General features: G+C 35.6%; 2 protein-coding genes across 2 annotated transcripts; both read left to right on the forward strand.

Annotated features, from left to right (window-relative positions):
* Positions 1–10,164: 10,164 nt before the first annotated feature.
* Positions 10,165–17,325, forward strand: LOC121368686. Its single transcript, XM_041493425.1, has 4 exons — positions 10,165–10,417; positions 11,430–11,560; positions 16,783–16,856; positions 17,187–17,325. Exons 1-4 carry the CDS (start codon positions 10,216–10,218, stop codon positions 17,323–17,325), a joined length of 546 nt encoding a protein of 181 aa, XP_041349359.1. The 5' UTR covers positions 10,165–10,215.
* A 135-nt stretch (positions 17,326–17,460) lies between these two features.
* LOC121390613 lies at positions 17,461–34,627 on the forward strand. Its single transcript, XM_041522477.1, has 12 exons — positions 17,461–17,630; positions 18,954–19,117; positions 19,513–19,800; positions 23,023–23,170; positions 23,833–24,035; positions 25,176–25,260; positions 26,855–27,612; positions 28,449–28,548; positions 29,443–29,627; positions 29,850–30,047; positions 31,674–31,864; positions 34,151–34,627. Exons 1-12 carry the CDS (start codon positions 17,494–17,496, stop codon positions 34,424–34,426), a joined length of 2,733 nt encoding a protein of 910 aa, XP_041378411.1. The 5' UTR covers positions 17,461–17,493; the 3' UTR covers positions 34,427–34,627.
* The last annotated feature ends 37,462 nt before the right edge of the window (positions 34,628–72,089 follow it).

Here is a 72,089-nt window from a genome sequence, read left to right on the forward strand (position 1 = left end):
ATTTTGCTGTACATTGTATTATGCTTATATGTTGTAAAAACGTAAAGCAATAAATACCAAAACTAATAAATCCTATTTACGACTGACATTATTGTAGCATGAGTATTACCTACCATTGAAAAAACACAAAAAACCCACACGCAAACAATACACCTCGATTACCAGTCTTCTAGATTGTTCACATACTGTACAGTTAAAATTAAAGTTTGTTTTGTTTAATGAAACCACTAGAGCACATTGAATAAATAATTACCAGCTATTAGATGACAAATATTTGGTAATTCTGACATATAATCTTAGAGAGGAAATCCGCAACATGTTTCCATTAGTAGCAATGCATCTTTTATATGTGCAATCCCACAGAACGAATAGTACATACCACGGCATTTGATATACCAGTCGTGGCGCACAGGCTGTAATGAGAAATAACCCAATGCCTCCCCCTCCCCCCCCCCCTCCTCCCCTCCTCTCCTCTCTCTCTCCTCTCTCTCTCTCTCTCTCTCTCTCTCTCTCTCTCTCTCTCTCTCTCTCTCTCTCTCTCTCTCTCTCTCTCTCTCTCTATATATATATATATATATATATATATATATATATATATATATATGTATGTGTATGTATGTGTGTGTGTGTGTGTGTGTGTGTGTGTGTGTGTGTGTGTGTGTGTGTGTGTGTGTGTGTGTGCGTGTATATTTTGTCATTTCAGGGTTTTTTTAATACTATTCATATGCAAAAATAATAATAACAATAGTAAAAATACTGAACTTCTAACTGTTTAGTGGTATACTGTAAAGAATATATAGCTATACTTATATAACAAAGCATAGTACGTGTCCACTCAGGTCGCATATTATTATATATAATTGTAATTAGTTTGTGATGTTTTCTATCTCAAAGGAAAATAAATTAATAATACATTTGGAAATTTAAGCACAAATCCAACATTTTAATTATACTTACTTCGAATATAGACAAGACATCCATCATATATTTAGTATTCTAATCTTGTACATTTGTATTATGGTAAGTGGGTGATAATCCAGTTAGGGACAAAATGTTATACGAACAATTACAAACTACACAGATTCAACACCTTATGCACTATTCAGTGCTTTTTTATTTTTGCAATATTTGTATAATATTGACATTTGTTGAAAGGGACTACTTCAGACCCCATCCTCTAAATAATTCGAGCGATATGTCTATAAAAGACTTGTAACCCGGCCGCCGTAAAGGATTTTTTAAATGTGTTTTCAGCTATAGGGACTTACTCTTCAGATTATTTATCTGTAGTCTGTCCCATCCTCTTATAAAAATGTGTAGAGTTTTTTGTGGTTTTTTTATTTTTTATTTTTTTATATATTTTTTTTTTGTGTAAATAATATCTGGTTTGTTTGACGTAAGAAGAAAAGTAAAAGTGTTGTGGAAATAACAAAAATACTATTTTTAGTACAATTTAAAAAAATAAACAATTGGCTCAGAAATAAATAACCTTTATTAAATCCTTGGTATGAAAAAGGCGTTCCTGTGGGAAGGACTAATAACTTAATATCTTCAAATTTGCTAATTTTATATTTTTGTCATAAACAGGTAAATGTTGATATGGAATGTCATCTTGTCGTCTATAAGTCAATAATATTTGCAAAATGCACCATTATTCATCTGGCAGTTGAAAGATACGCTTCACATTTCAGGCACTCTGCCTGGAGCTACCCAACCCACACATAGTGATATACTGAGAACAATTACCAATACTTACATAGGCGTAGTAAACGTTTCATAGAACTGATCTTCATAAAACACACCAATATTTATAGATCCGAAATGTGGAGCAACATTATGTATACTATAAAAAAAACTGTCGGTAATTGCATTTATAGTGAGAAACTGTAATGTAAACGATAATCATAAATGGCATCATTTGTCACAAGCACGATATATGGGTTAGAATTATCATTAATAAATGTCGTCCAATAAGTTCTCGAGAAAATAATATATATATATATATATATATATATATATATATATATATATATATATATATATATATATATATATATATATATATATATATATCACTGTTGCAGAATAGTGTTATTTGCAATTGCCAATAGTCATACTTGGCACAAGATATATACCATATAAAAGTGTTGCAAAGTACTTTGTCATGTGCCGTCACGGAATTTCGAGCATAGTAATGTACCGTGTCAATGGTTTTAGTAAAAATACAATATAACAATACATGTATATCTTAAACAGATGTCACCAGCATACAATCATATAATGCCATATTTACTAGTATTGTGCATGTGCGTATATCACCACAAATATCATAAATACCATCATTTTATATATATTCAAGTTCATACTCTTTTTTTGTAATATTAGTATATTACAATTAACATAAATAATAATAAATACACACAACCTAATATATAAATGAGTTCATAACCGTATCTTTTGGGACAAAGGTTAGCCTGGTGCAAAACTGTGCAAACACTGTGCAGTATCTTCCAAGAAAACACACTGAAGATTACCAATGACTCGTATCACAAACAGCAGCAGAATGAAGTTTGAAATAAAATAAAGATTTTTTTTATCAAAAGCCAAGCTGGAACAACTAGTAAGAAGAAAGACACCGTAGATTGAGACACAATCAGCTTCTGTCTCAGTAATGCAAAAACAATAGGAAGACAAGCTATCATAGCCAGACAGAGGAAACAGAAGGATAAAAATTTAAAGCAGGATACTGAGTTTGAATTATATTTAGGCTTATATTTAGAGTTAGCGTATAATATTTTATGACAACAAAAGTGTTAAAAACCTAACTGAGGTGTTTGTTATGTTTATAATATATTATGACAATAAAATGTTAAAACTTAACTTTGTTGTTTATAAAAACTATATACACATTTTGCTACAATTACATTTGGAATGTTTTCCATTTCTTTCATTTGTTGTGAAATCACGTATCTTTTTTGACATATCATAAAGGAAACCGACGTTCTCCAGAGAGATACGTGCTCCAGCCGACAGGGTATACTAGCATTGTGAATGATTATCTGATTATGTGCAGACTGAGTTGAAACAAGCTGAAAAAAACATGTTGTTTTATTATGAGCTATGCGATTTTTATATGTGTTCAAGAAGTGTCATAAGGCAAAACTCAATGGGGCTGATGATAATTGTTAAATTCACTCCGCAAGTTTTCCATCTTAACGGAGTTGACAGGCTTATCATATATTAATATATAAATGTGTACTACATGACCTTTAATGACCTGTGATGACCCCCACACTCTTTTCAAAGCTAACCTCCACTGGAATACGATGGAGCACATCGTTCTGCATGTAATGAACATAGTGGGCGTTTTGACTCTCTCGAGTAGGACGAAATCCTAAAATTGTGGACTGTCCCCAGACTAACACAAGGTGCCTTATAGTTTAATGACGTATTGCCCCTCCATCATATACGATAATTTGGCTCTCTAGATCTCCTCGGGTTCGATGAGTCGTAAGATTGATCCGTCTCAGTGGAATGAATATCACGATGTGTCGAAAGTCATGGTATGTGTTGTCATATCTTTGAAAAGGTTCATCTGTTAAGGCATATAGGAAAGTAGACGATATTAATTCAAACCAACATATAAATTAAAATGGCATCGATGGACAAATATAACTATTTGCATGGATTGACAGTATGTGTCTTAAATATACTTCCATTTCTTTCAGCGACTTTTGTGCGTTGAAGACAAAATTCTTCTAGTATTGAACAGCGATGATGTAGTATCGTCATGGAGGCCTGGCCGGATTCTTTTGGGTAGCGCCAAGTGGGACTGCAACAGTACTCTTTCCACAAAGGGAAGCCGTGGAGGAATTTATGCTAAAATTCTCCAAATCTACTTCCCTACAAAACTGAGAGTTTCCATAGACACCATCCAAGCAGGGTGCGTATATACGTTAAAAAAAAAGAGCAAAACTTTTGTTTACAAAATATATTTGCTTTCGATACAGAATATAATCTGTTATGTTGATGTTTTTTGTCGTTAGTGCTGATAAGAGTAAAACATTTTTATCGCTTAAGATGAACTAATGAATTTATCTATTTCAAAAAATCAATTTGTCTACTACTTGCATCTTAATTTTCTATTAGCTCAGTGGGTTGCGTGCTGGCCTGAGGTTCTTGCGTCGCATGGTCGAATTACCTCAGTGAATTCATTCAGCTGACTGGGGTTTTGGGGGTTTTTTTGTCGCTCCAACCAGAGCACAACAACTGGTCAAAGACCGTGGTATGTGCTTTCCTGTCTGTGGGAAAGTCCATATAAAAGATCCTTTGCTGCATTAGAAAAACAATGTAGCGGGTTTCCTCTGATGTACACCAAAGATCGTGGTACGTACAATCCTGCCGATGGGAAAATGCATAAAAAGCTATCTTGGTACTTTTTTGAAGGATTGACTCAGGTGTGGCCACATCGAGTTTCATCTCTTTCTCTGCCAAAATAACCGAATATATAATATCAAATAGTGATAGTTTATAATGTGCGGATGTGTCGTTAAAAGGCTATGCCTTTCCTTTTTCAGTCCATTTGACATGATCGAAGAAGCAAATATCCACTTCCACTATACACCAGGAAATGAAAAACGGGATTTTCTTCAAACAAGGACTCGGCGGCACACAAACCTGTTAACAACATTAAATAATATTCTTGGAAACATTGACTGGAAGCAAAACAAAAGCACCGTCATACCATTCAACGAGGATTACGAATCGGACAGACCCAAACGATACTTCGTCCTTCACAAGAACCACGGAGACAAAAACCTTTCATACTCTGAATATTCAACTCAGGATGAATTGCTAAAGAAGAATCATGATTTCACTCTTAAATGCTTCAGTTGTCATGGAAGATCGCGGGTTTCCTACACATTGTATGTATTACTTGGCAAATGATACAATTTCATAACTAGTTTGGTGGTGTGGTGGGTTGGCAAAGAGATTATAGTGGTTTGCATATGATCAGTGGACCATAAATACAATAGGGGAATGTAGGTAAGCAATGGTTGGCTGGCCTTTACGAGGTAAATAGGGGAATATAAATATTATTCTTCCGACGCCGATGGGGTCAACTTTAAGCGTTAAAGTTTCGTATTTAGATCTACTTCTCACAGACTATAAATCCTAGACCAATGAAACTTGATTTATAGTTGCACCTACATTACAGTATTTGTTATAATACTCGAATCTGAAATTATTTTCCTTTTTTGCTTATAAAGTTCTAGGATGTTGTACCAGATAGATATCTCACTACTGGATGCGCGCCTAGATAAGGTTAATGGTTAGTCAGCGGGACGCATGTGTAGTGACTAAGTTTCAATCTATACCCATCAGCCATAAACTGCTTGTTTAATTAGTAGGCCACCAACGTTTATTCTTGATATGTATATATTGATTTTAGCATGACAAACGTGTAAAGCAGACGCAAAGATTTCTAGTTAGGTACCACAACATAATATATCGATGGTGATGTTGAGATGAACGGTGAAGCCGTAGAATGTTATTTTCGGTAAGAGGTTACACCACAAAGCCGTGTTCCAGTCTTGCTGTCAGATGACATACATACATACATGTATACATACATACATACATACATATACTCTTCAAAAGAAGAAACGCAAAACCACATTGTCGTAACATTTGGAGAATTGATTTAATTATTGAATGGTGAGTTCGATAATTACCAAATGTTGCAGGATTGTTCACAATTCACTCTAGTCCATTGTGAGTAAGTGATAGGACACACCACTAAGGTCAAGGTCATCTGGAGTCAATACCGGGTGTGGCCTCCGCGTGTGTTGACAACTGCCTGGCACCGCCTGCCCATTGAAGCAACCAGAGTACGGATGACGTCCCGGGGGATGGTGGCCCACTCGGCCTGCAAGGCTGCTGCCAGCTCGGGCAGGGTCTGTGGCTGTGGTTGTCGCTGTCGGAGGCGTCGGTCCAACTCGTCCCATAGATGCTCAATTGGGTTCAAATCCGGTGATATCGATGGCCAAGGAAGGACATTAATGTTGTTGTTCTGTAGGAAAGCTGTTGTGAGACGTGCTGTGTGAGGCCTGGCGTTGTCATGTTGGAACACTGCGTTGGCGTTGGCCATAACTGGAACGATGTGTGGCCGGAGGATCTGGTCCATGTAGCCCTGTGCATTCAGGTTGCCCTGCACGTGGACCAGGTCAGTTCTGCCAGTGTGTGAGATGGCTGCCCACACCATGACACTACCCCCGCCGAATCTGTCCACTTCCTGCACGCAGTTTGCCGCATAACGTTCACCACGACGCCTATACACGCGACATCTTCCATCATGACGTCGGAGCAGAAATCGGGACTCGTCACTGAACCACACCTGTCTCCATCGCAGTTGAGGCCATTGTCGATGAATCTGGCACCACTGCAGTCGGAGTCGACGGTGCTGTGGTGTTAAGATGACACCTCGAACTGGACGTCTGGCACGAATTCCTACCTCACGTAGGGGGTTCCGTACGGTCTGGTCGGATATCCTGCGCAAACCTGGTATTGCTGCGGCTGTGGAGGTGGCAGTAGTCAATCGTTCCCGAAGGTGGCGTACCCGGATGTAGCGGTCCTGCCCGGGGGTAGTGACCCGTGGTCGACCGGATCTAGGGAGGTCACGTGTTGATCCATGTTGCTGGTAACGGTCCCACAGTCTGGAGATGGTGCTTGGGGACGCATGGAATGCCCTGGCAACGGCCGTTTTGGATTCGCCTGCGTCTAGTCGGCCGATGGCATTGTTTCTCTGCGGTTCACTGAGACGTGGCATGTCCTGGATTGTCAACTGTCGGCCAGATACAGAGGCCAGGCAAGCGAACACCCTGCACTTTTATACTGTCGGTGTTCATGTTGCACGTGCAGACAACGCACGTGCAGTGGTGACATGGTTTGCACGTGGCTGCGTTTTTGCGAATATTCACATTTTGGAACTTTATTGTACAGTAGCTGCGTTTTATCGAATGTAACCGTGGGAATGTGTTTGGGACATGCAATGACTTTATATTCACAAAGCATGAACCGGTAGGAAACATAAAATCGGAGTTATAACCCATTTGTACCCTTTTGCGTTTCTTTTTTTGAAGAGTAATATATACATCCATACATGCATACATGCATGCATACATTAATTAATTAATTAATTAATTAATTAATTAATTAATTCAAATACAACCCATTATGTGTCTTTTCTAGAGAGTGGTGTTGCTAATTTCTACTAGTCATTTCAGTTTCATATTTCTAGTTAAAGGGACATGCCTGAGTTTGCTGCAATGTGTATAAATGTTATCGACAAATAAAATATTTCTACGACTAAACTTACATATTAAATACATTTTTTAATTTAGAATATTAGTGGCTGTATATTAAACGTGTTTCTGATCGTTCTAATATTTGTACTAGGTTAATTTTCATTTTATTTCCTAAAAAATATTTGTTCGTACCTACGAAATTATTTGAAGACAAAATCCAGTTTGGGCGTCTTACAAATATTAAGACGATCATAAACACATTGAATATACAGAAACTGATATTCTAAAAAAAAATAAAAAAAATGTTTAATGTATAAGTTTGATCGTAGAAATATTTTATTTGTCGGAAACATCTTACAATGCAGCAAACTCATGAATGTCCCTTTAAATGTTCTGCCAAAATGTGTGTATGCCGTAAATTCCCGTGTACCTGCTTTTGAATTTGAATTTTTTTTTTCCAGTGAATTACTAATAAAGAAAGTGGACAATAAACCCAAATTAATTAAGTATCTTTCCCAGGTAAGTAAAGGCATGATTTTATTTTAAGCTAAATATCCTCTTATAATAGGTTAATAGAATTACGTAAAACAGAAAAACTTAGCATTTTTACTTTCATACATTTTACCACATAAGATATGTTTTCAAAAACAAAATTCGTTTTAATTGTAAAATAATAAACTTTAAAAGTCCTATGTCGAAGTTAAAACTACAATATTTTGTTATTTTTACATTTATTTGTAATAAATAACTACAAATTAATCGATCGCACGCATAATCTATATATAAATACTACTCAAAAGAATTTAAGGGTCAGACGATATTTTCGACATTATTTTCTGAATGTCCATTATATTAGCTAGACCATAATGTCACGCATGATATTGTTCCATTTTGACGAAAGTGGGTCTAAGCAACCCATAAATGAATTAAAATCCACTGTCATTGACACTGTCGACTAGTTCTAATGGCGAAAACATGCTTACATTTGCACGTAAATTAGGGCGAAAGCGAAAGGTCTGCTAAGTGCCCATAACTTGCTTTTTCACAAAGCGCTTCATTTGCACGCTTTGCATGTGTATTCCATGTTCCCAATGCTGAATTTCCGTATAATTGGAGCTTGCGTTCGTGTACGGTGCACACTCCAAATTCGACAATGGTACGACTTCAACTGACTATCGAAGATCGAGGAAGGGCTATTGCTTGGCTTCAAGATGGCAATACGCAAAGAAATGTTGCTCTGAGACTTGGTGTCAGTCAGAGTGTCGTTGGCCGACTGTGGCAACGGTACCAAGCAACGAATTCTGTTCGAAATCGTCCACGTTCGGGAAGACCCCGAAGCACTACAAATAGAGAGGACTGCTACATCACCAATATGGCTCTACGTCAACGCACAACCACTGCACGCCGATTACGTGACAATCTGCGGACTGCGACTGGAACTCGAGTGTCTGATCAAACCATACGCAATCGTCTGAGAGCCAATAATCTACGCTGCCGTCGCCAGGCTGTTCGACCACCACTCCTACCACGTCACAGAACGGCCAGACGTCACTGGTGCACGCTTCATCTGCGGTGGCAACGTGTTCAGTGGGGTCGAGTGATGTTCACTGATGAGTCCAGGTTTAGTCTCCAGTTCAACGATGGTCGGGTTCGTGTCTACAGACGTCCTGGGGAGCGCTTCGCTGACGTTAACGTTAGACAACGTCACCGGTTCGGTGGTGGCAGCGTCATGGTGTGGGGCGGCATCTCTATCCACCACAGACCCCCCTCTATGTGGTGGATGTCAATCTGAATGGAATCCGCTATCTGAATGAGATTATACGGCCGTTGGTTCTCCCAGGCCTTCAGCAGACTGGCGGCGGGGCAGTTCTGCAGGATGACAATGCCAGACCCCACCGCGCCAGGGTGGTAACGGACTTTCTCAGACAACAAGGTATCGCCAGGATGGATTGGCCAGCATATTCGCCTGACTTGGCCCCAATAGAGCACGCCTGGGACGAATTAGGCAGGAGAGTTCGGGATAACCATGCCCCTTCGGCCAACCTTCATGATCTGGGTCAACTTCTTATGGCAGAGTGGCAGGCCATTCCCCAAGAGTTCTTCAGACGTCTGATCATCAGCATGAGGCAACGATGTGTCGAGTGTATTCGCGCCAGGGGTGGATTCACACACTATTAAACGAATGTTCTAATGTGTAAAATCCATGTTTGACAACCTTCAACTTTGACAGCATGTCATGTGACTTTCTTGTATACAGTGACGTTTATTTGTGGTTTTTTGTAAATATGGAACAATAAATAAAAAAATTGGTGTAGTTTACATCATCAATGTAATACACTCTGAAACTTATTTGGTTATAAATTTTTGACCCTTAAATTCTTTTGAGTAGTATATATAATAATTTTAAAAGGTCTTGTACTGGACGACAAGAGGGGTTTTCCAAATATTGTATGGCTAAATATAGCAAGGTCACCATCTGCAAAGAATTATAGTGTGTTGGAATGTGTACGCATAAAACAGTGACGCCATTAGTTAATGCGTGTGACATTATTTCAAGATTTCACCCTAAAATATTTTTATTTCTACCAGTAAATGGAATTATTTGCTTATAATGTTTTGTAGGCATGTAGCTGAAGGTATAGACTTTATGTTTTAAACCACAAATGTGAAACATACCAATTTGGTTTTCGTTAACTGAACCAGGTACTTTACGGCTGATTTATCAGAAGAAATGTACATGCAGAAGACTCCCACTGCAAATATGTATGAGTAGCCGAGATTGAAAATTAGGCATGTAAACGCAGGTTTAAAATGTGCTGGGTAGTTCTCAAATGTTATTTATTTTACTAAACAGCTTGATTCAAACTCGCATTTTGTTGGGGATATCGAAACAAGTGTCAGTGATGAAATGGCGTTAAAATACAGCGTAGATCTGTGGGCAACAGATCCCAAGGAGTTATTACGAATTCCAGTTGCTGTTGTGAAGCCTTTCTCTGAAGTAGAATTAACTCTTTCTTATTCAACATACGCATCTGCAACTGTTCAAGGATATGTTGGCGGAAAATCAAAGATACGCACCGGCTATGCATCGCAAGGCAACTACGTGATTTGTAAGTATAAAATTGCACGTGTTCTATAATTATCTAAGTATACACACGTGTGTGTGTGTGTGTGTGTGTGTGTGTGTGTGTGTGTGTGTGTGTGTGTGTGTTCAATTCCATAATCGAATTGGCGTGACGCCTTGGTGTTGTGGTTTAGCACTGAATTTAATATGAATGCTGAATTTAATATAATCCAGTCTTGTTTGCAAAATCCGTGTTTCCCTTAAAATCCAAACATTTGTGACATCTATTACTCCCATTTTGTTGTTTATTGTTGGTAGAATGTTCCCTTTGATATATGATTTGCTTCCTAAATGGTGTACGATATCACACGATGTAGAAAAATGCTATATTATTACTACTACTCATCATCTACTATACGTACTAAAACGATAGTCAATTAGCTCATCAATGTCTTATGTCACAGCCCGTATGCGTTTCGCCCAGGATATCATGCATATCCTTACTTCTTCGACAGTTTTTCCACAACATTTTGAGAGTTTCGTGTACAGTTCTTCTGCAGTGACCTTGTCTGCATGATGATTTGCAGAAGTATGAAAAATTAATAGTGTAATAAAACAAAGTGGTGGACCAAACGACCAACGTTCTTAGTATGTGCAGTAGATGCTGAATATGTTTAATGTTCTGCCATACATACTTTCCACGCTATATAACTTAATAAAGTGGGTTTTGTTTTATGAATTGACCAAAATATCTATTTTTGTCAATATAGTAATTTGGGATTTTATTTTGTGATTGGGGAGTCCGGAAGATAACTGTAGTGGAGGGTGCTGGGTGGAGATGTTATCTACTTTAAGTTTTAAAATAATTTGTGCTTAAGGCATTGGCGATGGAGGCTAGTTAGTGTTGTATTTGAACACAATAAATTAAAAAGAAAACCAGAGAAATAATATGACCAAAATAGAATGGGGTAAAATTTGAGGAAACACTGGGTCTGGTTACTTTTTAAGTAAAACAGTATTAATGGCAATATGTTGAAGAATATTTTCTACCGCTACAGCGCAACAGTTTAATAGTGGTGCAAACATCGATGGCGGCATTTCCGCATACCACTGGAATGCTACTGCCGGGGATCCTACCAACATCAATACAAAATATCGTGTCAATCTGACTGTCGACATCCAACAGAAGGTATACTACACATTTTACGAAAAAAAAATTGATTTTCAGCGTTGGGACTAGTTTACGCTAACACTCATGGCCTAGTCTCCACCGACTGTGGCATACGAACAATGGTATCGTTCTCATCGTCATCAAATGCTCAGTCAAGCTGACGTTGTATACATGGTATTTATCCACAGAGAGTGAATAATCAGCTATACTCAAGTATCGGTAGTGGTCATGGTGCTAAACTAGCATAACGCGTCGGTCATATATACTAGACTCGTTCATTTATCTTGAAGAAGGATCCTTCACCTCAGTGTGAGCACTGTCAATGTACACTGACGTTACGGCACATTGTGGTGGCGTATGAGCATCTTAAGGAAACTAGAAAATATATACTTGTACGAAGAAATGTGATGGAATCATTTCGATTTCATCCTGAACTTTTGTTGCAATTTCTTCGTGATACTGACTTTTATTCTATATTTTAATTTTACTTCTCTGTGATATTTGTATTTTTTTGCAGTTTCACACTGGGTTTTAATTTAGCTGTTGAATTTTTAATTTGATGTTGATATTAACTACATTTTTGCAGTTACCTTAGTAATTTTATATTGATGTTGTTCATCATTTAATTTCTGCATATACCATAGTTTGACGCCCAATAGCTGATTTATTTTTCGTGCTGGGGTGTCGTTAAACATACATTCATTCATTAGCATAATTTAATAATAATGTGGTGCTTAGGCTAAATGTCTTGGTGCTTAGTTCTGCGTGAGTGACAGGTTCATTTCTGGGGTGGATTAGCTTGTGGATCATCAAGCTGGGGTGGTATACCTGTTATTTAGCCACAGAGTGGATAATAAACCGTTCCCAAGTATCAGCATTAGCTGTTTTACTTATCACAATGTCGGTGGTTCTTAATTAGGCTTTTGGTGCATGAGTGACATAATTATTTCTAGGATGGATTAGCTTATGGATCATCAAGCTGTGTTGATATATATTATATTTATCCAAAAGGCATAGACGTTGGGAGGGGCTGAGGCAAGGTTTGGCACTGCCCTACCCCTAGGTCTAGACCTGAAAATGTTTTCACGTGTATTCGCTAGTTAAAGTATATTATTATGTTAGTTTTACATATTTACAAATATTGGCATTTAGCAACATTTGTCAGGATTAATTTTACATGTAGAAATCTTGACATCTCATTTTAGAACATAAATTTCACAAATTTCGCGAATCCATCTAGAATTGATGTAAATATGCTATCAAGGGAGTCTAAAGGGTTTAATAATAATTTGATTGCTTTTTATTAATATTCATAATATGTGTCATATAACTGTTTTTAGAATTTAGGAAAATGTATTTCAGGACATCTAGTTTTTTGTTTTGTTTTCTGGAAGAGCATGTTTCCAGACGCCCATCGAAAATTGGGCGCATGTGAAATATATCTCAATCAGTTAGCACCTCAACTGTTTACTTACCTAGACTATGTCTCTGTATTATGACAGATTCAACCTATACATTAGTATATATCAGAAGTCTTGCCCACTTGAAAATATTCCTATGGACGTTAATGACTGAACGTTAATAGTCAATAGTTCCAAAGTATTAGGTGGATTCGGGGTAGATTAGCTTATGGATCATCACGTTGGTGTGGTATACCAGGAATTTAGCAACACATAGTGAATTATAGGCAAATGTCCCCTAGTTTCCATAGTGGTCATGGTGATTAACACACTTGTTGTGTTCTTAAACTATAGACCGTGGTGCGTAGCTATGCATGACTGGCATGTCCATTTATGGACTGAGGGTGGAGATCACAGGAGATACACTCACACTAGTTGAAACTAACATTGCTGGTGCCCCTGAAACTTTGCTCAACATGGCATATCCTGCAGGTGCAAAAAAAAATAGTGAAACCTGCAACAGTACTAAAGTACTAATAAAAATTATACCCAGGTGATTTTCCAGTCTTATATATTAGTTATGAAAATCCTTGGAATAAAAACCATAAAAATGTGTCAGTATTATCATGACCTGTTATGGTATTCAAACAACCGGTACCTAAAATGACAATACATGACCTGTTATAGATAGAAATATGAGATTTATTTACAATTTTACTGCAAAACATATGTAATATGAAACAGACTATAACACCAAGTTTGATATTCAACACACCTGAGATCACCTCTCTGCTTAGCTTAGTACTTGTGATTTCACCTGTCAAGTGTAATCAACATAAACCTGAGAAACCTAAGAAAACCTAAGGAAATTGGCTTAGAGGTCGTAACGGATTGTCAACATGAACCAAAACAACTATGGGCTACCTACTTGATTTTGAAATTCATTCTAGGCCCCAGTTAATGGGGAGAATGCTAGCTTAAAATATTCCCAAAATTGAACAAAATTGGTAACAAGCTGGAAGTCATAAATGTGTTATAAGTGTGGTTCGTATTGGATATATTGGTCGTTGTAGTGGCCAGTTATTATTATTATTATTATTATTATTATTATTATTATTATTATTATTATAACAACTGTTAGAAATAGGAAATACATATCAGATTGTTATTGAGAAAAAGGCTAACGTAGACTATGTTGAAATTCCAGTTGATAGAGAATTAGATGAAATATGTATTTCCAGTGAAGGAATTCGTTTCTGGGAAAACATTGGTTATAAGTTTGAAAGAGTGAAAACGAAATTTAACTAGGGCAAACAAAATGAAGAAATAACAATTTAGAAGGAGTTTGGAGATCAACGTTTAGCTAGGGAAGAAAGATAATTAGTAGGAATTAGATAGGAATAAAAATAATTACAAGAGGAGGAATTGTAATTATAAGATAACAGACAATCAGAAACAATACCACGAAAAAGAACTAATGTTTTTTTTCTTTTTTAGGGAGTGAAAGAAAGAAAGAAATGTTTTATTTAACGACGCACTCATCACATTTTTATTTACGGTTATATGGCGTCAGACATATGGTTAAGGACCACACAGATTTGGAGAGGAAACCCGCTGTCGCCACTACATGGGCTACTCTTTCCGATTAGCAGCAAGGGATCTTTTATTTGCGCTTCCCACAGGCAGGATAGCACAAACCATGGCCTTTGTTGAACCAGTTATGGATCACTGGTCGGTGCAAGTAGTTTACACCTACCCATTGAGCCTTGCGGAGCACTCACTCAGGGTTTGGAGTCGGTATCTGGATTAAAAATCCCATGCCTCGACTGGGATCCGAACCCAGTACCTACCAGCCTGTAGATCGATGGCCTGCCACGAAGCCACCGAGGCCGGTTTCTTAGGGAGTGAATGCATTATCATAGAGAAAGGTAAATTGAAAAAGTGTAATTCACATGAAAGTATAATCAAGATGGAAGCCAAGAGTATGCCTGTTTGCTTCTAAAATACTGTGTTTACAAAGATTAGGTGTCGCTAGTAACGCGGATGTATACTGAAAATTACTACGTTACCACTGTAGCTGCAGCAACACATGCAAAATAAGCCGAACGGTATTCGATAGTATACAAACATAGCGACAACATATCAGAACAAATAACTTTTACGGAAATGATTGCCATATACTCAGTAGTGTTGCAAGGAAAACAATTTTCTCCCATCCCTAACCATGCAAGACATGCGTATTCCATGATGTCAGCCCATGCGGAATAAATCGGTCTTGCATGACCACGTGACTTCTGTTGTTTGAGCTGATATTAACGTTGGGTGACATCACGTAAACGTCAAAATAACGCAAGAAATGCTTTTTATATTTCATAAAAACAAGGAAACCTGCTGTCATAATGAAATTACACTATCATTTTCGGTTTATACTTTTAGTATAAACGATTTTTGGGTACGATCTTTTCAATGGTTATGTTTATTTTATTGTAAGATAAAACATAATTTTGTTTAGGTTTTTCACGTTTTCCCAAAATGCTTGTTTGTCATCTACTGGATGGGAGAAAAATAATCCTCCATTGTATATCCATGTGGGACAGGGCTATTCGAAACTCGGGTGCATATGTACTCTCGGGTGGAATAGCCCTTTCCCACATGGACACATACGCAGGATTCTTTTAGTATGACTTGAAAAAGCACAATCATGACATACCTCATGATGCACGGTTCATGTTATTTTTAACATTATATATAGACATCAATTATAAAACTTTGTTTTAATATTACCTTTTAATTATTTTATGATACTAACGTATAATTCATCTCATAGCATTTATGTACCTTACAAACAATCATTTAGAAAGGGATTCTTACTATTTTCCAGCAATCACACAATACAAGATATCACATTTAAGATATTTTTAAAAAAACAGGGGCAGCTTGTTTCGGACATGCTTTAAAGACATTTTTCTTTGGCTTAACATGCAGGCAATGTGCAAAATTATGGACAAATACAATTCCACCAGTATGGTAACTGAGCAATACCCATTTAAAATAATCATCGACCCGTTAATATTTACAAATGTTGTATAGGTGTATAACATATATTTATTAAAATAACCACATAACGTCATTCAATAAACGTCAAACGTGTGTAAACAATGTTATACAAATATACAAATACTGAATAATAAACGAAGATGAATAAGGAACAAATGTTGAAAATAGGATATATATATATATATATATATATATATATATATATATATATATATATATATATATATATATATATATATGATTGTGGTTGTGGCAGAGACTAACAAACGATTTAAGAAGAAAGATGTGTAGAAATTCATTGAGAAACATAAAAAGTGAAATATATATTTTAACAGCGTACACACTATATAAACATAAGCACATATCAGTTGTTTCGCCATGCTAGTTTTTACAGGAGTTTATTGTGCGCAAGAATATCATACCACACATCCATGTAGGGGTCGAGTGGTATTAATCATGCGCACTATAAACTCATGTAATAAATAACATGGCAAAACAACTGTTATGTCTTTCTGTATTTATTGCACCCTCCTCTGTTGTGATCAACAAAAGTTTAATTAAATAACACAACTTACGTCTGGAAAGTTGGTTGAATTTTATGGAATCGACGGAACACTGAGTATCCTGGCAAGGAACGTGACGTCATTCCTGGCTACGTTTATGTGACATTTTGTATCACACATATGTTCAATAAAAAACAATCGATTGGACGGTCAGACTTGTCTTTATTACTATAGTAAGCTTAATAAATGGGTATGTAATAAACATATATATTGTTTGTAGATTTTGTTCAGTGCTTCTCTATCCTGGCACAAGAAAGACATAACTATAGACTTGGCACCGCCAATGGATATTATGTAAGTACTGATATCTTTGTAAGAATATAGTTTGTCTACCATTCAACTTCAAACATTAAACAATCACCAACATAGTTGTTAATCAATACTGAGAACATTGCACTGTAATTGGCATAATCATTTCTATCATTTGTAACAAAGCATTTGATTGCATTGTTATATGTTTACGACAATTATTACTGTTGCTATATCATTACTGTTGTTATTATATTTGTGCTAGACTATTGGCTTCCCCAAAGAGCTGGGGTAATAGGTTATTATCCCACCCGTTTTTGTAGGGTTTAATGTTGTTCCTATATCTTTAGTAATTTCACCTTATTCTATTTTTAGGTTAAAACCATCTGTACATGTGTTATCTAAGGTTAAAGGTTTCAGTCAATGTGTGGACAGTAACGTGAAAGTGAGCGGACATTTCCATGTGTCTAAAGCTGAACTCGAGGTTGAAGCGTTTGGAGTTACAATATGGTAAGACATATGAATATATTTATAGATATGTCATATAAGTGTGATATATATATATATATATATATATATATATATATATATATATATATATATATTATATATTAACAGACTGCTCAACCAATACTCTTTAAGGGATCTTGTTTTATATCCGGAAATATCAAAGACGTTTACCATGACTGAAAGAAGACTTCATGAAACATGTGCAGCCTTTTGTCGTGGTCAGGTACAGTTTGGTCCACCGAGAACTGCTGAAGATGTTTGCGGTGAAATATCAGGAAGAATCACAAGACAGGATTCTAGATTCCATGAGTGAGTTTTATATAAATATAAGACAAAATAATATGGTACTTCTATTTATCAAATTTGATTATAGACTAAATAGATTAAATAATTAGTACAGTTAGAGAAGCCTAATAGACCTTTAATTTTAACTTCTTGTTGTAGTTTTTCTGAGTTTATTTTCTTGTCTTCACCAGTAAATGTATTCAGAAAAGCAATACTTTCAAAAGTTACAGTTTAAAAGAAAAACGCCCAAAAAACTAATATTTAAGTAAAATGTTATATTAAATATTTTTCTTAACATATTAACATCTTGGAAATCCGCGATTGGCACCATAATGTATCTTGGACAAGTGGTCCCTATTAACAGTTGAAAACTAAGACAATCGACACATATTTTCCACCTTTTAATAAGAACAGAATGATACAAAATCAAAACGATGGTAAGACTCACAATATTCATTGCAGCATTGTTCCTCAATAAGTTCTCCATATATTTTATTTCTTTTATAAATAAAATCCATGTAGTAATATTGTGAATAATATTACTATATTCATTACCCTCAAAAATGTACGTTAGATTAAAAGAAAAGCTACGAGCCTAGGTGGTATGGGTTCTGAGGTATTGGTACCAATAGGTTTTTGCATGGCGGCCATCTTGGAAATCCACGATGGCGACCATAACGTATCTTGGACATGTGGTCCCTTATAAAAGTTGAAATCTAAGGCAGTGGTAAAATAGTTTCAACTTGTTACTGGTAGTGAGTATATGTTGACTACCTGCAAAGTAATTATTGGTTTTTCACACTTTCATATTAGTTTTTTTTAAATATGAATTTCTGTCGTTTGTTGTAAAGGAACCTTTTTTTTCAAAACAATTTAACAATGACCCCTTTAATTACTCGCAGGGTGTTTATCAGTCACATTTTAGGCAGTTAGGTTGAAATATGTCCCTGATACACGACGCAAAATCAACAAAATGCCATGACCATTTTGGCCTACGTTGACATAATTGTTACACCAATGTGTATATATTATATATTGTAGAGGGGTTTAATATAAACATTTTGAGTTGTAATTTGTGTGGCTATGTTCATTGGTTGCAAAGTTATAATACATTTTGTTATACCTACCCCAAAATATTGTACACGAATTTGTCCTCGCCTCACTAAGTGTATGGTGTGATATTCACCAAAAAGCTGCTCCTTAGAAAAGTCTATCATACTAATTTATTAACTACAGACATAGGGCTATTATAAAACACCATGAGACTTTGCCCGCCCACGTGATACCAATTTCCACTCTGGTCCATGGACTATTAAATACAAACATGGTTTTAATTACTAATTACAGACTAAGAGGTTTACATGGCGATTTACTGAAATTTCCGTCAGAACAAAAGTGTGCAGATGACTCCACTGACAAAAAGAACTTGTGTAGTGATCGTTTAGTGTCTGCTAGAATGGCCACCCCTCTGTCTAAACTGGGGAAATTAGTGCAGTCAGAATGGCAAGGAGGTATGAGTTAATTATGTAGTTGTTAAATTATATATTTTAGTTTTGAAGACATGCTTTATATATTTCACATTTTTATTAATAATACATTTCACCTCTGATAATGATAATAATGAATCAGTACATTGTTGGTATTGTTTTGTGGAATATACACCATGTTCTGTTATTTTATAATACAATTTAATATAATTTACAGAGAAATGGAGTAATGTCAAACATTATTATTCAGGGATTTTCCCCACATAATATAAATGAGTGTACTACAAAATACATATTATACATTGGCATCATAAGGCTTGATAATTGTGAAAAATGAAAAACAAATCTAATTTTATGTATCTATATTTTTACTGTAAACATAATAATGGGTAGGTTATTGTATTCTCAAATTCTTATAGAACACTTAAAAGTTGTGGAAGCCTGGAAAGAACATCCAGACGGTCAAGACAACCCGTCATCACTGCACTATGAAGGTAGAGCTGCAGTAGTTAATGTTGATATCTCGGGGGATGATGTCATCAAGAGGTTGGCTGAATTGGCTGTGTGTTCTGGGTTTGACTATGTACGGATACTCGAAACAACTGATCAAGTCGAGGTTGCTGTAAAAGGACCTGGTGACCCTGAAATGGTTGACGAAGAAGATATCCTGTCAAAACAGATGTTTGACGAAGCAATGAATACAGCAGGTAATTGTATTCTTTAATTGTATTCTCTCTCTCTCTCTCTCTCTCTCTCTCTCTCTCCTCTCTCTCCTCTCTCTCATCTCTCTCTCTCTTTTTTCTCTCTCTCTCTCAATCGCTCTCTCTCTCTCTCTCTCTCTCCTCCTCCTCTCTCTCTGCTTTCTTTTGTTTCTCTTTATCTGTTATGTCTGACTGTTATCGTTGTCTGTCGGTCTATCTGTGTATATACATATATATACCAATATATATATATATATATATATATATATATTATATATATTTTATATAATATATATATATGTGTGGTGTGTGTGTGTGTGTGTGTGTGTGTCTGTCCTTTCTGTCTGTCTGTCTGTCCCTGTCTGTATCACCTGTCATGTCTATATCTATATATCTGTCTGGCTGTCTGGCTCCCTGTCTTTCTAATCTCCTCTCGTGGTCAAGCCCAAATTTCTCCATAATGGCTGAATTGGCTGTGTGTTCTGAGTTTGTGACTATGTTGGAATAGTTGAATTTCGCTATTTTCAAGTGAGCTTGGCTTGAAATGACCGGTGTAAAAAGGAACGCAGGGTCCTACATGTCTTAGGAAGCATGGTTTCTACCCGGATGTTCATGCCTGCTCTTCATTTTGTAGTTTTGTGGTTTTTGTTCCTAGCCTGTATTTCCTACTGGGATTTGAATTCCTTTTACAGCCTTGATAGAAATACTAGCCCTTCAATGTATATATGTCCTTTATTATGCTCTGCAATCTTCAAGAGCAATCTTCAGAGACGAGGAAACAAATAAAGTTTAGGCCGTCTTTTCGCAATAGTGTGATGGAAAATATACAATTTTCTTGTGCTTGTTTGGTCGGTTAAAATCCTACCCCCCCCCTTCCCTTTTGAGATAAAGATTTTTATGTTTTAGTCCCACTTATTAATTTTTTTTGTTCGTACTGTGCTCGTAGATCAGACGGTTAAGTCCATAGTTGTAAATCATATTACTTTTTTTTTTACAGCAGATGAAACAAGCATGCATATCCTTCGCGCCCCCTTCAAAGGTATCTATAATCCCTACACATACAGTACGCTATATGTCCAGCCTTAAACACAAATAAACGTATAAAAACATATGGGACCCAACATTGTAGATCATATATTTTATGTGTTAAAAAAGAGAAGAAACCGGGTAACTGGATGGGATGGTTTGGTTTCATTATTTTCGGTTTGATTTGTGGTTTTTGGTCCACAGTTTGATTTATTCGTGGTTCGATTTTTTTGCTATACCTTTCACAATTATTACAAGTATGACCAATTATCATACATACAGTTATATAAATTATTTTAAGAGGAAGACATTTTATTTTTAATGGTCGTTTGTAAAATAATTGTAAATATAAAATTATATCTTGACTAGAAAACAAAAATTAAATTTTTACCATGCCATGTTAGCGTGTTGGGTCTGGGATACTTGGGCAATGTGTCCCCCAGGATTCCCTCTTCCGAATGTTGGCAAAAGATTTGGTATCCGAGAATCCTTAGGTATAGTAGTCTCTCCCGTATTCGTTTTCTTCTTTTTGTTTAATTTCAGTTCTCTTTAGATGCATTCTGGAGTACATTATATATGGGTGTCATCTATACATTATAGAAGTCTAAAAGAAAGATCTATGTCAAGACATTATTCTATAATGGTTTTTTATTACTATTGTCTATCCCTAATGTCAAATTTCTGATAAGAAGTTTGTTGTGGGTGTTGTTTGGGGGGGGGGTAGGCGGGTTGTTTTTTTTGGGGGAGGGGGGGGGGGCTATTTTTGGTTTTTTTGTTTTTGTTTTTTTTTTGTTTGGGGTTTTTTTTTTGGGTTTTTTGGTGGTGTTTTTTGTTTGGTTTTCTTTGGGGTGGGGGATGAGAAGTAATATATATATATATATATATATATATATATTATATATATATATATATATATATATATATATATATATATATATAGTATGGATTACTCGATATAAGCACAGCTACATAATATGTAGGACTACTGTTGATTATTTAACTCAACACAAGTTATATAAAAAGGTATCAGGGTAAAAAGGTAAGCAAGCAAGTACATGCACATAATATATAATAGTGAATTATTTAACTAGTTATTATTATTATTTTATATTTTTTGCTCGTACTGAAAGTGAAAAAAAAGAGAAAAATCTGCAAAGATTTTTTTAAAAGTTCACAGTAGTTTGCGTACATTGTAGTTCTGGATCTGTGGGCGATTTTTTTTTTCCTGATAAAATCATACAGAAATTAGCAGTGTTGAATTGTTTTAAATTAATATGATAAAAATTGGGCGCCATTTTATAACACGCCTTTAAATTTTAAAACTTTGACAACTAGGACGAAACATACTTAAAATGTTTATTCTCTCGTCGGATTAATCACTGAGGTCAGTCCGTATTTTGGGAGGTTACAATTTTTATATATTTCGTTGCGAGTACTGTAACATGCTTCGAAATATGGGAAATGTTTTTGTGTTTTCGAACAATGTTAAACTTTAGCAATGTTTAGCATTTACCAGTTGGAATGGATGGTTCTTACAGATGGAATAAATGGAATATATTGGAATTAATAGCAAAATTATAAATAAAAAGAGGCGCCGGTGACAAATATACCCTAAGTTAGTTAAATAAAGCAGAACGAAAAGTGCTGTTCGTGCTATTTACCTTATAATTTAATTTCCGTGAATACCACCAGACTTTTGATTGTCCAGTAATGCAAGTCCGGCCAGAAGTTGGAAACCCGTTCATTCAGACCAGCATTCACAGATAATCTTTGTCTTAGGATTTGCATTGCTAGATATGCTAGACCTAGGATATGCATGTATATTGGGGAGCCAACTACCATCCTCTCTCTGTGTGTGTGTCTGTGCGCGCGCGCGCGCGCGTGTGTGTGTGTGTGTGTGTCTGTGCGCGCGTTTGTGTTTGTGTGTGTGTGTGTGTGTGTTTGTCTCTCTCTCTATCTCTCTCTCTCTCTCTCTCTCTCTCTCTCTCTCTCTCTCTCTCTCTCTCTCTCTCTCTCTCTCTCTCTCTCTCTCTCTCTCTCTCTCTCTCTCTCTCTCTCTCTCTCCATTTCCCCCCATGTATGATTGTGTCTCCTTTTTAAAGAGATATACATAAAATCCCTAAAACGTTTTTCATAATGTAATATGGAGGTGATGTGGGCTAGAGGTATTTTCAGATATATTATACTAATATTTTGTTGTAGATGCCAATGACTCATCAACTGAATGTCTAGAGATAGAACAGTTACTAAATGTAGGAGACACGTACCCTAGTGGACAGTGGAGTGAGAATGATGTGTGTGGCCCTCTGGAAAGACCGTTATACAGAGCTGATCAAAACGACATGAAAAGGTTTTTAATTATGCATCATTATTTCGTTTTTCATTAAATGTTCATGATAATCAGTAAAATAAGCATCAGTTGTAATGAAACGTTGTTTGGAAAATCCCTTTTCTGGCTATCACACTGCAATGCTAACACATTTTCATATCTCCTAAATTCAAGGGACATAACTGTGACGACAATGGGTAAATCGCCATGGAAGTTAAACTTGATCTGTAACAGTCGATGATAATACGGCTATATACTAAATTTTATTTCAGTATCTTCAGGCATTGAAAAACGTCCACAAAACAAACCTTTGTATTTCCTAACTGTCAAAACACAAACTTCCAGTTCAATATTTTGAGGCATTGGGTGAACAACATCCAGTAAACTATATGTGGGACAGATGGACAGACGAACGGATGGACAGAATGATGGAGATGAAAACTGTTGTCCCCTCATTTTTGACCGATAAGGGACTAATAATATATGTACTAGCCGATATTCATATAATGAAGGGGATATAAACAAGTAATAATTCTAATAATAATATTAATAATAACAATAATAATGATAGGAACGATAGTAGTAGTAAAAATGGGGTGATGGTGGTAGTGTCATTGGTGGTGGTGGATGTGATGATGATGTTATCGACCTTAATTAATACATGTAAATGTTGTTTTTAATAGATTATATTATTATGCATTCAATGATGTTGAGTTCACAAACGAGAAAGGTGGCACATGGTGTGGAGTGGAAACGCGCCTGTGTATATCATGTGACGCTGTAAACAGTACAGCATCATGGGATTGGTGCAGTACTAGGATGATGACACCACGACTTGCTATTGGTCTAAGGATAATGGCGCAAACAGCTGGTGCTGATGGTATCGGTAAGCATATCAAAATGTAGGGTCAGTAATCAATAAGTCCATACAAATTTAACGGGACATGTTGACGTGAGGTGTGACATATACAACCAGTGACTTCCGGCAGTCCTATTATGTGCCATCATGGTTCATAAATAGTATATAGTATAGGTGGTAGAATATTTCCCTGCATATACATTCTCGTGGGCATGCATAGTATGTACCAGAATTTACTGAGTACATTATGTCAAAACAGTTTGTTCTTACCACCTAGACACTTACCCAATAGTAGCTACTAATTTCATAGTACACACATTCATCGAACACACATCTGAAGACAGACAGACAGAGAGACAGACAGAGAGAGAGAGAGAGAGAGAGAGAGAGAGAGAGAGAGAGAGAGAGAGAGAGAGAGAGAGAGAGAGAGAGAGAGAGAGATAGAGAGAGAGAGAGCGCGCGAGAGAGAGAGAGAGAGGGGGAGGGAGAGAGAGAGAGAGAGACACAGAGAGAGAGAGAGAGAGAGAGAGAGAGAGAGAGAGAGAGAGAGAGAGAGAGAGAGAGAAGGGAGGGAGGGGGGAGGGACGGAGGGAGGGAGGGAGAGAGGGGGGAGAAAGACAGAGAGGCAGACATATATTAATGGTCACTCCAACAGCAAGCCTCCACCAGTGGCTTTAACCAATGTTAATGATATCTGACTAGAGTAGAGTATAAATTCAACCAGGCGTCAGAAAAAGACATGCAATGGGGACAGCCTGTAGTGAAATCGACAAAGGCATTTCCATTACATTAAAAAAAACTTGTATGTCCCTACAACCATAGTCATGTTTCAGAATCGATGTTTATATCCACGGACATGAACGTAACATTATCTTGGTTAAACTTGTTGGCAATCAAATGTGGGTTTCAACAACAACGACAACAACTATAATAATAATAATTAGTAGTAGTAGTAGTAGTAGTAGTAGTAGTAGTAGTAGTAGTAGTAGTAGTAGTAGTAGTAGTAGTATCATACTCACAGAACAAAACAAACAACAAACATAAAACAAAAAAACAAACATGTGTGCCTTTGATTCACATATCTGTAAATTAATTTTAACAATATTTTGTGTTTAATTCTTGTTTTCCCATTGTGAAACACCCAGATGAAGGTTTTTTTAACTATAGAAATTAAAGTGCTGAATGGTTATCTTGAGGACAACGAATGGACTGGCCATACAGATAACATATCTGATTTATACCGTGCAGGAAGGTAATTTGATTTTAAGAATGGGAGATTTTACTGCCACTAAATGAATTAATCTTACTGATAAGCAAAATCTCCGTGTCTCTGTCTGTCTGTCTCTGTCTCTTTTTCTTTCTCTCCCCACCCAGCTTACCCGCCCCCCCCCCCCCCTCTCTCTCTCTCTCTTCTTCTCTCTCTCTCTCTCTCTCTCTCTCTCTCTCTCTCTCTCTCTCTCTCTCTCTCTCTCTCTCTCTCTCTCTCTCTCTCTCTCAAAGAACTATTTTATATCTCGATGTAAAGTCAAAAAGATACAGCTAGACATTACAAGTTTTGAATGTGAAATTAAATAAAGATACATTGTAAAATAAACATGCACTATTATCTTCATGTATTCGGTTATTTAATTATTATTATATTAAATTTTGTTACATCCTCCCCCACCCCCAACAGTTCATAAGGTAAAATATGAAATATTAGTTAAATAGGACAGCAGAATCACACCAGAATCTAGGAATTCTGCAAGACTGCACATTACCAGATATGCAATATAAATTATTTTTAACAATACGTGCATGTGTATGTGAGTCAGTGAGCGAGTGAGTGAACGGAGTGTTTGTGTCTTTCCATTTTTTTCTTGTCAGTTTTATTTGTTATTTAATTTTCTTTTTGTTATTTATTATTTTTATTTTTATTTTATATATTATTTATTTATACTTATTATTTTGTTTCTCGTATTTACTCCCTCTTCTATACCCTAGCCTGGCAGCAATCATAACATATTTTATTACATTTATAAACCTTTTATTTTACATATTTTATTTTTGTACAATAAAAAAAATCGATATATATTCACAACTCATTTTGTTTTTTCATCAGCATGGGTTGGTGTTATGTAAATGAGGGATTTGAATAAATAAATGTTAACAAATTTAACTGTCTTGACCGTTTTCAGCTAACAATTGGAATCAGGCTATGGGTTAATTCATGAAACATTTAAATATTGGGAAGTTTTAATAAATATTTTCAACAAACATAAATTACAGAATCTTTTTATTTTAAATAAGGACCTATTAATACGACTGTTGGTAATTGTATGTTTAATTTTAAAAAGATAGCTTCATGAATTTGTTTTATGAAAACGTTAGCATAATTAGATATTGCTATATTTAAAAAACCCCACAAAAAAACAACAACGACGTCGAGCCATTAATAAAACGTACAAAAGGTAACTGCAGTAGAAGTAGATTGATAAGTAGTACCACTGTGTGCAGTTTTCAAAACTTATATGGTATTGAACCAGGACCTCCAAAATGTGCAAGTGTTTTAAAAACAAACAAAAATAAAAGAACATGCATAAGAATTTTTACAAACATAAAATGAAATGAAAATATTAGAAAATCTTTCTGAATTTAAGAAGCTAATAATGTTACATCTAGAGTATCCTAATTTAGGGTGGGTTTCTAGTGCGAAAATAATAAAGTATTTGAATTATTTTACAATTACAGTTGAGTTAGAAACGCCATGTTTTGGCCATTTGATTGTTCTTGTCCATACTAGTGCCAATAATTCGTGGAATAGGATGCACGACATTGCTATTAAACTTGCATCATTTAAATTTCAGGGGAATTATGCTTACAACCACAAATGAGAACGATACTGGTAAACTAGCTCAGCATGCCATATGTGCAGGAATTGATTATGTCAGATACACAAATGAAACATATATAGAAGTATTTGTCCTACCTCAAAGTGATTACCAAGGTAAACTGGTATATGATATAGATGATCAAACTTATTTTGAAGTGAACCCACCTACTACATTAAATGATGATTACAAGTACCCAAGTATATTAAATGATGAAGATGTAAAACCATTACTAATCGATGGTCATAATGATCAGTATACAGTTTATGAATATTATAAATTGGCAGACGTCAAAGATCCCTCAAATCGGTATCTCAGATTTGACAATGGTCTTTTAGAATGTTTGGAACTAGTGTCAGATGATTTCGGTACTGTGGTAAATATTGTTCATGGATCTGCATACCGCACCAGGTCGACGAATCAGATTAATATAGATACAAGACATAGTGAAGAAAAGTGGAGGTTTGAAGCAGGACAAGCTGTTGAGATTAAACCTGGAAAGACAACTTCAGACCAAGCACTTGTCAGACTGGCAACAAGCATATTCAGGAGTTGCACCACGTTTCTGAGGTTAGATTTACGAGGAATTGGACTTGGGTGTCATTTTGATAGGTTATATCTTGATGTCAGACCATTGATAGATGGGTCAGAAATGGAGTTCATTACCCTATGGAATGCAGATAATACGACATATTTCGATGAAATTAAGATGCTGAAAGATGCCCTACAGAAAGGTGATAATGATTTTTATATTACATTTTCATTACTTCATATTACGTACATGTGTTAATATGTGCAGCAAAATGGTTTATGTTTTGGCATGTTTTGTTCTTATGTCATGTCTTTCTTGAATCCCCCTTAAACCAAAGTTTAGCAAAATAGTGTCTTAATAGTAACATAGCGGGGTAGCATGTAGCCCAGTGGTAAAGCACTCGCTTGATTCACGGTCAGTTTGGGATCGATCCCTGGTGGTGAGTCCATTGAGCTATTTCTCGTTCCAGCCAGTGCACCACGACTGGTTTATCAAAGGCCGTGGTATGTGCTATCCTGTCTATAGGATGGTGCATATAAAAGATGTCTTGCTACTAATGGAGAAAAAAAAATGTAGCGGGTTTCTTCTCTAAGACTTTATGTCAAAATTACCTAATGTTTGACATCCAATAGCCGATGATTAATACATCAGTGTGCTTTAGTAGTGTCGTTAAAAAAAAAATAAATAATAATAATAATTAATTGTAACATAAATTTGCGGCATACTAAATTAAATGTTTTATTATAGAAGCTGTTCTTTTACAAGTTCACAAACAAAGTTTGTTGTTCTGTGTTTGCATATGATACCTTACCGTTTTAAGCACACCATATATAATTCTGAATCATTGTAAAAGCTTCCTTCTCCATTTAGTATCATGTGTTTGGATATGATGTCTGAATATCCATGAGTTACACCTGGTTTTAATAATTATGTTCTGCAATTCGAATGATGATGTGTATTGTAAAACTGTTTAAAGGTGTAAGTAGTATCTTTAAAACTATACACTGTCTACACAGTGACATTATTGTATTTATACAGGAGGGCCAGCCATTGCACCCATTAATATCGGTTCAACATGCAACAACATTCCACTGGGTGAACACATGACATACATAAATTTTCAGTTCGGCCAAATTGAGTAAGTAGTGTCTCCAGTGTATGTTTGAAGTATGTGTACATAAATAATGAAATCAACAAATTAATGAATATATCTAAAGCTGAGTGTTATATATTATGTTTCAAGGTCATGCATGTCATTATTAGAAAATTAAACAACAAAACGAACGCTGGTCTACTTTCAATATTGCAAACATCTTGGCTCACAAATTAGAAGTCCTCATCTTTCTTATTTATTACTTTCTGCCCATCATTCTCGTTATCTGCCGAGACCCACCGAGTACTGGTCACAGATCAAAATTGTTACCCGGTCTAATACATTTAACAATAGTCAATAAGAAATCAATATAGCTCGCACTATAACAGGTTAAAAAGGATGCAAAAAAAAAGGACAAAAGATTAAAGTCCTTTTGGCCCCACAATATTTACACCTGCAAGAGGATAAATAATTCAGAGAGTGGGGCGTGTAAATAACTTTCACATCATCTTTCATTTAATCTAACGCATAGAATATACATATATATTTTTAAATAATAATTTAAGATAATAATATTTTAAGAAAGCTACATTCATACCCACAACTAAAACTGTTCTGTTATTTACTTAAGGGTTATACATAGATGTTATTGCCATAATGTCCTTCTTTATCGTCAATATTATATATTAGGAATAAATATTTAAGTAGGCGAGCCTCTATATATATTAATGAAAAGCCTTAGCCTGAGCACTCTGGCTGTAAGAGAGCTAGGCGGATATTTGGACAGTTATAACGTTGAAAAGAAAAACAGATCAGTGATCTTCAAATATTTACAGGATATTATTTTAAAATGTACCCTTAGCAAGGAAATATGTACATGGGTGGGTAGGGTAATGTCTCAAATTAAAACAAAATTAACAACTAATATAATTTCTTCAGATCATGTGCTGTCAAGTCGCGAAAGGACTTCTGTAATAAATCCAGATCGGCACGCGAGAAGGAAGTTCTACAGTTACAGCAGAGAATGACAGACACTGCTGGGTTTGATCGATTGCCTCGCAAAGAAATCATACCTGATATTGAAGCCTGTTTGTTGCATTTGTGTGGTGGTTGTCCAGGGGCAGGTTAGTATAGGACATATATTCATTGATTTTTTTCTTTACTTTGTTCAGTAATTTATTTATCATATATATATATATATATATATATATATATATATATATATATATATATATATATATATATATATATATATGGCTATATATATGTTGGCTTTACATTTGTTTTATTATAATCATATTTTATAATCACAAAAATAATTTTACTTATTACCGTGCTATCTTTAGGACTAGTGTGGGACGAGAAAATCAAGGCGTGTGCCCCCATGATCCATAAATATATCGATAAAGCAGCAAGACCATTCCCAGAGCTGAGAAACAAGGCATCATTCTTCAACACCGCATCTCCCGTATCCAGTGTTCACTCGCTCGCCTGCCACGACGGCAACGTCTGTGTAGAGTCTGTACAACTACACTCTATACTAAGTATGGTATTTTCATCCTACGTATACATAAATAAATATGTTGTAAATTCTAGAATACAGTTCCATATTAAATATTGATATTTATTAATTACAGTAATTGCATCTTTCGGTTTTACAAGTGGTAAATGGTTCCATCGTTAGAAGATTTTAGCAATTTAATAGAAATATTGAAAAAACAAACCATTTTTTAATCAAAACATCAAGACAAAAATAGCTATCTTCTTTCTAAAAAATATGGTATTGCATTATAAGTCAATCTTAATAAAGTGGTGAATAAAATGTCTTTTTCTTTGCTTTTTTTCTCTTTTTATTATTTATGTATCTTTCTTCTATTTTTTCCTCCAATTCTATTATTTATATTATTTCCTATGAATTTGTACCATTGTTCTAGTTTTAAGAATTGTGACTTTTTATTTATTTTTTGTAAATATCTAGGTTTTTGTGTAAAATACATTACCTGTTTAAACGGACCCAGAACAAACCGGAATTCTGTCAAAACTGGCCACATTTCATGATCCCGAATTATCTAAATTCTAACACTGGATCCTGTCATAATTGGCTAAATATTAGGTCCATAGCGTGATTCGGTTTAGACTGGTTTCATTGGAATTTATATACAACATCGTTGTAAATGTGGAAATCCATGGGAAAATGAGAACAACAAAAACAAATGTATCCTATACAGTCACTGAGTGTAGAGTTTATTGGCGTTTATTCTCTCGTTAGCAGTGCGACGGCTATGATCTTGGGTCTGTAAGCATGATTAAAATTGGTATAAATCAACGTATTTTGTGCAACATGCAGACTATGATTACCAGATTGTGGAGAAGACACCTGGAGATGTGCAACCTTGAAACTCGATCTTGTTCAAGAAGTCCTAGATCCACAATGCGTTCAGGATTGGTTCCTCCTGATCTATATTTTAAGAAATCAAAGGCAAATAAAAGAAAAAGTGCCACCAATTTACACAAGACAAGTGGTCTACTTTCAGCCTAACGTGTTTCGCTAAATATTGACAAAAACGACTAACCACGCGAAACTGTCCATATTGGGTAGGATCACCATAACTGACAGAATGTCATCGCATATTATTAATGGAAGGGTCGTGAAACAGTAATCTTATGACAACATACTAGCGTCAATTGTGCGTCTGGTTGAACTAATTCATTAATATAAAAAGTCCATAATCCATATTATAAATGTAATGTTGATCAAATGTACTTTTATCAGATGTTCATTGTTTCATGACTTTCGACATCATAGTATTAATTGAAAGTAGGTATATTATAATATATGGGGATATTTGTTTTAGAATATAAAATCGGATTTATTTTTGACTGATATTAACAAATTAATTCAATATTGTGTAATATGCAATGGATGTACTTACTTGATATACAAATGATGTATTTTGGTCTGCATTACTGTTATCTCATATAAATATATATCTCTATTGTCTAGTTGATATATCAAGTGGGTCTTTAGTTATGCATTTTGTTTGTATAGAATAGCATACGTTAAATATAGTTACAAATTAATTTTGCTATTGCATGTATATGGTATACCCTATCTGTAGAGTAGAGTATTATTATAAGCACATTTTAAAATTATGTGTTTTCTTGTGTAGTGCCATTGGTGACCTCTCGATTTCGACCAAATGCAACTAGCAGCCTGGAGTTTATGCTGTTTAGCTCTGAACAGAATCCTACTCCTGTTTTAGAACTAGTAGAACAGGAAATGGCTTATAAAGCTAGTGGAAAGGTCAATGTCTTTATTGAAGAGGATAACGATGTGTCGTCATTGCGACAGGTTCTAAAGGTAGGATATTTATATATCTACCTACCTAACTACATACCTAAAACACACACACACACACACACACACACACACACACACACACACACACACACACACACACACACACACACACACTAATAGACTCCATCTTATGTGGTCATGTGGGATAGAAAACGTACACCGGAGGTGGTGAAAATTGCAACCCGGGACGAGGCTTACAGAGTCTCAGGGTCGAAATGTCCACCACATAAACCATTATTCTACACGAAAAACCCAAAGATGGCTGACGAAGTAACTTCGTTGACGATTTTATCATAAATAAATACACTATCATATTTGCCGCGTCTGTTTCGTGTGTTAACACTACAAATTAACAAGATAGCTTTTATAATGAAATTTTAATAACAAAATATCGATCTAAATCTAACCAACTTGCATTAATATGACGTCATATATTACCAATGAAGTACTACTCCCCATGTTAAACGCGTTAAACCTGGGATGAGGTTTGCCGAATCTCATGGTCGAACTTTTCACCACCGAGGGTGTCATTCTATCCCACATAATTGCATATGATGGAGTCTTTTTCTCTCATTCATTCGGTAAATAAACCATTATTGTACACAAACAGACAAAGATAGCTGAACAAGTAACTTTTTTATTTGACCATTGTATCATAAATAAACTATCATATTTGTCGTGTTTGTTTCATGTGTTAAATAAAATTTAACAAGAAAGCTTTTATAATGAAGATTTTAATTATACTTATATATTTATTTTATGTCCCCATTACATCAACCAGCCTATTTAAATATATTTCTGTTAACTAGCCATTTATAATGTGTTATAAATACTACTATCTGCATGTACATATGCATTAATATTAAATATATCATCATCTACATTATTTGTATAAGTATTATTATTAATATAATCAGCATACTACCACAATGTGTGTGTACTCCCAGTATTTAGCGTGTATAATCTAATTCATATTCTGTGAGGCGATGAATCAGGGCACCCCAACCCTGGCATCGTCAAAATGAGCTGGGGACAATAAAATATTTAAAACAAAAAGAAAAAGATTTTAATAATAAATATTTTCTAATTATCTCACGTCACCATCTCACATTAATATGATGTCATATATTACCAATGACGTCATGTTAAACGCATGCGTAATAATAAGATAGAAATTTCTTACTAATAGAATCTATCACCTTTGTGGGGTATAGATAAGGCAATTCCAACCAGAGGGACAACATTTTTTTGTGAGAGCCGAGGTTTACCGCCGAGGCCCTTACAAAAACGTTTTGTCCCGATGGGTGGAATTGCCCTATCTATACCTCACAACGGTGATTGATTCATTTTCTTGCCCATTTAATTTCAGTAACAAATCATTAATTTTGTAAGCGTAAGGTGGACTAATGATTTGTAGGTGAAATGATTACGAATCGTTATACAATAAACAAACCGTAATTAAATAGGCAAAAAAAAAAGAACCTCGACCCTCACAAAAAAACCAACACATTTTGTCCCTCGGGTTGGAACTGCCTTATCTATACCTCACAACAGTTATAGATTCTGTTAATACATATATACATACAATATATAGATAATAATACATCTATACATAAAATGTACGTGAATCACTAAGTATATAAATAAAACATTATACGGAATATGTTCGAGAACAAACGTATGTCATAAGACAGGACCTGATTCAAACAATGATATACAAAATGAATGAATTAATGAATGTTTACCGACACACCAGCAAGAAATTATATACAAATGTTAAAAATATAGCTGAACTTGTTATCAACGATATATCGTTTTACAACCATAGTGTAAAAAATACTCATTTACATTCAGATGCACATATTTATACCCATATCACTGTTACCAGCTTATAACATTGTTCATACATTTATAGATGTGTATATCTGTTATGAAGCTTGTATATTGTATTTCAGGAAGTTATGATAAATTTAACTCATCAATATTACATATATGTTTTGCTTGCTGTCGGTTCAAGGGTGGAATTTATTTGCAAGAAGTGCTTGGGTCATAGGAAGGAACCTCTTCTTCGGGTCTGTTGGGGTTTTCCAGAGCCAGTGCGCCACGACTGATATATTAAAGGCCGTGGTATATGAACGTACACATAACAGATCCCTTCCTGACAAAAAATTGTTTCTTCTAAGTCTGTATGTCAAAATTATCAAACGTTTTACATCCAGTAGCAAATGATTAATAATGTTCTCAAATGGTATAATTAAACAAAACAAACTTTATCTTTTACTGCAGGTTCTAATGGCATATAACAAAAATGTTACCGAGGTAGAGTTTCACGTTGCAGCCAAGTTAGACGAAGATCTAGTTGGATCTGCCATACAGCGAAAAATTGATGTATGGTCTAAGAACACGTGTCCAAATTGGAGCCGTTTTGCTATCGTTCCATATACAATACATACAATCCATCCATCCCGCCAGAAAAGGAGCTTGAAGAGAAGCAAAAGCAGGAATGAGGCAAGATCCAGGATCCACGACTGGGAAATGGAATGGCTGATTAAATTAATATAAAACCATGAGACACTTATAAATGCTGTCGTAAGCAGTAAAGAGGAAGATCATTTTTATTATTCGTTTTGCTTTATTGTGATTTATCATTAAATTAATTTTAAACTTACAAATAAAACTTTGGAATATTAAAATAAATATTTACATATTTGTCTTGATTTAAATGATTATGAATAATACATTGATTAAACTTAATAAAACGGTTTCTTAGTCGTTTGTCAAATGTTATGAGGTATATCCTTTGTACGGTTTTTGTTGTTGTTGTTGTTGTTGTTTTACAATGAACAACAGACTGATCTGACTGCATGAAAATAAAGGTTATTGGCTATAGATGTAGCATCATTATGTGTGTATGTAGTCTGGTTGTATACTTTCATAATGAACATATTGTAGGGGAAAAAGTAAGGAATATTAATTCTTGATTTTTCTGCATCAGTACACACACCATAGTGGTTCCAAGATGTTTAACAATGCAATCAATGTAAATGCGAAGCAGAGGCATTATCTTACAACTGTCGTCCTCGAGCATCTAAAACATACCAAACTGATCATATTGTGTCACACCCGCCTTTTGGTTAAAATAAGATTATTTTTCTAATAATTGTTTTAAAGGGACATTCCTGAGTTTGCTACATTGTAAGATGTTTCAGACTTATACAATATTTCTACGATTAAATTTGCATATTAAATATATTTTCTTGTTTAGAATATCATTGTCTGTATATTCAATGTGTTTCTGGTCGTCTTAATAGTTGTTGCATTACCATAGTTTGACACCCAATAGCCGATGTATTGTTCATGCTGGGGTGTCATTAAACATTCATTCATTCATTCTTAATATTTGTAAGAAGCCGAAACTAGATTTTGTCTTCAAATAATTTCGTACGTACGAAATTTTTTATTTTAGGAAATAAAATGAAATTTAACGTAGTACAAATATTAGAACGATCAGAAACACGTTTAATATACAGCCACTAATATACTATGCACAAAAGATATTTGATATATAATTACAATTGTTAAAAAGTGTTAAGATGTTAGTTGATAACATCTTAAAAGTTGACGCAAACTCAGGAATGTCCCTTTAAGCGGTGTGAATTGTAAAAGGCCCCACTACGTTTTAGCTTGGTCCTCCGATGATATTTATGAACAGATATGTTCACTGTATCATCTTTCCAGAGATGCAGAACAATACCAATAATTTGCTGGTTTCTGACATAACTCAGTGTGGTAGAGGCATTCAGTGTACTGGCATCTGTTTTTACTTATTTTAATACATAATCACTCACTTTCACGAGATCACTGAGCATACCAATGAAGCAAACGGAAAACGCTTATTGCATTTGCTACTGAAGTACTGCACTAGACGCTCACATCAATTCCTGTCTAAGATGGTCTAACAATAACTGAACGGAATAGCCAGATCAATGTTCAGTGCATTGTTTCATTTTACTATAAGTCTGGATTGATGAGATTGCACATGTTAATTGATCTGGAGATAAAATACACATTGTAGAAGGCGATAGGCGTCTTTACTATATAAGATGGGAATGCAGCACTTTGAGCAATATTCATTAAACGTGTACTGTTATATTTCATGGAAATACAGACTTTTGAACTTAGGATCACAAACATGAGTGAAGTAATCAGATCAGTTTCCAGTCATCATCCACGAAGTGAGCTTGTCTAACTGCCTAAAAATTATCAGAAAGCATGTTAACGTCACACTTGAAGTGACTTTCATTGTTGTGGTCATTCACTCTGAAACACAAAGATATGCTGATAGATTGTTTGCATCTACTACACTAGATTATGAATGCAATATGCACAATGTTAGTTAACTGCAACTGACATGCTTATCTTGGTATTTTTACTAAACCACATGGAATTTGATAAAAGGAACATATGTGTCCATAAGATCATCAAATAAAAAATTGAAAAACTAGTGGGCTCTTATAGAATTCATTTTATAAACGATGTGCATCAAACTTTAACTTGTTGAAAGCTATAGATTCATTCAGGAAACAGCTGACATATTTTATGCAGCCGATACTCAAGACATTGTCAAGACACTTTGTATAGCTTTATTAATTTCCAGTGGAATGACTTTAATGACAATTCGCTTTCCAGACATTGACTGTGCAGTCAAAAATCTTGGAATTGCAAAGGTACACATACTATACAGTAGATGAACTTGTACAATGAAGTGATTGGTCCATATTCAAGAGGTTAATAGTATGGTTCTTTTGGACTTGAATACGTAATGGTAGACATGAACAAAACATGGGGAGTTTGAAATCCACTAGATGCACGTTAAAAATACAAATCCCGACCAATATGATACAAACCTGTTGAGTTCCATAATGTAAATATTTACATCTGTCGATGCTTCAGTTCTGGAGATTGTCACTGAGTGATCTACTGAATATTTTGCAGCCATTGCTGAATAATAACTGTGTGCATAAAAAGGTTTAAATTAATTAATATGAAACGAATTGTCCTCTTCAAGATTCAAACTCATGTCCATTATAAATTAACGCCCCCCCCCCCCCCCCCCAAAAAAAAAAAAAAAAAAAAAAAAAAACAAATAAACAAATAATAATAATAATAATAAATAAAAATTATAATAATAATTAGAATATAATATAATATAATATAATATAATATAATATAATATAATATAATATAATATAATATGAAACGAATTGTCCTCTTTAAGATTCAAACCCATGTCCACTATATATTAACGCGCCCCCTTCAGTTCTAGAGATTGCCACAGAGTGATCTATTGAATATGTTGCAACCATTGCTGAATAATAACTCTGTGCTTAAAACGGTTTAAATTAATTAATATGAAAACAAATTGTCCTCTTCAAAATTCAAACGTATTTGTTATTATGAGATTTAAAATGTTCAACAGACACTTCAGTTATAGAGAGTTGTTTTGAAATCAGAAAGGCATCTTGAATGATAAATGCTCCTACATATTGCAATTCTTAATCAGGGTTTAATCTATGCCATGACTACACTATATGGGCATATTTCAAAATACCAGTTTTGGTGTCGGTGTCCTTGTATTACTTTTAAGTCATTCCATTAGGAAATAAGGTAATATAGTTCTGTATGAGGCAGCAGGAGGAGCTGCATTAATACCTTGCATAAATAAGTCCTTAATTGACCCATTTTGACTTAGTGAAATATAAATAGTTTTTGTGTCGGACATTGATAGAAATCAAAGATGCCAACTTAACACAATTATTACAACCATATTGACTTGACCCATTTCGAAAGGTATTCGACAGGCTCACTCTGACGCTTGGCTCACTGTTGGCATAGTCTTTAACAGCATGGTTTAAAATTATAGTCCCAATTGATGTTTCGTTGTTCGTGTACCGTACTGGAATAACTGCTGAAAGTTGCGACATGAACAACTGGTTGAAGGCAGACCCGTGAACCTTTACAGCCACAGTCAATGTTCTGCAGAACGCGTCTATAATTGAATGTTTTAGACCCTAAAGTCTAATGTATGAAACAGAAAGAGTAGGTGGCTTTTGGAATTTGAAATATGGTGGAACAATTGTGGAGACTGAAAACTTCCCTTGAAAATATAGAATATAGGCATATTTCAAAAGTGGTCAACACCAGACCCAAAAATTCAAATTTGCAGCTTAAACTGGATTTGCCTTAAATAATTTCGTACACGTTAAGAAATTCTGTTTAAGCTACTATAAACTTTAGGAATACAAGAAACACATGGTGTACACAAATTAATATTCTAAGGAAGAAAATTTTATTAATATCCAATGTTATTCATTAAAAGCCATGTTAGCCAGGGGTATGTTTAAATGTATATAATAGCAGGAATGCTCCTTTAAGAGTTACGACTGTCATGTCTTAATGATGTATAATGATGCAGAAAACACTTTAATGTATATAGCTAGGTGTGGTATAACGTATTCATTATCTTGATGTGAATCATCATTTAATGTTTTGCCTTTACCATAGTTTGACACCCAATAGCCGATGTATTTTTCGTGTTGGGGTGTCGTTAAACATGCATTCATTCATTCACGTATTCATTAAAATTATACTGATGAAATGACATTTTTCCATCCGACACCAAAATATAATGTCCAACCAAATTAAAGGGCCTATAGCAGACAAAGGGTTAATCAGAGAAGTAAGTTAGTTTATCCAGATTTCAAACATTTTCCGTAGTTAAGAAAAACATTGGTTAATCAAAGTTCCCTTATATACAGGTACTTTTGATAGAACGTTGCATCGATTTTCTGACCAATCTGGTTAAATCAAACAAAGGAATTTGGTTAAAACGTTTATTTTTACTTTCCGCTATATCCATTATCTTGTACAATTTAATAATAGCAGGATAACAGATTACCTTCCATTGATATAGCCACAAAAGTTAGAAAAACCCCAAAACCATACGTCGATCTATACAGCGACACTGGCTCCAAACTAAGCTGTATGACAAAAGGGATGACTTAAATTTACAATAATCATATCACAACTTCTAAGATACCTTAGGGCATACGCAATGTATGCAGATTTCACACAACGCCATGGCATAGACGTTGTTCCATCGGGTCATGATGTCCAGGGACTCATAGGGTAATCAAAACGTTTAATAGCAGACATTTGAAGGCTATATCTAATACATTCCATTCATCATAAAAGTTTGTCAAAGCATGGAACTCGGAATTTAAAAAAACAATGTCTTTTTAAATCATTTGCGTAACCCTTGCAACGCACGATCCAAATAATAACCATGACGCAGATGATGTGTTTTGTAAACTATGACCAACATAGCAGCAACCTAGAGGTTAACGAATTAAGCAAAGATATAACCGCTAAAGAAATATCCGAAGCATAACTCGGGTTAAAGAAAAACAAGGCATGTAGTTACGATAAGGTTTTTAATGAATATTTTATTAACTGTGGTGATGTCTTGATGCCATGTTTATTGATATTATTTAATAATGTTTTTAAATCGGGTCATTTCGCACATAGTTGGTCTGTTGGTTGCACTATTTCTATTGTTTTCAGAAAAGAAATATTAATGATGTAGATAACTATAGGAGGATCATTCTGGTCAGCTGTCTGGGAAACCTTTTTACCTCGGTTATAAATGAACGATTATTAAAGTTAGATCTAGAAAATGGCAACATCACTGACGCACAATTTGGTTTTAGAAAAAAATATGTCTACTATTCATCCTGCTTTTATTTTGCAATCTTTGATAAATAGGACATTGAAGAATAGAAAGTGTTTGTATTGTTTTATAAATTACGAGAAAAAAAAAAGCTTTCGATTTTATTAATAGACAGAACTTATAGTATAAAATTATCCAACAGGGCGTTGGGGGTAATATGCTGACCATTATACAGTCCTTATATGAAAGTGTTAAATGTTACATAAAATATAACAAGGACATGTCGGAATTTGTTGCTTGTAAGAACGGATTATTTCAGGGTGAGGTTTTGTCACCAATCTTGTTCGCTATGTATGTTAACGATTGTGAAATGTATTTGTCATCAGAAAATTGTCCCTGTATTGAGATTCAGACTTTAAATCTAGTTTTAATAATGTATGCTGATGATATGCTACTACTGGCTGAAAACGCTGAAGGATTACTATATATATATATATATATATATATATATATATATATATATATATATAGTAATCCTTCAGCGTTTTCAGCCAGTAGTAGCCAGGATTACTATATATATATATATATATATATAGTAATCCTTCAGCGTGTTCAGCCAGTAGTAGCATATCATCAGCGTACATTATTAAAACTAGATTTTATATATATATATATATATATATATATATATATATATATATATATATATATATATATATATATATATATATATATATATATATATACAGTTAAATCCCGTTGGCTCGAACCCCGTCGGTGCTCGAGAAAGTGTTCGACCCATCGGGTAGTTCGACCGAACCATTCAGTCAACATCGGACATTTCCGTAACATCAGTTAGAAAGTTGAATTAGATACAAATTGTGTAATACACGTAAATGCATTGAAATCAAATAAATAAATGGCAAATTCTTAATCTGTATTTACATGAATTTATTACTGAACACCGGCCTCGGTGGCGTCGTGGTAGGCCATCGGTCTACAGGCTGGTAGGTACTGGGTTCGGATCCCAGTTGAGGCATGGGATTTTTAATCCAGATACCGACTCCAAACCCTGAGTGAGTACTCTGCAAGGCTCAATGGGTAGGTGTAAACCACTTGCACCGACCAGTGATCCATAACTGGTTCACCAAAGGCCATGGTTTCCTCTCAAAATCTGTGTGGTCCTTAACCATATGTCTGACGCCATATAACCGAAAATAAAATGTGTTGAGTGCGTCGTTAAATAAAACATGTCTTTCTTTCTTTTTTTCTTATTACTGAACAATTTGAATATTTCAACAATAACAAAACGCAGCATTGTCCACTTTTCAGAAATGTAGTCGTTTTCAAAGTAACGCTTTATGCTGAGGCCCGTTTGTGCACTAATTGTTTGATTGGTATCACGGTTCATTTAACAGTTGCGGTAACACTAGCTGTACTTGAAAGATCATTACCGATAGTCGATCGTTAACAAACAACATGACAAGTGTGGTGACAAAAGGATTGCATAGCTAGTGTTGCGATTCCCCGATTCATCTATGTCTGCGTCGTTAAATAAAACATTTCTTTCTTTCTTTCTATAGTTCATTCCGCCTAAATAATTATTCCGAAGGTTATAATAACCAACTGCGCAAGCGCAGCAATTGTTAGTCCTGTTTGGCGGTTTGCCATAAGGCGAAATAAAAAAAAGAGTTGGTGATCGTCCCCGCCCGTACCTGGCAAATGCGCCCGCCCCTGAAATTGTTTTATTTTTTGGTTTGTTAAAAACTGTTAAAAATGCGTCGGGATAGCAGCAATTCAACTTTCGTAAGCACCATAACGGGTTAAACCATCACCAGGTCCATCTGGCGGCCAGTGAAGGAACTACAACATCCAGGCGCATGTGCTGTTGACTCCTACACATGGTTTCCAGGGTTTTATAAAGTTTTTCACAGAAAAAAAAAAAACTCCCCCCACCCCCACCCTGATTTGTGTGATAAAAAAGGACGATCACCAACTAATTTTTTTTTTTTTTTTTGGCCTAATTGATATTTGATGGATCACCAGTTCGAGGGAAATATAGCTATTAACATAGATGGGACTGACAATTTAGTTCGAGCGAAGGCTTATAGTCGACCCTGGACGTGTTCGACCCTTCAGCAGTTAATATAAGGGTACCGGCCTCGATGGCGTCGTGGCAGACCATCGGTCTACAGGCTGGTAGGTACTGGGGTCGGATCCCAGTCGAGGCATGGGATTTTTAATCCAGATACCGACTCCAAACCCTGAGTGAGTGCTCCGCAAGGCTCAATGGGTAGGTGTAAACCACTTGCACCGACCAGTGATCCATAACTGGTTTGTGCTATCCTGCCTGTGGGAAGCGCAAATAAAAGATCCCTTGCAGCTAATCGGAAAGAGTAGCCCATGTAGTGGCGACAGCGGGTTTCCTCTCAAATTCTGTGTGGTCCTTAACCATATGTCTGACGCCATATAACCGAAAATAAAATGTGTTGAGTGCGTCGTTAAATAAAACATTTCTTTCTTTCTTTAATATAAGGGTTTACCGAACAAAAAACTCGGGACTTCGTTTTTGGTTTGAGCGTTGCGTTGTGATCGGCCCTTCCGAGGTCGAGCCAACGAGATTCTACTGTGTATATATATATATATATATATATGCCTTGCTGCTACATATCGATCTACACCACAGGAAAGCACTCGTATGACTCCAAACTTGCTCATGCTCGGAAGAGAAATCCGATTTCCTACTGAACTCGTGTTTGGAAGCAAAACAAGTCATCAATGAATAAGTATCATCATATGGTCAATATGTAGATCACCTTAAATTTAAAATGCAACTGGCACATGATTTGGCCAGACAACATTTAAAATCAGCGGCTAGAAAACAAAAAGAATGTTATGATATTAAACGTTAAAAAGCCTAAATGAATGATCAAGTCCTAAAGTAAAGAAATAATAGTTATAATAAAATAGTTAAGAGGTAGTGAGGTAAGAAGAGAAAGGTTTAAACAGATTTATGAGTTAGAAAATAAGCAAAATATAAAACCAGTCATAATGAGAAGAGAATCGTATATGTATTTAAGTTATCAATTTTAAATTTTCAGTTTCATCTCATCAGTTTCATCTGTTTTATTTCATCTGTTTCATCCGTCTTATCTACTTCAACCGTGTCATCTATTCCAACCTCAACATGCAAGCTAAAGTGAACCTGGTGGCTGTCCGAGGATATGCATACCGTTGTGGGAAATGTCCCATCTACGTTGGGGAAAAAAGGAGGGTTGTGGCCCATTTTTGGAAAAATCACGTGCCACTTGACCAGGCCATGTTTTACTGCACACTATGCAATTTTAGATGCGCAACGAAATCGGAACTGGAGACACACGTATGGGTCTATGCCGACCACCTGGACAGAGTTAGACGCATGGAGGAGACGAGGGAAGAGGTTGATGTCACAACCTACTTAAAGGAATCCTTATCACCATATGCAGTTCGGGCAGTTGATGTAGAGAAATTAACTGCAGAAGAAAGCAACCAGGTCTGGATGAAAAGGTCGAAGATAACGGACAAAGCGAAAACAGCACCACAGACATATACACCACAGACATATATACCGACATCAACACCAACGATGGCACAGACTCAACCAGCAGTGTCACAACCAACATGTACAGACTTTGACTTTCTGGACATCAGCGACCTGATGACGACGACAACGACGGCTACACCAACGCCTACACCAACAATAAAACAGCAACCAGCACCAGACACCCAACCGCAGGTCTACGCAACACCGGATGACAGACAATCAACATGAGCCACCAACAGATGTACAAGCACCGCAATCACCAACCCCATCTACAACATCATCTACATCATCATCATCATCGGGGGGAAGTAGATATATTTCTCAAGAGGCACTGACGAGACTGGACAGGACAATCAATAGACTAGTGGACGGGATAGAAAAGGTGACAGAGGTGATGACAAGAATGACGGAAGCGATGGAGAAGTTTGAGGCAAGGAAGAGACGAATTGACGATGACGATGACCACCAGACGACAAAACGACAAAAAACAGACGACAGAGAGAAGACTGACGGGAAAATACGTCAACAAAGACCAGAGACAACACACTACGAGACAAGAGGCTGGAAAAATGAACGACGACCTTACAACAGACAATGGAACCATTTAAGATAAATATTAACAATTTGTAGACTTACCAATAAATTTTATTTGTGATCAATATTTAGGGGAAAATTAACAAATGACTTATTTAAATAACTAATATTTGTAGGGTCTAATAACTTGTTTGCAGTCTTGATTAATTCTTCAGAAGTGCACTTCTCTCTTCCAAAAGTAACAAACTTATTCCGAAAGGTTTCAAATAATCACAATGTTCAGGTTTGATTTAACAGTAATGTTGATGAATAATTCTTAAAAAATATTACAGCCTGTTAGTTGCAAAGAATAGCAATGATTACAATTATAGTGATATGTAACAGTAGGATATTTATTAGTAACATTCCAAATATGATGTGACATTTAAATTTTCTAACCTTGACAGGAATCTCATGTAATTTTTTATGTTTTCATTCGATAGTGATATATATTTTTTAACCTTATGCTAAGGTTTAAGTTTTGCATATCACAGTTTTTTTTTTTTTTAACCAGTTGTTATTTGTTCAACCAATTCTTGTTTATTCATTGGTTGACAGTATTATGATATTTAAACATTGTAAGGTGCTAGTCAACTATTTGAACATTTAATATCTAATGTGCCAGTGTTCACGTGTTTTAATTATTAATTATTGATAATGCACAGTATGTGTTTTCTATGTTATTTGCGAGGACACAAATGTATCTAAGCAGAGGGTAATGTGAGACTCCAGTATATTTATAAGTAATACTGTTTGAATTACGGGGTTTTTTTTTTCATAATTGTAAACTGGCGCTCACATAACTCCGGTATGAGACCATTACCAACCGCCAACTTACGAAGTCTTTTATGTCCATTTTATTACGTTTGGGCGAATGTCGATCCTTTTAAATGATGTAATTATTACTTGTGTACATTCCAAATTCATATTCCAATGATGTCATGTCGTGGCACGAAGTTTCTTGTCACTTCTGAGTGTTTAACAAATCATGTTTATATGTTCACGCATTTGCAAATGGCGGTAATGGCCGAGAATTATAGAATTATATTTATTGTACATAATGAAATAGAAGATGAGTATCATTTTATTATTCAGTGTCCAATATACAATGTTTTAAGAAAAACGTTCATAAAAGTTTTCTATTATAGACATCCTAGTGTTTTAAACTTATTCAGCTTCTATTTGCATAAAATGACAAAGAACTCAATAACCGTGGACAATTTTTATTAAGAGCAAATAAAATCAGGGATAAACTATTGCAATAATACAATAATATTATAAACTAACACTTGTCGGTCGGTTTGTCTGTCTCTGTCGGTGCTTATGAAAATGTATATTAAATGTATATGTATATTTATTTTGTATACTTACATAACGTGTTATATAATTATTATTAATATATTATTATTATTTAAAAAATATATATATATATACACATATAACGAGCTATATAGTTTTGTTTCTCATCATTAATTTTTATTATTATTTTACTTTATTTTAATTTATTAATTAATTAATTAATTTATTTATTTATTTATTTATTTGTTTATTTGTTATGATTCTATTAATGTTAGTTTTTTAAATGTTATTTTACCTATTTATTTGTGTTTAGATATATGTATGTGTGCATTTAGTTTCCTTACGCACGTGATGTGTGTATATTTAATATCTTCTGTATTACTACCCACGTAATTATTCACCATGCTTGCACCGATCAGTGATCCATAACTGGTTCAACAATGGCCGTGCCTTGTGCTAACCTGCCTGTGGGAAGCGCAAATAAAAGATCCCGTGCTGCCTGTCGTAAAATAGTAGCCTATGTGGCGACAGCGGGTTTCCTCTAAAAACCAGTGTCAGAATGACCATATGTTTGACGTCCAATAGCCGATGATAAGATAAAAAATCAATGCGCTCTAGTGGCGTCGTTAAATAAAACAAACTTTACTCTTTTTTTTATTCACCATGCATGTATATACATACATGGTCTATTTTGTTTATTTTAGACAGGTATTGATTTTTCTGGCATGCATGTGTTTTTAGATAGTGCTAAAGCGATCCTCGCCATTATCAGATATTGCAAATATGTTTTTATTATCATTTTCTGTTTTTATTATAAAGGTTATAAGTTGTACAACTTAAAGCAATAAAGAACTTGAACTTGAACGTGGTACATACATAAAAAAAGCGGTCAGTACTATCGGAAACTTAAATATAATAGTCTTGTGTATTACATAATATATCATGTATGTGTGTGTGTGTGTGTGTGTGTGTGTGTGTGTGTGTGCGCGCGCGCGCGCGCGTGTGTGTGCGTGTGTGCGTGTGTTTCTGTTTGTTTCTGTCCTAGTTCATTGTTAACACCGTCTGTGGACCCATTGGGCTATTTCTTGATACCCTCCAGTGCACTACGACTGGTATATCAAAGGCCGCGGTATGTGCTATCCTGTGTGTAGGATGGTGCATATGAAAGATCCCTTGCTGCTAATCGAAAACAAATGTAGCAGGTTACCTCTCTAAAACTATGTCAAAATTACTAAATGTTAGACATCGACTAGCCAATGATTAATATATCCAATATGTTCTAGTGGTGTCATTAAACAATGCAAACTTTAACATTTCATTGTTAACACTGAGTTTCGTGTTCATAGTTTATAAATACAACATAAGTAGTGTGTATGTCATGACTGAATTATAATAGTACACGTCAGTGTTGTGGATATAGAAGACAGAGTTTGCATCAAATACAGACCCAAAAGGTCACGTCCCTGTATTAAAAAACATAACATGTCAGTTTGCTGTATTCATTATATACTTCCTCGTTATAATTAGTACTCACCTTGTCGCTGTGGTCATTGTTTCATATAGACTTGTGATGTCACACCATTGTTCTAACTGTAGATTAATTTTCACGATTTTCCAAATTTGAACAATGCAATATGAATTGTTTTGTGTGTTCATGTCAGGAATTCAAACTTGAAAATCCACAACCTTGTAATTTTGTACATGTAAATTGTAAACACGTACAAAGCTTTAGTCCACGGGACCACACGTCTGCGTCATTGTATGCTTATATACATATTTAATTTTCTCTTGCCCTTACAATGCTCCATCTCCCGTAATGATGTAATTTTCTTCATGAAATATATGCCAAACACATTTAGAAGTACGAAAGATATAAATGTATTCGGAAACGAAAACTTGCGATATTTTGTCAAACTGTTTCCGGGATTTTGTTCAGGATCGTAAGCGATCGCGGTACGATATGTTACACGATGATGGCACCAGTTAAAATATTCGCGAGCGCTCGACCTCCTAAACTCGCCACTGAAACTAATAAGAGTAATTTATTCACGCGAGATACAATGAAGATCGTCGAATACTGAATCGGAAATCATAGATTACACGTTTAGCAAGTGTATCAGCCATCCATTGCTGATAATATACTGGTCGAATCATTCAGGTTAGGCTCGAAATGATCCTGTCGTTTTGGGTTACTTGGTTTGTAATAGGGCCTCACCGAGTCCAAACTATTGGATGCGAGTACTTGAGGGTCAAACTCGTCCCGGACCCGAGTACCCGATACTTACACTAATAAGACTATAAGGAATAAAGTCAAACAGCATTATGCATATTAATTCCAGCGCTGAACATGGATGTCAAATCATGCCATTGTATTGCATTCCAAACATTCGACTTTTGTTTTTCTTTCATGTCTCAACCGGCAGCAAGCATATTATGGTATAATGCCGTAAATATATATAATTAATTGACAGCGCTCTTCTTTGTTTGGGTAGGGGCCTACTCGAGTTCTGAGAACGGACTCGGAGTCTTGCTAGACTCGTCCCCTGCCCGAGTACTCGAGTACTCGTGGAGACCCTAGTTTGTAAATATTCATTGTCATTCTATCTTTTGTTCCATCATAAATATAAAATAGTAGTTTATATGGCAGTTGCATTAAAAACTTTAATAAATAGTGGATTACGGTCACACACACACACACACACACACACACACACATACACACACACACACACACATTTGACGACAAAAATGTACGGGTTGTTTTTTGTCTTAATCTATATAAATAAAGATAAAAATATGGTTTGTGCCCCCACCTCACCTACTAGATGCTGTCACCCCCGCTTCCTATTCCAGACATCGTTTTTACAGACCCGTAGTCAGTTTTGTTCAGATGATAAGAACAAACAATTTCGAATCCAGACTTGTCTACTGTTAATGAAGGAACGTTTTGTGTAAAAGGCAGAACTCATGAAAAAAATAATCGTTCTAGTTAATTTACTATGTCTTGCGGATGCGGATGGTTAAAATCAAATATTAATTGTGCCCTCTTTTGCTAATGATATTTGTATTAATGATATTTATCTACAAGAGTGGAATGAGTGCTAACAGTTGTCAAAACTAAAACAAAATCAATTTAAACAACATTCTGTGTATGAAAATTATTTATTTCATCATCCGATATATGTCAGATGTACCAAATGTTTGGCATCTAATATTCAATGATTAATAAATCAATGTGTTATATACTAGTGTCATTAAACAAAACAAACTTTAAAACAACATTACGGATTGTACTGAGTAAATTATAAGTTAAGTTCTCATGTCATTTATGTGAAACTGGCAGATTTAAACAAATAACCCCTGAATATTGGATTTTTAAATTCAGTAATACGAAAGTTAGTGAAAATTAATAACATTTTGTATGAATATTCCCAGTCTATCGTGATTTAAGAATTCACTATTTTCCTAAGATGCACAGTAGACCAATAGATGTACAATATTCCAAAGTTGTACCAAATTTCGTCTTCCAATAATCAGAGAATTGTAATAAATGTAGCTAAATTTATATATTTTGCCATTCTTAAACATCAATCGATTGCTATATAAATGTCTCCCCTGTCCTTCCACTTCACCATTGTTAATTCATTGTTTTGTATTGTATTGTTGTTGGTTGTTACTTTGTTTGTTTTGTTGGTGTTTTCTTTTTTGCTTCTTGGTTTTGTTTAGGGTGGGGTTGGAAAATATATGTTCTTTGTTTTGTCTTGTTTAATTGCGAAGTCAACTCATTATTTAGATGCATTTGTGCATTTTTATAAATATTTTGTAATGCTTAATTCAATAAACTATATAATATATTGATCCTATGAATATTCACTATTTATGAGCGGTAACTCAAGTCCTTCCATAATAGAAACTTGAAGTGTTTTGCTGATAGGCTATATGTATGTATGCATGCATGTATGTATGTATTGATGCACGTATGCATGTATATGTATCTGTCAATCTGTGTGTATATATATATATATATATATATATATATATATATATATATATATATATATATATATATATTATATAGATATAATACATATATTATATATATAGATATATATAATATATATATATACATATATATCTATATACATACCTATATATATATATATATAGATATATAGATATACAATATATAGTATATATATTATATATATATGTATATATAATATATATATATACTATATATATGTACTATATATATATATATATATGTATATATATTATATATATATATATATATATATATATATATATATATATATATATATATATGTATATATATATATATATATATATATAATATATTATATATAATATATATATATATATATATTACTGATATATATATATTATATAAAATAATACCCTATATCTATATATATATATATAAAATATTGAATATAGTGAACGCTATGTACATTTCTGATTTACAAAATTGTGCAATTTGATCTGCGTTTCTGGTAGCCCGTCAAATTATACGAAGCATTTAAGAATTGAAAGAAAGAAAAAGAAAGAAACGTTTTATATAACGACGAACTCAATACATTTTATTTACGGTTATATGGCGTCAGACATATGGGTAAGGACCACACAGATATATGGAGAGGAAACCCGCTGTCGCGACTTCATGGGCTACTCTTTTCGATTAGCAGCAAGGGATCTTTTATATGCATCATCCCACAGACAGGATAGTACATACCACGGCGTTTGTTACACCAGTTGTGGAGCACTGGCTGGAACGAGAAATAGCCCAATGGGGCCACCGACGGGGATCGATCCTAAACCGACCGCGCATCAAGCGAGCGCTTTACCACTGGGCTATGTCTCGCCCCCTTAAGAATTGAACGTGGTATACACTGCTTTATATTGTTACTGTATGTACCACGTAGTGCGCTAGCGCGAACCTGTTCATTAAAAGAAAGTGTGTAAAGCGGCTATGTGGTTCATACGTCCATGAACATAATTCAAGTTATCAATATTTATAATTCAAAGTGTATAACTCTTTCATCAATATAAAATGTTATAAGCAGTAACAGTCAAAATCTTTGTTCAGAAAATTAATACACTAATTCATAATTAACAAATAACGCAAATAATTATTTTGTTACTTTGAAATAAAGAAAACGCCTGTAACGATCTAGGCACTGTCGAAAGTAGTGAAAAAACTGAGATCCATGAAGTTATGAACATCGTTTGTTTTTAATTCACGTGATATCATTTGGACCAATCCAAGCATTTATAACAAAATAGTATTTACAGTTTAGCATTATACTTATAGACCTACATTATACAACCGCAGCGTGATACGTGAAACCCCAACCAAGAACCAGTTTTTACCTGGTGATACTGGCTTAACATGCTTCTGTGTAAAGGCTTCGCTGTGTTGCTTATATTATTCTTTATTGTTCAAGGTAGGAATGATACTTTTATTATCAGTAGAATAATATAGTTTTAAGTTACTGGTAATTAATAGTAATTTAGAAACAACGAATGTGTACTTGTTAATGTTATTGGCACAGCATGTTTTAAAAAGATCATACCAAGTATCACAGTGTCATTTACCACCCCAAGGCAGACCTGCACAAAACACGTAACGCTGACAATACAGTGCAGCAATAAACAGAGTAAGGCTTATCAATTAACAACCGGCGGCTAATTACGCCAGCAACGTCAATCAGCAATGAATACAGTAAACAAATTAATAGGGATAAACTTAAAGACGGCAGCTAGGTACGCCAATCAACTATACATTAATTAAACAAAATGAAGGGTTTATACTGATAGGCGACACACACAAAACATTACCTAGACAGTATGTCGCCATTAGCAATATAACCTTTAATCAAGAAATAAGACGTTTACGTAACCATATGAATCGAGCTATATTTAAGAACTGAACTGAACTGAACTGAACTTTATTACACTCAGGCCGTTATGCAACGGCGTAAGAGGAACATACATATTCTGATTTTGACAAGATGGTTAACAGGAGGATACAAATAATAGGAATACATTGTTTGGTACATATATGAATACAAATACAAATACATGACATTACATTACATTATAAAGATATGTCTATTAATAATATAAATACATGATATTACATTATAGAGATATGTGTATTAACCATATAGATGCATTCTGCGATGTAACAAAGTAGAGGTATATTGTAAAATATAATTATTCAGAAAATTTCAGTTACAACTGTGTACTTTATAATTATTGGCATTACAATATATAGGTATAAATAAAATAAATAAATAATAATAATAATAATAATTGAATTTTCATAAAATAACAATAAGACATAAAATAATGTAATACGATTTAAAATATATCAAGTATAGTTCTATGTTGACCTTTAGTTTCATTAACTGGTTAATGTATGGTAATTTTGGTTGTTGTTGGGTATTGTTGTTATGGGCGTTTAAATACTTGAAAAATTATATTCATGAATTTGGCTAATTTTTTTAGTGTGCTTATTCTTTTACTGCTCATAAGTTCTCTAAATTTATATATATTTGGTCGTATATAATAATATGGACGTAAACATTCTTTCCGGGTATTATTGAAAAAAACTACATACAAATAAATAATGAAATTCGTCTCCTATGTCGTTTTCATCACAAATAGTACAAAGTCTATCTTCTAATAGAATTGTATTCCAACGTCCAGTCTCAACAGGTAAATAATGATTAGAAGTCCTAAATTTTATCATAACAGTCCATAATTTTTCAGGAACAATATTAAGATAATTTAGTTGGTCTTTGAAATATTCGTAGGTTTTACCTCTCGATGATTCTGAAATATTATTTTTCCATGTTTGTAAATACTGGTCGTTTTGTCGTATGCTAATTTGTTGTGATAGCCATTTTACCGATAGAAAGGTTTGTGATAGCCATATATTACTCATTCCTAGATAATCTAAAATATTTTTAACAGCAGTAATCCAGTTATAGTTAGTTCCATTGCTAATATGGTCTCTCATCATTGATTTGTATAATAATAGAGATAGTTTAGATTGTTTCCCCGAGATAACTCGTGCCCAGTAACAAATTAATCTTTTGTGGATAGTCAACTCGACTGGCATTCTACCAAGTTCACCATATAATATGCAAATTGGGGTAGCTTTTTTCACAGGGAGAATATGTCTAATAAAATTGATTTGAACAGAGTTATAGATGTCGTTGTTTTCGAATCCCCATATTTCACATCCATATAATAATATTGGCAGAACCATCGAGTCAAACATTTTGAGTTTACATTCTATTGATAGATGACGATCTTTTGCTTTTGCCAGAACGAAATACATAGCCTTTGTCGCCTGTTGTTTAAGTCTAATCTTAGTATTTTTGAATTTATTTAGTTTAGTAAAAATGGCACCTAAATATTTGTATTCTTTGACATTTTCGAGAGTAGTTTTTCCAATCTTAAAAGTATATTTATAATCTTTAGAATTTCCATTAAAAATTAAGACTTTTGTTTTTGTAGTATTTATTTTAAGTTTCCAAATATTACAATATTGATCGAATATATTTAACGTGTGTTGTAAATTGACCGCACTTGTTGCTAGTAAAGCAGTATCGTCAGCGTACAATAAGCAAATAAGATGTATTCCAATGTCTAGTGTGTTATATTTATTATCTGCGATGGAAGAAACACCTTCACAACCGTGGTTAAGTAAATAGTTTTCTAGATCATTTAAATACAGGGAAAATAAAATCGGGGATACATTTTCACCTTGACGTACACCATTATGGCATGCGAATAATGGTGATTTCTTGTTATTTACAAATATTAATTATTTTATACCTTGATACATTTGATATATGATTCTAAATAATTTACCATTTATGTTATTTTCTAGTAACTTGTGCCATAGATGTGCTCTTGGGATCATATCGAAAGCTTTTTCAAAATCCACAAATGCGCAATATAGTTTCTTTTTCCTTTTTTTCAAGATATCAATTAGTGAATGAAGTGTAAATAAGTGATCTATAGTCGAATAACCTCTGCGGAAAGCAGCCTGGGCTTCGCTCATAACATCGTTTTCTTCAATAAAAGCAGTTAACCGGTTATTTAATACTGTTGTAAACAACTTTGAACAGCAACATAGTAATGTAATTGGTCGATAGTTTTCAGGGGATGAACTACTACCTTTATTTTTAAAGATTGGTATAATTATTCCAGTCAGCCATTCTTCTGGATACACACTATGGTCTAAACGTATATTAAAGAGTTTAACATAGAATGGGAGCAATAAGTGGGCTGTCGATTTAATATATTCGTTAATTATTTTATCTACACCTGCTGCTTTATTGTTTTTTAGTTGTTTTATTGATTTGAGTATTTCGTCCTCGCTGAATCTTCCATTTATGATATCATCGTTGCTTACTTGATCTACAAGATCATCAATATTTATGTCGGGCACTGTATCGGCCGATAGGTCCTTATTTAATTCGCTGAAATAATTAAAGAAGTCTTCAACCGGTGGTACACTTTCTGTCCTGCTTTTTGTCTCTTTAAATATTTTATAGAATTCTTTGGGGTCATTTGTTTTTAATAGCCTCATGTTCTGCTCTGTTTTAAATTTGTAATGAGAATAAGATTTAAATATATATTTCTTATAACATTTACTTGCGTTTGTTAAATTCATTTTATTTGCTATAGTTTTATGTTTCGAGAAACATTTTTTTGCCTCAAAATATTTTGTTCGTAGAAGCTTACACCGTTTACTGAACCAGGGTCGCTTATTATCTGGCGAAGTGCCAGATATATGTTTACGTGTCGGCACGTGGCCGAATGTTAAGTTGGCTGAGTCTAAAAATAGCTTGTTCAGTGTGTCGACTGTTTGGTTTACACGTGTTGGGATACTGATAGATTCATCATCGAGAATTACCGATAGTGATTGAAGTAAGTTTGTATTGATATTGCTAATAAATTCTTCACTGTTATTGGCGTTCCATTTACAGATATTAATTGATTCCAACTCGTCATTTACACATTGGTTATGTTTAGTTTGTATGTCACGGTCTGTCTGAATCTTACAGGTAAGTACAACTGCACAGTGGATATCTGAAAAGAGTGGGTCAAAATTACACACTTCAAAGTCAATGACAGATTTAAACATGTGGTGAGTACCAATAACATAATCAATCAAACTACAATCTTTACTGGTGACTGCGCCTATATTTTTATATTTTCCGCATCTACCATTGAGGATATATATATTATTATGTTTGCACAAATCAAGAAGTTTGAGACCATGGCTGTTAACCTTACCCTTATCCTGGTATGCTCTGTCCCTGGGTACATTTAGAGTATCAAGCTTTGCTATATCATTTAAAAAGGTTTCCATGTCAACATTATCAATATATATAGTATTATGATCATCAAGTGTAGTGTAATCGGGCAAACATCTAGTTCTTGCATTAAAATCACCTATTAGGAGCAGAGGTTTTCCTGGTTCTGTCATTTGGGAAATTTCATCTTCAACAATATCAAAAGTATCAACTTTTAAGTATGGTGAGCCAATTGGGAGAATATACACAACACCAGCAGTTACGCTATTATCTATACACTCTTTGTCTAAAATATTAAACCATGAAATATACTGTGAGTTATTTTTTACATTTATTTTAACTAGGTTGGTCAGTTCATTTCTTACACCAATAACAATACCACCAGATGATCTTTTACCTTTTCTGTTATTGAAATGTAGAGTGTAACCTGGGATTAACTGTGATAAGCAATCACTTTCATCTGTTTTACTTTCAGTAAAGCATAAAATATCATATTGTGAGACAAAATTTAGAAAGTCAGGTATAACCAATTTGTTTCTTTGGCCACAGACATTTAAACTGAGTATTTTTTAAGTAAATACAGCTATGTTTCATATTGGTATAGTCTATGTTATCAGTGGTTTGAATTGTGCTACGATTTGGGGTCATATTTGTTACATTCTTATCCACAATATGTCCACTTGTAGTACAATGGGGGATCATATATGATATTTTGTTGTTTACATCATACATATCAATGGTTTTAGGTACATCATAGGTCACAATATGTTCACTCGTAGTACAATAGGGGGTTACATATGGTATTTGGCTATTTACATCATACATATCAATGGTTTTAGGTACATCATAGGTCACAATATGTTCACTCGTAGTACAATGGGGGGGTTACATATGGTATTTGGCTATTTACATCATACATATCAATGGTTTTAGGTACATCATAGGTCACAATATGTTCACTCGTAGTACAATAGGGGGTTACATATGGTATTTGGCTATTTACATCATACATATCAATGGTTTTAGGTACATCATAGGTCACAATATGTTCACTCGTAGTACAATGGGGGGTCACGTGTGGTATTTGGCTATTTACATCATACATATCAATGGTTTTAGGTACATCATAGGTCACAATATGTTCACTCGTAGTACAATGGGGGGGGGGGGGGGGTCACATGTGGTATTTGGCTATTTACATCATACATATCAATGGTTTTAGGTACATCATAGGTCACAATATGTTCACTCGTAGTACAATGGGGGGTCACATGTGGTATTTGGCTATTTACATCATACATATCAATGGTTTTAGGTACATCATAGGTCACAATATGTTCACTCGTAGTACAATGGGGGGTCACATGTGGTATTTGGCTATTTACATCATACATATCAATGGTTTTAGGTACATCATAGGTCACAATATGTTCACTCGTAGTACAATAGGGGGTTACATATGGTATTTGGCTATTTACATCATACATATCAATGGTTTTAGGTACATCATAGGTCACAATATGTTCACTCGTAGTACAATGGGGGGTCACGTGTGGTATTTGGCTATTTACATCATACATATTAATGGTTTTAGGTACATCATAGGTCACAATATGTTCACTCGTAGTACAATGGGGGGGGGGGGTCACATGTGGTATTTGGTTATTTACATCATACATATCAATGGTTTTAGGTACATCATAGGTCACAATATGTTCACTCGTAGTACAATGGGGGGGTCACATGTGGTATTTGGCTATTTACATCATACATATCAATGGTTTTAGGTACATCATAGGTCACAATATGTTCACTCGTAGTACAATGGGGGGTCACATGTGGTATTTGGCTATTTACATCATACATATCAATGGTTTTAGGTACATCATAGGTCACAATATGTTCACTTGTAGTACAATGGGGGGTCACATGTGGTATTTGGCTATTTACATCATACATATCAATGGGTTTAGGTACATCATAGGTCACAATATGTTCACTTGTAGTACAATGGGGGGTCGCATTTGATATTTGGTTGTTTACATCATGCATATGAATGGGTTTAGATACATCATAAGTCATATGTTCATTCGTAGTACAATAGGGGGTCACATGTGGTGTTTGGCTATTTACATCATGCATATGAATGGGTTTAAATACATCATAGGTAACAGTATGTTCATTCCTAGTACAATAGGGGGTCACATGTGGTGTTTGGCTATTTACATCATACATGTGAATGGGTTTAGATACATAGGTTGTTTCTGTGGATTTACCTGTGGGTACATTATTTGTCACAGAATAGTCACTTGTATTGTAAAAGGGTATCACATTTGATATTTGGCTGCTTATGTCATATATATCAGTAGATTTAGATACATCATAAGTTACAATTTGTTCACTTGTGGTACAATAAGGGATATGTGGTATTTGGCTATTTACATGATACAAACCATTGGGATTCAGATTGTCTTTTTTCGCAGCATAGTTTTGATTTAGTTCAGGTACCTCATTTGTCTTAGCATATTCATTTGCATTACAAATAGATATGACAAGACAAGCAAGACGCAAATGTGCTTCGGACACACACATCTGATTCCGCAATAAAGACGATATACGCTCGATTCATTCTCTCTTCATTTTATAACTAGGCTGACTCCAGTTGCTCCCTACTACATCCCCCAGAGTAGTTATTACAAACAAAGGTAACCCGAAAAACAAGACGGTTACAAGTGGTGGAGATGCTTCTGATCCTGACCAATGAACGGAGCCAGCCCAATAAACTACAGAGAGAAGCTTCGACGGAATCATACAGACACATCAACAACATCACCACCAGCAACAACAACAACTCTATATCCGGAAATAATTACACAGCCATCATCATTATCAACAACGGTTATGACCAACACTCAGACACTCCCGTCGTCATCCACAACTACAACGCACAATTTGTCATCGCTTCCTGCGATACCAACAACACAAGGAGGTTCTGACACGATGGCGCATGTTAAACTTGAAAACATTTCAGGTAGCCAAGATCCCACAACTTGGTGGAATGACTTTACAGGCTTAACATCGCTAAATGCATATACTAATGAACGAGTGTGCCTGCTACTGCCGTTCTATTTAGAAGGCTCAGCAAAGGTGTGGCACCAAGATCTCACCGATGACGTTAAAAAACACCTGGCACGCCTTCGAGAAGCCTTCGAGAAACGTTTTAAAAAGAGTTCGGTGTTTCAATTGGGACTCCTCAGTATGTCTTAGAACGCATTGGAGACTGTGGAGGAGTTCTTGACAAGAGTGCAAACGGCCACACAAAATAGAAATCTGCCTAAGGAAGTGGTGGTAGCCATTGCGGTGAAAGGACTAAAGCAGCAAATGAGACAGTGGGTCCACCTTGAAGAACCCCAAACACTAGAAGAAGTGCGACATAATGCTCAGATGGTAGAACAATCTAGCCCCACGCTTTTTCAAGCAAACTCTGTCGATTTGGCAGAAAAGCTTGGACACCTATCGACGGTAGTAGAGACTATGTTAACGGGAAACAAAGCTAAGGTTAATCAGACAAATCATTGTGCAAATAAACAACATCAGCCAGTATACCAGACGCCATGTCAACAACAACATCAGCCAGTATACCAGACGCCATGTCAGCAACAACATCAGCCAGTATACCAGGCGCCATGTCAACAACAACATCAGCCAGCATTCCAGGGGCCATGTCAACAACAACATCAGCCAGTATACCAGGCGCCATGTCAACAACAACATCAGCCAGCTTTCCAGGGGCCATGTCAACAACAACATCAGCCAGTATACCAGGCGCCTTGCCAACAACAACATCAGACGCCATACCAACAACAACGCCGATACAACAATGGACAGAGAGCAGGTCCACGACACCAGCCATCTAGAAACAACCGTTCCGCTTTACCAGCTCATCTGAAAAACCGCTGTCCAGGATGTGGTGAGTATTGCCCTAGACGTAATGTTTGTCCACATGTCAATACAATTTGTAAATATTGTTACAATAGGCAAAGGAGAGCTTCTGATATCAGACACAAACCAGTCAATGTTTCTCTTGTCGCCCCCTTAACAAAAAACACAGTCCATGTTAAGGTGAGGCAATTGAAAACAACAGCTTTGGTTGACACAGGGGCATCTATTAGCTGTGTCCAAATCAAACATTCCCGTGATCATAGGAGTAGGGGGAGAAAAACATCCAGTATTTGGCTCAATAACTCTGAACATTCGGTTTGGCAACATTTCCATTTCACAAACATTTCATGTCTTTTCTTCTCTCCATCATTCTCTCATTCTGGGTATCGACTTTCTCACACAAAACAGTGCTACAATTGACTTGGCTTCACGCACACTCTTCATTCATGATGGTCTAATTTCTGTCTGTATAGCTGATACAAATGCTGCCTGTGTCAGATTAGTAAAACCAGTCATTATTCCCCCACTATCGCAAGCAGACATACCTGTACAGATATCCCGGTGCGGTAGAAACCAAATTGTTCTCCTCGAGCCTGCAGCGAGCTTACAAAACTTACAATTACAGGGTGCAAAGTGTTTGGTCAAAACTGACAAAAAGTCCATGTTGGTTCTAAATCCTACTAATTTACCCATTCGTCTAGGGTAGATGCTAATTGTGTGCATACTCTAGCAGATGTCCCAGACTCTCCATCAACTCATCCACATGTTTTTTCTATCACACCGTCAGAAAATCAATCCCAATCAAATGACATATTCTTTGATCTTTCTGACTCTGACCTCACTCCAACTCAGAAGGTACAGCTACAACAATTTCTCTCAAGTCACCGCACAGCATTTGCTAAAGATTGGTCTGAACTGGGGAAAACTGACTTGCATCATCACAAAATTGACACAGGTGATGCTAGACCTATCCGACTTCCCTTCTACAGACAAAATATACAGGTTAGGAACGAATGCTCAACACAAGTCCAGCAGATGCTTGATGCGGGTATTATTCAACCGACTTCCTCTGAATGGCATTTTCCAGTAGTCATGGTAAAGAAACATGATGGTACCTATCGCTTTGCTGTTGACTACAGGGAGCTCAATGCCGTTACAAAGCCCATTTTCTTTCCATTACCTCGATTTGAAGATGTCATTGACTCAGTTGGTGAATCACATGCTCAAATATTTAGTGTCCTTGACTGTGCAAGCGGATTCTGGCAAATACCTCTTGATCATCCAGCCACCAAAGATCGGTCAGCATTCATAACTCCAGATGGTATTTTTGAATGGAATCGGCTACCCTTTGGATTGAAGAATGCTCCGATGGCCTTCCAGCAAACAATTTCAACCGCCCTCAAAGAAACAAACTGGAAATACATCTTGATTTACGTTGATGACATCATTGTTTTCTCCAAAAACTTTACAGAACATCTCCAACATTTGGAATGCATCTTTCAAAAGATAAAGGAAGGTGGACTCACACTTAAACCTAGTAAATGTCGGTTTGCTGCGAAAAAGGTAACGTATCTCGGACATCTGTTTAGCAAAAAGGGAATCGAGGTGGACAATACCAAAATTGATACAGTGGTAAACATTTCTACTCCAAAGACAGTCCATGATGTCAGACATTTCTTAGGAATATGCAGCTACTATCGCAAATTTGTTCACAACTTTGCAAAGATTGCCACTCCTATCAACTATCTGTTACAAAAAGATGTTCCATTCCAGTGGACAGACAAATGTCAGGAAGCCTTCCTACAGCTAAAAAGATCCTTAACATCTGCACCTATTCTTGCATACCCAGACCCACATCAGCCATTCATACTCACAACAGACGCCTCCGGGACTGCTCTTGGGTATATTTTGAGTCAGCTAGATTCCACTGGAAGAGAACATGTTATTTGCTATGGAGGTCGATCTCTTCATCCATGCGAAAAGAAATGGGGAACCACACAACTAGAATGTCTTGCTGTACTAGAAGGCATCAGAACCTATAGAGTATATCTTAAATCACAGAAGTTCCAAGTTTTCACTGACCACAAAGCACGGACATGGCTAAAAGATATAAAACCAGATTCGGGACATCTAGCCAGATGGTCACTCATGCTACAGGAGTATGATTTCGATATTATTCACCGTGCAGGGACCGCCAACAAAAATGCCGATGCTTTATCTAGAATCCAGTATAAGGAACAAACGACACTGCCAGTTACAGATGACATCCCTTCATTAGATCTAAGGAACATCCAGCTGGAAGAACCAACTTCGGCCCAGCTAGCAGAATCACATGAAATAGAAGCCTCTGTGTGTACAACTGACACTGATACACCACAACATTTACAACAAATACCTACGACGCAAACACAAACATTGAATTCACCCTCAGAGGAGCCAATTCATCTTTCTGTTGAATTCCACTACAATCACGAAACAGTTCCGATGGATGCATTTGTTGTACTAATAGACACAAATCTGGACGAACAGAACATTACAGAAAAACAACGCAAGTCTCCTGATTTAAAACCTGTGATTGACTACATAGAGAAGAATGAAATGCCACCTAACTACACAGAGTCACAGATAAAAGGTCTTCAAGGGCGAGCACAAGAATATGATGTCCTAAATGGCATCTTGTATCACTTCTATCTACCCAAACATAGAGGATAGAAACACAACCACCCACCTATGGTACGACAACTGGTAGTTCCACTACAGGACAGAAAAGATCTTCTCTTTGCCTATCATGATTCTAAAGCAGGAGGGTACCATTTTGGAAGAGATGCCACTCGACAAGCGATTCTTAACAAGTATTTCTGGCCAGGTATGTACCAAGACATAGAAAACTACATCCATTCCTGTGAAGAGTGTCAAAAGTCAAAACGCAACACGCATGCAAAACCTGCTCCCATGGTTCCTATGCCTATTGAAGATACATTCTCTCGTCTTCACATTGACATCCTCGGGCCCTTACCAGCAACCAAAGAAGGATACAAGTACATACTTCTTGTAGTTGACTCATTTACCCGCTGGACAGAAGCTTTTCCACTGCGTACACAAGAAGCAACGGAAATAGGCAAAGTTCTCTTCAACGAGGTATTTACACGATATGGTGCGCCACGCACTCTCATCACAGATCGAGGACGTCAATTCACCTCCCTCCTGGTAAATGCAATTTGCGAACTGTTTGAAGTGAAGCATCATTATATATCCTCCTATCATCCTCAAACAAATGGTATGTGTGAACGAAGAAACAGCACCATTGAACAAGTTCTCAGATCTTACGTCAATAAAGAACAAACTAATTGGGCTGACCTACTTCCATGTATCATGATGGCAATGCGAAATACACCATGTCAGTCAACAGGATATTCTCCACATTACCTTCTCTTTTGAAAAGAAATGCACATACCCTTTGATACCTCACTTCTTCCCAAACCCAGCTTAGGCAAAGACGCAAAAATGCATATCACGACACTCATTGATAATCTCAAGGTAGTCAAGGCTATTGCAAAAGACAATATGGCCACAAGCCAAACTGTCAACAAAGATCGCCAAGATCTCAAAGCACAACAGCCTACGTTTTCCATTGGTGACCAAGTACTCCTTTTTAAACAGGACAAGATGATAGGTCGCTCACCAAAACTGACACAAAAATGGGATGGTCCTTACTTCATCACGCAAATAGGACCTAATCATACATACAACCTTTGTCACTCAGCGTCCAAGAAGACTCATATGTCCCTGGTACATGCAAATCGTCTCAAATATGTTCACGCTAGAATGCCATCCACCCCACAAGAGTCAACACAAACACATCACTCTCAGGAAACGCAGATGTCACAACCAACAGCACAGCAACAGTCAACAACCGACACTACCAGAGATAGAGACTCTCAACTTGATCTCTACTCCAGCAGTACAGCACCAGCTCCACAACAGCCTGCACAATCACATCAGTCACAAGATGTACGTGTATTGCAACAAAGAGCTCGCACACTGCCTACTACGGACACTAACATGAATGCCAGGAATCATACAACAGTCCAGCAACCAGCTGCCCAATCTTGTATTCAACCAGCTGCGCCGTCTCGCATTCAACCAGATACCCAGTCTCGCATTCAACCACCTGCCCAGTCTCGCATTCAACCAGATACCCAGTCTCGCATTCAACCAGCTGCCCAGTCTTCGCATTCAACCAGCTACTTCACAACCGGTAACACAAACATATACAGTGGAGCGGCTCATGAGAATGAAACGTATTCAAGTGTTCAACACTACCTAACCAAATGGATGGGTTATCCTACACCTACATGGGAATCACATACAAATTTTCGAGCAGACCTTTTGAAGGACTTTCATATCCGCAGGACACAGTCTGGACGCAGACGAAAAAGAGGTCGCAAATATTTTTCATCAATCAAACTATGACTTCCTGTGTTAGTCCGTGACATGTCTGAGACTCGTGACTATGTGAGTGGGTTTTCTACAACATAAATACTTATGTTATAAATGTACGAGTTGGGATTGTTGATGGCCACAACATATCTCAATTTTGGATCACCCACTGATGTATTCCATTGGTTTCATCCTGTCATAGGTTCTACCATGGGGAGACTGCTTGTTTGGCTATTGATGATATGCACATCTCCTGTCCTCGCGGTGAAACCGGTTCAACGACTGAATTATGGAATTCTTTTCAAACCTGCTCCTCCTGTCCATCTCGCAACTGAATACTGGGCACTCCCATCACAAATACGCATTTCCTTCTTCACAGCTAGGAAGCTACGTAATCTCTTCCAACAGCCATTTACAGCCTATATTTTACTTCTCCATCATGGGTTTTTTAAAGTTATTGAGTCCTCGGTCAATACATATTAAATGGCTAGCTCCTCACTACCTAGAACAGTGTTGACATGTGACATAGGGCAATACTCATGTATGTATTTAGTTAGTATTGAAATGTATATAAATATAGTATGTATGTATGTATGTAATTATGCATCTTTATGTTTAGATGTATACTAGTATGTTCTTTCATTATTAATAACTTATTTTGGCTTTTGAGGACAAAAGCTATATGCCGCATGGGGGTACTATCACAGTGTCATTTACCACCCCAAGGCAGACCTGCACAAAACACGTAACGCTGACAATACAGTGCAGCAATAAACAGAGTAAGGCTTATCAATTAACAACCGGCGGCTAATTACGCCAGCAACGTCAATCAGCAATGAATACAGTAAACAAATTAACAGGGATAAACTTAAAGACGGCAGCTAGGTACGCCAATCAACTATACATTAATTAAACAAAATGAAGGGTTTATACCTCTATTTTTTTGTTATTTTTGTCAACTGGTATGCATGTGGCTATTGGAAATTACTGAGAAGCTAGCCCGCTTCTCGTTTCGACAGCCTGCACCACCAGGTTGGATTCGGTTTTTTTTAGAAAGATTCCTTGCCTCCACGTCATTTGTCTTCCACTTCCACTTCCACTACACTATATCTTCCACTTCTAATGACTCCTATACAAGGGGTTTTCTTGACGGGATGCAGCTCATCTTGTCCCTATAAGCTGTGTACTTTAACGACCTTAACGAGGCCAGAAGCGTGGGCATATAGATCGGACTTTAAACTTTTAGACATTCGTTAAATAAATTGTAAATAATAATATAATAATTTGAAAAATGTGAGGGAAAACCTGGGTAACTACAAAAACGTATACCATTTGGCGAACAGCAAAATGGTTAGGTGTACATATTTGGTACTAATGGCAGAATATTCATATGGAGAGTTACCTTAGCTATCTTCTCTCACCCTGCCTCAATGAGTAGAAAAGTGAACCTCAGAACTTGCAAGCGGTGTTTGTACTGCTTGCAAAGATGCACGACAGGTAATCAGTGGTAATGAATCCCTGGTTGGGGTCACGTTCACGATGTCTTGCCTTATTTTCTTTTATCAGTGGTGATATACATTTGTACAACACTACAAAATATCTCTAACCTATCAATGTCATTACCAGTCAGCAGACATTGCCACACATGCCACACTTTGCATGCAGTTTTTAGTCGCGAACGCAGTGGAGGGTTCGGGGTTTGAAAACCCACACCCCTTGTTCAAAGCACAATTTCTTCGTTTTTAAAAATATTTGTTCCTTCAAGGACCATGATCCGACCCTCCCAAAAAATTCGATTACAACAGTCTAGACACCTAACCCCCTTCATAATTTGTATTTCATTCACACCGAAACCCCTTTTTGTCACGGTCACGTTTGATAGGAAGTCTAGCTATACTACAGGAACAGTTTGTGGTAGTGCCTACTGACAAATCATCAAATGACATAATCATCATATGTAAGCCCTATTATATCAATTGTATTGTAAAGGACCTTGTGGTTGACAGTTCGAATAGTACGAAATTTAAGGCAACTATGAAAACGAAATATGCAAAAACCATGAATGTATCGGTGTGTGCCCAAGAAAGCGTGATTGAACCTTAATTGGATATAAGCACGAAATTAAGTTGAAATGAAATGAAAGAATTTGCTGCAATAATAAGAATTGACGCAAAGGGCAAGTTCGTATGAGACCTACATTTTAATCTCATACAGATAGTGTTCATTCCTATATTTGCACCAAATGTATTGACATATGGACGAGGAGTATTCGAGATATAGGCAAAGAAAACAATTGCTGGTATAAGAAGAAGAATTGTAACCATTACCATTGCTCTCTGCTGTTAAGGCGCTTGAAGACCTAATATTACGACAGTACGCCGCTGCTAAAACACTTCTTTTTTTTTACGTCCTCATCATCTGCCTTGGTCTATCCCCCTTCTTCTTTGCCTTGGTACCTTAAATATTTTCATTTACATTTTCCATATAGCCAAGGCAATTCTTATGACTTCGACTTTGACCGCAAATGTTTATAAAACAAGCCATGCTACTCATTCAGAACAACAGGACAAAAATACCGCTAAAAATTACAACAACAAAAAAGATATTGACGTACGATGATCAAAATCGACGCGCGCGCTGACCAGAGACCAGAAATTTATTTTGTTACGCCGAGCGTAAAGGGCTACTTTCATTACTGTTGTACTTGTATAACCATAATTATATGTACAGATCGATTACATTAATGCTTAGACTACACTAATTGTAAAGCCAAATTACTTACCAGTTCGACCAATTATATCTTTAAAAAAATTTAATATCTTACTCGTAATTATATTCTGAGCAAACACTGTTAATATCATTATTTTGCCATTTGATGATCAATATAATTTTGCATATATTTCCTAGACTATGTGCAATTTCTTATAAAGACCATTTATAGATGTGATGAATATTTTAAATTATTAGTGAACAGTATCGACTGAATGTGAAAGCACGCCGCTTGTTTTATATCATGTTTGATATAATACATCATTAATACATTATATAAAAGTAGAAATCGTGTTTAAAACAAGTAACCATGGGGTGCCAAAAATTACTTGTATTTTGTACAGTTTTATTACATTGGAAATATTACAGGAAACGTCTTTGAATTTATTTTATAAATATTTTGTAACATGTCAATGACACATCACACACATTTGTTTTTAATTTGTTTATTTGTGCCCCTGCGCGTGCTGTAACCTCACCGTGGTGCAGGGGTGTAACATTCTCTTTGAGAATGGCCAATAGAGCACAATTGAAATTTTGAGTAAAAGTCAGTATCTATCTGTGATATTTGTATTTATGCACAGTTCTTTACACTGTTTTTATTTAAATCTTGAATTTTTATATTGATGTTGATCATCACTTTATTTGTTTCCATTACCATAGTTTGACACCCAATAGCCGATGTATTTTTCGTGCTGGGATGTCGTTAAATATTCATTCATTCATTCATTCATTTGTTTATTTGTGGTGTACCACAATTTCTCAAAACGTTCTCTACATAACTATTCAGACCTAGAAGTAAACCTCATCGCCTATACTCAATTCAAACTATTTAATATGCAACAATTACTCTTCCACAGCCGAGGGTATAAGATACAGCGTTACAGTCCGCACAGCTGATGAGTATCTTGCAGGAACTAGCGCTCGTGTAGAAATCAAATTCAACGGTCGTCGTGGCTCCAGCGGATGGCACCATCTTTCTGGTTCTCACGATCAGGGAGATACAGATCATCATGATGTAAGTAATTTAATATATTTGTTACTTGCTGAACTAATATTTTAATGTTATTTTCAAGTATTGTATGTGGGTGTTTGTTTGTTTGTTGTTGTTGTTGTTTGGGGAGGGGGCTTGCGAGGTTGTTTGTTTGGAGTGTTTTTTGGGGTTTTTTGGGGGGGGGTTTGGGGGTGGGGGGTTGGGGGTGTGTTTTTAAACAAATAAATCATACATGTAATTATAAGTGCGATGGTGCAAACCAGTAGTTGCAAAAGTAAAAAAATAATTTATTTCAAGTTTCTATTATTAAGATAAGATCGGATCTGGAAATTACATTAAGAAATCGTGCATTCACAATTTAAAGGTGCTATTTTGGCCAATCACATTTGCATTATGAGCATATTAATCATAAAGAACCGACTAAATATAAAAAAGCCATTGCAATGGCGAGCGACAAAATATACTACGGCACGTTTCGTCCACAAGACCTACAGTAAAACTCCACAAGACTGGACCCTGTCTAAACCGGAATTCTCTCAACACCGGATAGTCTCCACGGGTCCGTGATTTTCGCATCTTTTAACACTAAAGTTTACCTCTCTAAACCGTAACCTTTCTAAACTGAACACCGGACGATTATTTCAGTCCTGACGTGTGCCTTTAATGTAAATTGTACATCTGAAAACCGACGTTTAAACCGTTATCAATCAAAGCAACAACATACTAAACTAGTGTCGGAAATAGAATAAAACTGATTTTCGTCGATTATTTCTTTCATATTAAACTGACAACTAAATATTTTGTAAATATCTATTTAATGATACTCTACGTAATTTAGCATTTACTTGTTTGGGCTCTTATTGATGTACAAGGTGGTGTTTACTCTTGAAATTAAAAGAAATATGTCAGTAAACAGGTGAGTTGTGCACTTCATTGGACTATAACAAATTTTGATCGACATGTGTCAATTTCATTTACCCTTAAACAAACTTTTAATTTAAGTTAACTGGGTATTTTGAATTGCAGCATAAATTATTAATTATTATCAGCATATTTAGTGAATATAAATTCAATATAAGTACATTAGAAATTTACACAATCTTGCAACCACTTAAAGGTGCTATATCATAGTTATATGTGAGCATCTGTTTGTGATAAAGATTCTCCAATAAAAATTAATTTTCTGCTAGTAGATAAAATTATTTTGTTATAATTATTTATGGGCATACAATTGAAGGTGTAGTCTTTAAATTGTAAAGCAAAATTTAATTTAAAAATTACTTGCAATAGCTGTCATTATGCAACTTGGAGATAGCTCCTTTAATACATAGCACCTTTAATACCGGTATAATAGATCACTTACTCAGAATGGTTCTTGACAGTTTTGCTCAAAAGTTACTTAGAAATGTCTACAAATATTCTTTCATTTATTCTGTATTTAAGACCTAGATATGGATATATCGAGTACATGGTGCATTCGTTCAGCTTATTCTATGAACATTCGGCCAAACAAAATATAAATAATTTAATGTATCAAAACAGGTTAAGTCAACACTGTAAATAATGTGTTTGTTTATAGTTACTTTCGTACTTTTATTCAATTAAGGTTTAAGCACACCGTCCTGGTTTCCTAACATCACATCCCAGAACGCTATTGGGGTCCCGTTTTACGAAGCGATCTTAACTACTATCGAACTTTGTGACTTAAGGTCGATTTTACGCTACGGATCTTAAAACTTACAGCCGATCGACGATGCAAACTTAGTGCGATTGTAAATCCAAACTTACTACAATCGCGATCTCAACTAAGGTTATAATCTCCAAATGATGATGATAGCATTAGGGTGTTCAACATCAGGAGCCGACTCCTTTTTCAGAAGCCGTCTATTTTTAGAAATAGGGTCAAGGCAGTGAAAATATATGTCTTGGCAGTGCATGTTGTGGTGCAATATCCTATTGTTCTATAAATAAACTGGGAGTCACCCCAACTGCATGGCTAGGTCTATTTAGGGCAAGCTGCAGTAAATACACGCTACGGGCCGAAACCAGGTCACTGTTGTAGTGTATGCACTTTACTATTTTAGCCAGCCTACCAGTTAAAATCCAACTCGTACAGCGCTATTTAAACAATAATGATATTCTACTTTCATATTCCTATGATATATGTTTTTGTACTAGAAACGTAAACATAATATATAACTTAAGGCAACAATCTGTATTATTTCTCATCAATCATGAATTAAACACAGGTCAGTGAACCGTCCTGTATTCACCCTTACAAAAAGCAGTCCATAGCCTAGTCGTTCACTGTTTTAGTAATCTGTTTGCAGACCGTTCACACATCATACTACATGCATACGACTTTTGAGATGGTAACATACTGGATTCCTGCATTCTGATTAATGATGTGGGGTTTTTTCTTTGTTCAGCGATAGCACGTTCTACTACACCTTGGGCGGACGACGTCACTTTTATTTTTGGAAACGATACACTTATTATTGGTTTTAATTTCCTCTTTAATTTTGACGCCTGCTTGCTTATATCCCTTTCTGTTTTCAATTTCGTCTTCTTGGTGTGTTATGGTTAACTTTACTGATCGATTTAACGTTAACTTTATGGTTAACTTTACGGTTAACTTTACTGATCGATTTAGCTGGATACGAGTTGTGTTTCGTCTTAATCATGGTGATGCTGGTTCTTTCAATGTCTGTTTCTCTGCGATAACAACTCGATGACGCTATCCTTTTTATTCATAATGATGCTATTGTACTATTTCTAAATACGTGTACATTTAATGACGATAACAACACAGATGTGACAAATCTGGTGGTGGTAGTGTGGTGGTGGTGGATGTGGTGGCGATGGTGGTGTGGCGGTGGTTGTGGATTTAGTTTGATGTGAAGGTGAACACCTGGTGGATGTCCCTTCCTTTATGGTCCCTACCTTAGGCACATTTTAGAGCTAAGATCGCTTCGTAAAACGGGCCCCAGATATGTAGGTCAGGGGGCGACGCTTAGAGATCAACGTCCCTATGACGTCACAACCTACGCTTATCACACAAATAGATAGACTGGTTAAACCACACGACAATGTCGTGAACCAATCAAATAGTTCGCGAACGTTAGCGTAAACGTTTGCTGGCTGACTTTGAAGCCTGTTAACATCGACGCAACGCTTAAAGGTCAGCGTCTCGCCGTGACTTCATCTGGGTCGGGTCGAGTACGTTTTGAACATGCTCATATGCCACTAGAGCTTCGAGCATGTCTGTCCCGAGGCCGGTCTCTGGATAGCCAGAAATCTGTCTCGGGACAGATGTGACCTCATCTGACCACGCTCCATGCTTAACGGTCATCCAATCAGAAGGCACGAACGGTCACATGACCTAGCTCATTTACTTACATGACGCTCAAATGACGCATCTACTACTTTTATACAAGGGTCATACTGAGTTTGTAGTCATATCATCAAGTTGTCCGCTAGTCTAATCTCTTAAAAATAAAACGTACATGTTTTTAGGGTACATACTCCTGCTTCGAATATAAATATATGTATATGCAATACATTTCTGGCCAGTCTTAGGGCGTTAGCAAGCGAGAGGCCGGAGGGGAGCTATACTCCCCATTTGAGGACAAAAATGTGCAGGTTTTTTTTTAACTATTCTATATATATATATATATATATATATATATATATATATATACGGCTAAAAATATAGCTTATGCGTCCCCCCCCCCTAAACTGTGTCACTCAACTAGAGACTGCAACTCCACCCCCCCCCCCCCCCCATCCTTAACTCCAGATATCGTTCCTACGAGCCTATTATAATGTTTCAAACTAGCTCAAATTTCATACGTTTCATTTTATTTTTCTTCCAAAAGCAGAATGCTTTTTTAATAATTGGGTTTAAAGAAATCCTGATTACAATCCAGAGTGTATTTATCGGCATAATGCATTATATTTAAATCATGTTAAAGTAAGATAAATATATACACACGCACATGAACACACATACACACACACACGCACACACACAAACACACACACACACACACGCACACATACACACACACGCATGCACACATATACACGCATACACATACACGCATGCACACACACACACACACACGCATGCACATACACACACGCATGCACACACACACACACGCATACACACGCATGTACACACACAACGCATGCACACACACACACACACACACGCATGCACACACACACATACACACACGCATGCACACACACGCGCATGCACACACACACGCATGCACACACACACGCGCATGCACACACACACACATCTAATATTTATTGTGTACGAAGCCGAACCGATGGTTTCTCAGGCGTTAACAACAAAATATTGTATGCATGGTAAGCAATAATTCACAAATGTCTTCGATAAATATTTAATGGATGTCGACAGAATTTAATAATTGGACAATGCCTATATAATCCCCATTAGCGCAACAGTATAAAATCTTCCAATGCCCCTCAAGGTGTTCTCGTTCGGATTTTGTCAGAGATAGAATGAAGTTGTGTTTATCACGCGTCTCAATTAATCTCGCATCCCACCCCCACCCCACCCCGGGGCTGATGATTAAAACGAATTCGACTCGTTGACTAAGTTCATGAGTCCAGCGGAAGAGCGGCTGATGGTTGGACTATACCTAATAAATTATTTTCTAATCCAGATCAATACAATATGTATATTGGATGTATTCCTACAATCTGTAATCCAGCGTATTATTTAGCTATTAACATTGGATAATACTGCTTTAACAATAAAATAAATTATCAACTTACATCAAGGTAGATAATAAAGTCTGGAAAAATTGGTTCTAAATCTAGTATACACTTAAAATGCACTTCGTGGAAGCAAACTAGGTGATTTTTGTTTTAATTGATCTGGAGACATAAAGATATGTTTAACAAACTTATTGTTATGTATAAATGAGAACAGAAGGCACAATAGTGACCAAAATTTTAATTATGGCTTTGGTAAAGTTTTTCTTTACATTAAAAAATGTTTTTCCCTAAAACTACAAATTGTCTAAAATATGACTTAGCACCCTATAAATATGTCAAAAGGACAATAAAAATCAAGGTCTTTAAAAAGTTAAGCTTTCAGAAGTTCATACATGAAACACTAATTATGTTTATGGAAAGTAAAGATATTAACCCAATATTGGCACATGTTATTTTTAATATAAAAATAAGTTCAGGTTGCCTAGATATATTACCATATTTAAGAGCAGTTGTATATGGCAAGTCAAACACCATGTAAATAAAAAAATTCAAATCTTTTCCTCAGTGCTTATTTTTATTCAAACTCCATTCAGAGCCCATGCACAGTAATTATTGTCAAGGTCAAGGTCATTGTGACTTGCATGGCAGAGCGACGGCTAATTAATCAAATGGTATAGCTTAATTTAATTAAATGACAAAACTCATAATCTTTTTTATTATGCACTGAATACGTACTATAGGTTGGACTATACCAAATAAAATCCCATAGGCGATCATGT

This window comes from Gigantopelta aegis, chromosome 3, assembly GCF_016097555.1.
Source record: "Gigantopelta aegis isolate Gae_Host chromosome 3, Gae_host_genome, whole genome shotgun sequence".
NCBI classification, from domain to species: Eukaryota; Metazoa; Mollusca; class Gastropoda; order Neomphalida; family Peltospiridae; genus Gigantopelta; species Gigantopelta aegis.

What these genes read in the sequence shown, in the direction of transcription:
- LOC121368686 (XM_041493425.1), top strand. Translation starts at nt 10,216, where the DNA reads ATGGCGTTAAAATACAGCGTAGATCTGTGGGCAACAGATCCCAAGGAG. An exon ending in GCAAGGCAACTACGTGATTT is followed by an intron (nt 10,418 to 11,429) that starts GTAAGTATAAAA and finishes CTACCGCTACAG; the next exon opens with CGCAACAGTTTAATAGTGGT. An exon ending in CTGTCGACATCCAACAGAAG is followed by an intron (nt 11,561 to 16,782) that starts GTATACTACACA and finishes TATTGTTTGTAG; the next exon opens with ATTTTGTTCAGTGCTTCTCT.
- LOC121390613 (XM_041522477.1), top strand. Translation starts at nt 17,494, where the DNA reads ATGACTGAAAGAAGACTTCATGAAACATGTGCAGCCTTTTGTCGTGGT. An exon ending in CGAAGCAATGAATACAGCAG is followed by an intron (nt 19,801 to 23,022) that starts GTAATTGTATTC and finishes ATTTTGTTGTAG; the next exon opens with ATGCCAATGACTCATCAACT. An exon ending in GATTTATACCGTGCAGGAAG is followed by an intron (nt 25,261 to 26,854) that starts GTAATTTGATTT and finishes TTTAAATTTCAG; the next exon opens with GGGAATTATGCTTACAACCA.